Below are 72,089 nucleotides of genomic sequence, written 5' to 3' on the forward strand. Positions count from 1 at the left end.
CCATCACAGCATGTGCAATCTGACTTGATAAAACTTAGGAATATTTTAATATCATTAAAGAGCTGCATTTGACTAAAATAAACCAAATGGCTGACAAATCTTCGTAGCCTAGAGATCCTGATCACGGACAAAACAATCTATGATATCCTGGTATTTGAAACTATTTAAGGTGAATGCTTAAACTTACCTCTGAACATTACCTTTCTGTGAGTATAACCACAGAAAGGAGAAAGAACAGCAACTCAGCTGCTTGCAAATAGTTCATTTCATGATTTTTGAAGTAAAAAAGGATTGCAAAGGATGCGATTCTTCAAAGACACTCGGCACTGGTGTAGGGGTGGTGTTGCTGGGATTAGCAGGCCACCAATCTCAGGGCTTTGGAAATCAGACACACACAAAGTACTTTGCTGCGCACATTTCAACCAAACTCTGTGTGAGCTAACAAATCCCGGGTATGTTAGAGATCTAAAAAATGAACAGTACAGATCAAAGCTCTGTTTTGCCCTCAGAATACAGTTGTTGATCAATTCCCTTTCACTTTCCTCCCCTCCCCCCAAAAAAAAGTCACACTACTGAAAATCAGAGAAATAAGAATTTCTCTTTCTGTCATATACACACAGCCTAAGTCTTCAGTGTTTTTTAAGGCTATTTATTGTTAAAGGTAGTCTTATCCTGCATGGGTAGACACTTGATTAGCCAACATTATTAACTATTTTTATTACATCAATACCGGTAGCCTTCAGAAAGTTTACTGATCTAGTAAGGATGCAGAGTAGAAAATAGCTTCTACCTCAAGAGTCTAGTAATCTCTGGTTTCTTTTGCAGAGGGCATTTTAAAAGTAGAATTTTGCCATTCGAATTATACTCGTTTATGTAGTGCAGATACACTCACTTATGTAGCAGTGGCAAACTAAACTGGAAAAGAAAAAAAAAAGGTATTCACATCCACATAGGAAATCATGTTAGTAAAATGAGACAAACAAGCACTCTACAGACAACTATATGAAAAAGGTTACTGCTCATCAGTCTGCCCCCAAGCACCTCTGCAACGCCATCTGCCAAAGGTCATCACCTCCTCAGCCCTTAGCAGCGCTACTCACGCTTTTGCTTCCAAAGATGTTTCAGTCAGAACAAGCCAGGTTAACTTGAACATTTTAAACAGATTCAGGTTTGCTTAACCTAAAGCTAACCTGGAAGTGCTCTTGTAAACAGCTTTGCTGGTGAATCTGAGCAGTGGTAACATCTGGAAAGTTATAAACACCTGGTAGCATCTCATACCAGCACAACTGAACCTAAAGAGAGACACACACATTTGAATCCTAATTAAAGCCATAGAGATATGGGAGTACGTTTCCCTAAAATACAAGCACATACCTACAAAGCCAGGTGGTTTGAGACTGGATGGATTGAAAATGAAGACATAAATGAGGAAGATAAACATCAGCGGTCCCTATTGTTTCTCTCTCAGATCATTTTCTGCTAGCAATTTTAGAGCCAGCAGTCTAGGACAAGTGGCTATAAGGAAAGTAACCGCAGAGGTGGGGGGTAACCACAAGGTAGGGGGTCAACTGCTTACATGGGAGGATATGGAAAGGACTCTGATGAACGTCATTAGAACAGTGGTTGAAGAAGGCAAAGGTACCACAAGAATTTTGACTTCCTAATAATCAATGCAGAAAATCAAAGCAAGACATGTTACAAGGTGAAAACACTAACAGAAACTACTCACTGAGAGCTTGAAATGAAAAGAAATGCTTAAGAAAATGAAAAAACTAATGACTACTGTGCTCCTGTGAAGGACATGCCAATGTCCAATACAGTGAGCTCAGTTTTGAAATGAGCTCAGTGTGAATTAATGTGCATGTATGCAAAAGTACTTAAAGGTATCAGGAGGCAGCTATAAGTACAGAGAGATTTTGTTCTGAAGTCTGAAGACTTCCATAATAGTCCCACACAGAAAGAAATTTGCTTGATGGGAGAAACCAAATCAAGGCACTTGCCGCTGTAATAGGAACATGAAAAAAAATCCAAAACTAAAATAGCTGCTTCAACTTTTGTTAGAAAATTATCATCACTGTGAGGATTTACTTGGAGCACAAGACAGCATGGCAGCATGCTATCTTTTTGTTTAGCACAGCACTAGAGTTTGGGTTCCTGCAGCATGAGAGCAGATTTCCCTTCATTTCTATGGCTGCAAAGGGAACCCACTGCATCTGTAATCAGAGAAAAACACTCAGTATAGGTGATACCTCCCATAAGCATATTTGGCTATTTGCATTGGTGCACTGTTTTCACCATTTACAGAACAAAATAAGTACTTGTTTGTGTTCATCACTTGACAAACAATTCTGTGAAAGTCTCACTCCTCCTTGCTGCAATCCTCTGAAAAGAGGATGAGGAACCAAATTGTTTGTGATCTTAGGAGGCTTCTTTCAGCAATTTTCCCATTTGCTGATTCACTGAGATAGTAAGTGGGGGCTAGATGCTTCAGTTCCCATTACTAAGGGAGTGCAGGAGCTCATCACTTTACAAAGGCAGGCCTAACAGGCTCATACTAAAACAGTATTGACTTCAATGGGCTTTCGATCAGGCTGCTGTCATCTAGACATTTTATGTGAGGGAGCAATGCCCAGCTGTGTGCAGCAGTCCCAGTGGGCAGCACAGAGGAAGATGTGAAGATATTAAGAATTATAAGACAGTGGTTAAAGGGAAGAGAAAACTGAAAACTCAACTGAAGGGAAACAAACTGTCCCATTTAAGTGCAAGAGTAAGTAAAAGTAAATGTCCCAAATCTTCTTGTAAAGAAAGCGTACACTTATTTTAAGTAGCCAAATCAAAACCACCATGCCCACAACTGGACAGAAATGGGTGTACTACTATACTTTTATTGCTTCATATGACACTACAATATTTAGTTATACCTAAGAACAGCCCCAAAGTTTGCAAGTTTAACCTTTGGCTAAACATGCATGCAGCATCCAATCTGCTTTGCAGCAGTTTAGATATTCATGAAGCATGCTGCATGAAGTACTTTTCATTTTTGCTATGCTTGGTAAATTAGCCAGCAAGCAGGGAGTAGACAATAATAGTAGATTCCTATTTGATGACTGGATTTGATTTGATGCATCTTTTAGTGTTTTGATCATTTGGACTGAAGATAAGACGCACACAATTTGGTAGCTGGCAAAGTGGGATTTAATAAGTCTCCTGTAAAACACAGCATGTATGCAAACAGCCCAGAGGATTAGACTCCACTTGCTTAGTTTAGAACTTGGTGCAGCCAACCTGAATAATCAAACGGAGGAACAAAAGTTGTGAATCCCCTCAATGCACTGCTTCATTAGGATCTCCTTACAAAAAAAGAAAATGGGACTCATCTGATCAGCCAGATTTTATGGCATCTGATTAGACCACCATTTTCTCAGCAGGTCCCCTTTCTTTAAACTGTTGACTATGGATGGCCTGCTGAATAGGATGAACTTTGGACCGCTAAATTGCAGCATTATGGTTATTTAGTGTAATTTATGAAAAAGAGAGAAGTCGTGATCACCTACTTCATATTACTAATGATATCTCCATTTATCAGAACAGGTATGAGTTTGGATCATCATTTTTGCCTCACAGTCACAGAACACTGTCCAATTAGATACCAAAAAAATTGTTTGCCAATGGGGCTGTACGAATACTAAATTAAGATTTAATAGTCCTTACATAATAATTTATTACTGTTGACTGTCTGCTGCCTTGCATTAAGTTCCACATCATCTCAGCATGTTTACTTCAAAGTTTCCTATTCATTCAGTATTTTCTATTTGCATTTTACTGTGATTAGTCTAAAAAAAATAAAAAGAAAAGGAAAAAAAAATCCAAACTTTATTTTTCTGCTCTGCAATGTTTCATCTAAACAGCAATTAAAACCACAACAAATTAAAAAGACGCTATGAGAATTACGTTATGGTGATTTCAGTGTGAAAGTGCCCTCACCCTGAAAGAAAAGAGATAAATTTCTAATTACAGAAATTATCACTTTGTCTTTTTTCCCTAACAAATAAGACTGCCAAACACTTTCCATAGAGGCAAATTTCTAAATTGCTGATTATTACAGGTAATGCTCTATTCACTATGTCAGCTTCCTAGCTATCCTTAGAAGCTGGAGTTATGCAAGTTAACAATGAACTATCAGGGAGGGGAGGAACACCACCAGTAGGTGATGTTACCAGGCAGAAGCCAATTACATAGGCATGGCAGAAGCAGAGTACATAAGGACTGAACACATGTCCTGTCTCAAATCCATGCAAACCACTGGAAGAGGTTCTTGCCTCCAGCCCACTCACAACTAGTTATATATTGCTGGCTATGTAGTAGCTGTATAGCTCTGTACTGGTAGCTGACACCTGCCCCACTGCTGCCAGCAGGAGGTTGTATGGGCACTTCTACTCCAGCCCCAATGAGTCAGGTGGGTATAAGACCTAGAAATACAGGGCCTGCAATCCAGTCAGGTTATTAGACTGAAAGAGGTTTGGGTAGACGAAGCATACTGCCATGGGCAGACAGGAGGGGACCATGGCCTCTGGCAGAGCACCCTGGGCAAGCAGTGTGGGATTCCCTGGCTCAGCTCAGCCTGGAGCAAGAGGTCTGCCTAGAGCCTAATTCTGAATCCAACGTCAGGAGAAACAGTTTTCTTGCCATTTTTTAATAAATGGCCATGGGGATGTTGTTCTGGAATGACTAGGAACTAAATGTGCAATAATTATTCCAGCACCACTTCTGGGATAACAGTGTGAACACTTTCTTTCTGTTCTGGTTTGAATCCACTTTGGAATAGCGAATCTACTCATGCAATTCTTCTAAAAGAAGAATCTGTTTTGTCAGCTTCCTCCTGCAGTCAAGCCACCGCATGGTTTATTTGGTGCCTTCTCTGCAGATTTTTTCTGCTGTTGCAACTCAGATTCAGTATCCTCCACTAAGAAAAGTTTTTACATGGGTACTCTCTAAGCGTCAGCAGCTTTCCCTATAGCCCTCAGCAGCAGCTGTTTGCTCTCTAGAATATTTTATTAGCATATTGACTATTTTTGCAGTGGGATTTTCCTGTGGGTCACAGTCCACATTTGCTGTAACAGTGACCTTGAAATCACTGTAGGCTGACAAATGCTCTGAATCTTTGGATTTTGATTATTCGAATCAGAGTAGCAGATACTGTGAAACACCCCCAGAGCGCACTCAGGTGGGATGGAGAGAAAAAGCAGCAACAAGTGAGGATATGTCTGTCAACCCTACACCACAACACTACCCCTCAGAGGCAGCAGGGTTCATTACACTGGACTAAGACCTTGAACAACTCAGAACTTCTATTTATTTCCCATCCCAAACTACTATTTCTCAGTCAACAAAGGAAAACTTGCTGCAGCAATATTCCCAGGGAAAGACTTTTTCTTAGATTTGCTACAGTTCAGATCCATGAAGCCATTAGTTGTTAACTAACTGTAAAGTTGTCAGAACAGCTCCAGCTATGCAATGTACTCTTGTTCTTTGTACCCAAGAGAGGTCCTAATTTGTCCTCCTTCTTACTCTGTACATGTTGTTCAGGCAGATTCTCAAGAGAAATTGTGAGAAACTCTGTACAGAGTAATATTACATGATGACATGTCTCCAACGTTATTCACTGTAATAGATACAACACTCATCCAAGATCAGCCTTGTAAATAAATGCCTGTCTTGTACAAAATTGCTGTTTGTTAGGAACATCAACAAGGGGTTTTCTCAGGCACCAAATGCAGGTTCCTAACTGGCTTTGCTAAATAAGATGCTGATCCCTCCCATCTGCAGTGTGCCCAGTAATAACAAGTAGAAGGGAGGAAGCTAGAAGAAAGCCATTAGTTCAGCTGTCAAAGTACATAAGTGTCCACAGGTGTCATCAAGTGTGAAGGAGCAGTGGCAGCCATTTGACATTGCTGCCTCTGTGGTAGAAATTTTTACAGTAGAGGCAGAATTTGCTAAATTGTGCCAGTCCCCTGCCAGAATTCATCAGCTCCTGGGATGTGGTATCTCTGAATAAAAGATGCCCTGGCAAGTGAGGAGACAGAAATCAAGGACAACTCTTGGGCAAGATGAGTAGGCAGCACTCAGACCTTCACATCTTCTGCAAGTGGCAGAAGACAGAGCTCAGCTAAAGCTCTTCAAGCTTCTTACCATTGCAGTATTTGCATGGTGGTTGTTAAAGACCAGCATTGCTCTGGGTACAGAGTAAAGAGAATTTTCTAAAAGCCTTCTGTTGAACCTTCTATTGGCATTTATGGAAGAAACCTTCCATCTCAGTAATTACCTGCCTGCATTGCACTGGTAGAGACCTCACCAAGCTCAGCAGCCCCCCTGAGGGACCTCTGCACAAAAAAGATGGTAGTGGTGGTAACGCACAGTACAAAGCTGAGGATGAAAAGCAAGCAAGGTTTAGAGGTAATTCATTCTATGGGAATGAGTTTTTCAGGAAACAGGCTAAATGAGAGCATGACTGTTCCTGGATAACTTTTGTTGCTGGAATCACAGAAGTATCACCAAATGAACCTTGGTGACAGGAACATACAGCAACTTTTTGAGAGTTCTCATCTCTGCACGTACACTATTTCCAGTACTTAGAAATGATCCTTGGTCCAGAAATAGATTTTGAGTTGTGTCATTTATATGGTATTGGTAATGCATGATTGTCATTTAAAAAGCAGGTTTTTCAAAATGGCTCAGATACGTTTCAGTAAGACTTCTTTTCTCCCCTGTGGAAAAATGCAATGTGTAGTCTAACAATTATTACACCTTTATTCTGTGCATCAACTCTGTTTCTAAATGTCTGAACTGACAGCATGTCTGGTTACATGAGTCCAGTTGACAAATTTGGCTAACGGTAACGCTTTAGGACAAAATTATGAAAAAAATGACAAATTAGCAATGGCACCTAATCAATAAATGACACAATATGGAATCCATGAAGCTGATAATACAACCTCACGATTCTCTCATTTCATAAAATAAACTACTAGAGCTAAACATGTGCAAGATGATGTCTCACTTCCAGTTAGTTTTTCCCCAAGCAGTACTAAATTTATCTGGAATTATATAGATTATAGTTCTAAAATGATCAGTAACCACAATTTTCAGAACCTGCCTACTTTTACTAAAACAGCCATTAATAACTAATCTACAAAGTGCCGTTGCCTTAAGACACCCTTTGGTGCAATATGGTGTACTTCAGAAAAAGTTCCCAGCTAGAATATTATCACCACACTGAGTAAAAACCAGGAAACAGAGGGACAGATCAGTTTGTCTTTGCTAAAGGAACTTCATAACTTCCCCACTTCATCTAGAAAATTACTACCACAACACTGTCACTTTGGGAAGAACTCTTAAAATATTTCAAGATTTAACTGGCTTTCAAATAATTTTTCTGTCATTGCAGTCAAATGCTATGTTAAAGTATCTTGGTAATAATACTGTGAAGTCTGAAATTACTTACCTTTATTCTCACAACTAGCTTTGGTGACTTATCTAACCTCCGCAGGCTGACCTTTCTCACGATGTGGTTTGCACAAAAAAAAGTTCATCTTCAAAAAATTCCGAAGAAAATCTGGTTTATGATTTTGAAATTATCAGAGAGCAAGCTGAGTTAATCACAGCAGAGAAATTACATTCAGGCATCCCCCTTCTGCTGTTTTCATTCAGAGCAAATCTAGATATAAAGAGCCCAAATCGGCTGTGTACATCACACATTGAGGGAAATGTGCTTTGTCAATTTATTTATCTCAAGAGGTACGGAAGGTATCCTCCACTCTGGTGGGTTGGCAGCAACTGAAGGACTCTAAAATAAACTCCTTAAACTTTGTTTAAAAAGCAGTTTGCAAAAATGAAATAGTGCAGTGAAAAAGTCCAACACAGTAGCTGCTGGCATGCTCAGGACAGATGAGATGATAGACATTTTAAAGCTACAAAACGGGACTGTTAAGAACTCACTCAACTGATATCATTCATTATTTCCAGGAAATGAGAGGAAGTTGTTACACCAAAAGACTGTGTTCTTGAACACAAGTTAGACAGTAAGACACACAAGAAAGTTTAAAAAAAAAAAAAAAAGGAAGAAAAGAAAAGAAAAAGAACATGGGTCTCCTGCTTTATGTAAGTATTGGGCCACTAAAGCACCTGTCTGAGACCAAGGTACTCAAGTGCTATTCCTGCCCCAGGCTCTGGCCAGTCGGGGTGCTCACAGCTCTCCTTACTTATTGTTTGTAAAGTGGTGTCAGCTATTGAGGGAAAGCACTACCACTATGCAATAGGCAGATTTTTGCTGTTCCCTTCCCCTGGTCTCTGACACATACCCTCTCAGGCCTTTCTCCTCCTTTAGAGATTGCAGCCATTACCTACAATCTCTGGAAGAGGAAAGAAGGAACAGAGTTTTCAGCTCACACAACAATTAAGAGCTGCCTATCACCATATTTTCTTGTGACTGTGTATGGGAATCAGCACTTACTTTTTCATGAAAGTACACACAGTTGAATGAAAACAACTACAAGAGCAGAGTCCTATATTGCCAGCATAAATTAATGTTGTTTTCAGTGAAGAATTTAAAACCTTACTGTTTTGAATACAGCAGCAATGAATACAAGTCTCTGTTTTTCAATGTATTTAACAGGGGGAGAGGAAACATTTTATTTGAGGGAAAAAGAAAGTGTGTTTTACCATGGCAAAAAGAAAGACTTGAAAAATAAAAAAATAGAAGTTTTTTCTTTAAAAGTTATTTAAAACCCAAGAGACTGAAAACAGAGGAGTCTGCTAAAACACAATGCTCTAATGTCCTGATAAAGAAAAATAATGATGTTTTTAACTCACACAGCCAAGACAGACCTCTTTGCAGCAAGAACTATACATAACCTTGATCCTAAAAAACCTTATGCATATACCTGCCTTTACTGTCAAGAGCACTCATATTCCAAAGCAACAGAAAAAGGCACAGACAATAAACAGGTGAATAGAAGATACTCTTTTGCTTATCTTGAAAAACTGGCCAAACACACACATACTTTTAACCAAATCCCTTAAACACACAATTCTGACTATTACATGTACCCTTGAAGCAGAGAGTATCACAGCTTCCACAACCACACCTACAGACATGATTTTATTGCTTTAATCTGTGCTACACTAAAGCAGTTCACACCACATTCCTTGCTCATAACCGCTCTCCTCTTGCACTGGTAACTTGCAAGAGTTAATCCAGCTGAAAAATCATTCTAGAAGAAAAACTTTAGTTTACAGCAGCATCAACTCCTTGACCCAGGTGACCATAAGAACATTAGCCCTGGCACAAAGCAGAAGGCAGCACCTTTGGCTGCAGCTCAGACTTACCACGAAACTGTACCCCAAGGCCTCCGAGCCCTACTGTTGAGCACTGCCATGGCATGAACATTAAGTCAATAAAATAGCATATATAATTAACAAAATGCCAGCTCAGCATTTGAGGGTGTTTGGCAGGAAGATATCATTCCTTCGTGCTTGGACTCATACCGCCCAACATGTGCAATGATCTCCAAGTTAAGTAGCCGTAGTATATTTTGGGTCAATTTACACACACTTCTGCACAGGACCTAAAAAAAAGAAAAAAACTTCTTTCAACAGATTTTACTATCACCTAGAAAAAAAGAAATAATAAAGTGCCCTTCCTTTGCAAAAATACCAATTCAGTATGTGCATCCAAACTCAGAGGAAAATCTTTATCCTTGGCAGAGACAGGTGAAAACTGCCCAAAGTCACCATGAAAAATTAGCTGTTACAAATACTGCGGTGGTAGCTCTGCTAAATCCTCTACAATGTATTTCTGTCTTTCCCATATGCTCCTGTTCAAGCAGTCCCAATTGTTACTCTCTAAACAGACTTATGTTTGTGTATGTATGACTGGGAGAACGGAGATTTTAAGTATGATTACAAATCCTTTGAAAATCTAACCTCTCAAGGAAGTTATTTTTCAAGCCCTTGGAGAAGGCTGTCTCCAGCCAAACATTCAGAACAATGGGATGTGCAGAATATACCCCTAATTTATATTCATTACAATGAAATCTGTCTCTATCACCTCCTGTCACCTTAATGAAGGGTTAATTTAAAAATCTAATTGGGAGCTAAAAGTGCCAATGTTATTAAGCTGTCTGACTGGAAGTAAACCTGCACAGAGACAAAATACCTGCTAAAAGCAATGGGCTAGATCTGCAGCTCTTGATTGTGCTCGATGACTTATACCTCTGCTAAAGTAATGCCTATCAGCTACACAGTGCTTTCAACCCATAAACACCTTATAAATGTTAGCATTGCTACAGAATACCAAAGATCAGGAAACTAAGGCATAAACGGGGAAGGAAAAAAAAAAAGACAAATGTCACTTGCATAGCAGATGTAATGACTGATCCTCTAGAAATGGGTAAAAGAACTTGTAATTACCCTCACAGGAAAAATCCTACACACTGCTGTATATCAGTTTGGACAACTACGCTGACGAAAAAGTTGATCCCACATTTTTCCAGGTTAAAATTTTCAGTTAATCTTAAAAAGAAGATCTTTTCTACCTTTAATACTATATGCAACACACTGAGTCCTTTGCTCACCTATCTAGCAAAGTGTCGCCCTATAACCAGAATTATGGGCCTTTGCTTCTAGGCAATCCTATAATCCTTCTCCACATCACTTTTAGAAATCTTACGCCTTCATATTTTTTACTGTTTGTATGAGTCTTATGCCTTGGCCAATTTTGGCAATCACATCGTTTTTGAGAGGCTTGGTTTTGTTTTTCTTGTGCCTCTGTGAAATTTCGTTTTTAAATTATAATACAACAGGAGGCATCACTATATTAAGACACTGTCCCCTCTGCAAGGACGTGCAGGTGAGGCCAGCGTGGAGAGCTGTTGCTGAGCAGTACTTTGCAAAAGTCTAGGCTATCATAAGAGGTCTCTTCTGATGTAGCTCAGGGCAAAGTTAAACAGCCCTGATCAGCCCTAATCCAACCCTCAGCATCTTTTTTTTCTATACACCCAGTCATATCTTTATTAATCCTGGGCAGAAGATTATGAATGTCTCTTTTCCAGAGGAGAAGGGCCAGGGGAAAGATGTTTCAGGGTTACCTGGATATTGTCTGCTTATCAACAGGACAGATGAAAGCAAACACGCTGCTTCCAACCCTGCTCCACCCCTGGGTGGAAGAGAAGCAGAAGAATGCTGTCCCCTCCCAGCAGCCAGACCTGGATGGGCCTCCACCTCCTCCCTGGCCAGGCCAGCACCTTTCATTCATGGGGACTTCACAGATCAGGGTGCCCCCTCTCCCCCATCTTCTGGTCATCACAGATAACAATAACAACAATAATGCCAAGTACATAAGAAGATTGCTTTAGGGCTCAATAATGGGTTTATCACACTTGGTAGTCACAGGTTTGACACCTCGCCCGGGCTGGCAGTGTCCCATATACATAGTCAGCAGGGGAGAACAGTGGATGGTCTGGTCTCCAGTCCATGGGCTTGGGGGAAGCCTTGACTCCTGCTGGAATTGTTCAACCAGGGCTGCTTAAAAATGTGGAATTCATGTGAAATCATTCTCAATACCTCTGAGTTTTCCAAAACACATTTCAACATTGCCAGAACAGCATTATCTACTTGCTTATTAGTAGTCCCTGGAATGGTAGCACCTGTTTGCTAGTGCAAAACTCGCTATGCTCAGGCCATGGCTGGGAAAAAGGGATGGCACAGTGTGGGGCAGCTAAGGCTACCCCAGAACACGACAGCACAGATGGCACAGCCACAAGCAAGGGAGCTGCTGAGCCCAAATGTTGCACATTTTAACGCAAGCTAAAATCAGTCCATTTCCCTCTGAAATGCCACTCTACTGAGTACAGCAGCTCAGCAACCCGTTCATGAGCTGCTGAGCTGCCTGGGCAATGTGGGTGGGGTGGACAGCTGGGAGGGGTAAACTGGTCCACTGCCTGCAGCTATGGATCCCCTTGTCAATCCCTTCACTTAAACAGCCATCAACATGTGGCTGGCCTCCATTCATTCAGGTCCTGCCTGTAAATCCTTCTGAGCTGGAACATTTACGTCCAGATTGTGACTAAGCCTCATTTGCACTTCTACATATAAGGGTGAGACTTTAGCACCTTCCTCCCTGGCCCTCACTAGCGCACCAAGCACAGCAGCCACAAGCCAGAAAAGCTCCCTGCTGTGGCAGCCCAGGGGGGCTGCACCAGTGACCTGGATAGGGGACAAGGCACCAATCCTGCTGGTCGTCACTGTCCGCAAGAACTTTCAGAAGCACCTTGGGCTCTTCTGGCCCAAATTTCCTAGTCCTTAAAATTGGAATTAAAAAACTAACTGCCTCCACAGTGTTCCTTGAAAAGCACTGTACAAGCCCTAGAGTTTAACAGTATCAAGGTTGCGTCCGGTGGCACACAAGATGACAATTTCATGTTCTCATGTCTTTGCAGCAACCAGCGGGAATTGGCTGCACTGAAAAAATCAGATCTGTACCCAATGCTTCTCAATGATTTCAGCACAAGGCACTAACATTTACATACTCTGTGCTGTTGTGAGCTCTAAAAAGTTACATTCAGTGCTGTTCATTTAGGGACTGGAAAAGGTGCTGTAAATCCCTGAGGACTCTGATGCACAATTCCCACTGGATTCAGCAGTGGAAGCTACAGAGATGCTCCCTTCAAACGCTATGTAAATATTCTGGGCTGTGAACAATAAAGCGGGGCTAATGGCGGTTTATGCTGATAAACCAACCTGTGAATTGCAGCAGTTGAGGAGCACATCCCTGCTGCAGTGCAGCTTTAGGCAACAGGTAATCTCAGGCAGAGGAGCAGGAAAGGCAGCTGAATCATTCAGCATGTCGCCAAGCTGTCGAAGAGGGGGTTCCCAATGCATGTATGTCCCAAACTGCACTGAGGCTGAGCTTGTACCAGTGAGGGTTATAAGTTTGATCTATTGCTTGGCGTCACAGAGTCATCCCATATAGTCAGTACTTGTTAAATTAATTGTAATTATTCATCACTTAAATGTGACAGTTCACAGCATAATAATGCCTTCATATTTTTCATTACAATACTTAAAATTCATTTTCCATCAGAAGTGTCATTGTTTAGAAGATGTAAAAAAGAAATAAAATGAAAACCTGACTTTAATGCTTTTTCTAAGCCAAATGGCTTTTATTTATTTTACAGCATCCTTCCTAACACCTCTCAAACTTAAGACTATAGTGTATATCAGTGGCTGGTGTCTAATAAGTTAGCTACTGGTTGTATTCTCCAACAGAAACGTAGGTCCCAATCTTGCAATTGTGTCTTTTCCGATATGCCAAAAAAACTCGCAGTACTTTAATTTCATTACTTTTACACCTGCCATAGTGGGCTTGGAAAGCAGGTGTCTTTTCCCCAGAAGGAAGAGAGGAATTTACCAGAGAAGGTTTAGAGCCTAAGAGAATATGGGTTTTATCTTTGGGGCAAGATAATAGAAGATGGGTGTGAAAAAGTTTGGCTTCCACCAGATACCCAGAAAGCTAGAGAAGAAAAATATTCAGCTTGGAAATAAAGAGAAAAGATGGTTTGGGTGCTGAGTCTGGAAGCTGATAAATAACTGTTCTAATTCAGCCCTGTCGTTTAAGGTAAAGATTTTTGAAGATGAACTTTTAAATTACATAAATCAGTTCAGGGATGCCTGAATCAGTTGCCCACCTCTCAAGGGTGTAAAAAAAGATACACAAAACCTGTAGAAAGAGGAAAAAAAGTTAAGTAACTATCTTTGGTGGAAAAAAAACAGATTTTCTAATCTATTAAAGAAGATTCATAAAATTTATCAGTTTATCAAAAGCTGTACTACTTCTGCTAAATGCATAATCTTAAACTGAGTTACCTTCTATGCATGAACACACCCTCTCTTTATGCATTCAGGCTCTAACATTTTGGCTTTATCATCTGTAAGCCTATGTGAAAGGTATATATTTCCAGTCTCTAGGGATCTCTTATCATTATCCAGGGATGTTGTAAGACTGCTAGGATTCTGGGCACCAGGGAGTACAGGTACTTGTGGCTGAACTCATTGAGGTCTGCACAGTGATTTGAGGTCATTCCTGCGTGGAATGTGATGTGGGAAACCAAAGCCTCTTAAGATATGAATGCAGATGCAGGATGCCATCCAACAGCTTCCAGTCCCTCGATGGCTCACTCATTTACTGCGACTGATGGGGCACTCTGGCATCCCTGAGGTTAACCCAGTGATAATTAGGGCATTGTGCATTTGCTATCACCTTGTGTGATCTGCCATTTTAACTCAGAAATGTTGAAAATTCATATAAGGGTGAAAAAATAGCAAAATCATGAGTTCTCTTATGAGCCTACTTCATACCGCAACTATGCTTTTCAATACTGTACTGTGAAGCAGGCTAACCAGCAACTATTACAGAATTGAAGTGTTAGAAAAGAGTCACTTAACAGCAATGTGCTCAGAATCCCCTTTAACTTAAGATTTGTGCAGCACTGTTAGCCCTGCACTGTTCCTTTTTCCCTTATAGCTACAGCTAACCATCTTCCATTTTTAGGTTTTTTCCAATTCCCCATTTGGCTGAGGGATCATTGACCTTCTTCTCCTAGCCCATGGGATCAGAAAACAAGGAAGAAGGTGTGGTGCTGTGTAGCAGCACTCAGAAAGCCTTGGACTCAAACGAGCCTTTCTATATGGCACACTTTGTAATATTTTACTTTTCTCAAGTGAGCTAGCATACCAGAAGTGTTCACCATCACATGGCGGATGGACAGCTGTCTCACTTGTCAGAGGGGAAGAAAGCATGAAAGACAGCAGACCTACCAAGCACCTGTGAGCAATCCATCATGGAGGTTCCAGGCTGATCCTGAAGGGTTAAAAGTGCTCTTCTCAACTAAGATTTTGGATCCACTAACACTGGCTGCAAACATGATAAACTTGAAGGAGTAACATGTGGCAAACACCATCATAATACTTTCTCTGACAGTCCTTTTGGCTGCCAGAGTACTTACAGTGCTGTTCAACTCTCCTACTAGAGACCTGGGCAAAGCTCTTTCTCGTCACTCTACATTCACATGCCATGCAGCACTCCTTGCTCACCAATACACTGATAATGCTTCTTTAGCTGAGTAGCTGGCATAATCACTTTTCACCTCCGAATTAAGTCAGCAACAACTGGTATAGGATGAGCTTTACTGCTCTGGAAAAAATCAGACTTAGTTTAAGAAAGGAAACCTCACTTCCATAAGACTTTTTTGTATTTACATTGTTAATAACAGCAGCATTTTAAGGCACTCTTTTCCCCCTTCTTTCCTGAAACGACCTACAACAGCTTAAATTCTCACATGTAAAAGGCACTTTTGGTGGTTTTGCAGAGTTCTCCTAGATGATACTGCAGTTGTAATCCTGTCACACTATAGGCCTTGGAAGTGAAACCTACAGTAAATTTTTATTTCAGCCACACCTTTGTAAAACTAGTTATTCCACACTAAAGCGTATAACACAGATCGAAATCTTGACCATTAGTGCTAGAAGCAACAACTCTCACACAGATGATAACCTCTGGGTAGACTCCCAGTTGTGGCCTATTGCTTACATAAAGCTGTTTTACTGAGGATGTACAACATGCACATGAAAGTATGTAATTTCAATTATACTACATGGTTTTAGAATAAAGAATCTGGACCACAATACAAAAACTGTAATCCCCATATATATTCCACCTCCATTCCCACAAGCACCTATCAGTGCAGTAGCCGACCTCCCCCAGCCAATCTTTTCCAGGCACATCACCACTCAAGTTAGCAACTCAAAACACAGCAGAGACGAGATGAAGAGATAAGCACCCAATCCTGCATTCCTCCCACACCCAGAGCTCCCAGCCAGAGGGCGGATAAAGACAAGGGAGCTGGCTCCCAAGAGTAGTTATGTTTGAAACTGCTCAAATAGTGTTGCTAAATGATTAAGTCACAGTATTTTAAGACCTTTGCAAGATGGGGGCTGACTATGTGCTTGACCGTTTATCCTTCTGCATGTGCTTGTGTCCATTCCTGATGGTCCATTTAGTAACTGGCTTGCAGAAATATCTGATGTCAGTTGGCTCCAGGCAGTACCCAAAGCAGACACAGAGAACAAATCCAATGCCCTTTGCTCACAAAGGCCCAGTTCACTATGTTTTAAAGTCAGGTTGTATACTTTAAGCTTTAACAATGATACAAACAAGCAGGCAGCCATTATTATGATATTTTATCTGGTTCTATATGCAAGGAAAATGAATTCTAAATTGTAAGCTGTTCATTCAGAATGCACAACATAAAGCCACAGAATTTAACTGGGACGTTTTGGTAGGTTGCTGTACGGAAGGGTCACATAGAATGAAAAGGCTGAATAAATCCCATGGCCAATTACATGGTCACTGACTCATGAAAAGGCCAGGCTCCTGGAATTTTGCAGCTGCTAATAGATTCAACGGATGCATCAAACCAGCAGCAAACTCAGCTACAAGTTACCCTTCCACAGAATTGATTTGAAACAAAATAAACTTACATAAAATCCCTACAATTTAGAAATTTTTCAAGGGAACACTGATAGACTTTAATTCCCATTATCTTTTCTTGTCTTTAGGATTCATTTGTATACTTTACTGCAAAACACATAAAATGCCTTTTGTGTTTAATGAAAAGCATGATACACGCTTCAAGAGATTATATTTTTAGTGAAATTAAGCCCAATATTTAAGTGTGGTTGTTTATTGGGAGGAGGAAGGGAATTTAATTTTATCTTTAAATTAAAAATACTTGAGTGAATTTGTATTGACTGGTTTCTGAAGTTCCACCTAGCTTGTAGCATGAAGCACCTTCCACAAATTACAAACACACAGAGGACCTTGTCAGCACCAGGGAGGGCATGCAGATCCTTCATATCTCCAAAGCCATCACACAAAGCCTCCAAGAAGGCTCAGACAGGGCTGAGTGGCTGAGCCATCCTCAGACACTACTAGTTTGGCTGTCCCTAGATAAGCTCTGGAAGTTCACACTGGGGAAAAATAGGAAACAACTACCAGGGTGACAAAGCCCATATGACACACCAAGATTACCAGCCCTCTATCGTAAGTAGTCCAGTATATTTGAAAACATGATTAGTTTAAGCTAGTATGCAGTGGCTGAAGAGCCGGCATATATACACTTCCCTTTCCAAGGCCAGTAACCTTTAGCAGAGGTGTAAGGAGGAAATTGGGATCAATTCCCTCTTAGGGATGCTGGAGCTCTTCTGGAGCCATCATCAACATAAGGACATGCTGCAGACAGGACAATAATAAGCCCAGTTCTGAAATTTCTCTTCCAAACAGTGGGCGGAGCATCAGTCTGAGACAAGGCTAAGACATCTAAGACTACTGGCTCTGCCACTGCCTTACTGGGTGTCCCTGGACCATGTTCCTAATGTAACTGAGTTGCACGGATTTCCTTTCCAAAGTGCTTTGAGATCTAACAGGGAAAACAACCCCAAAATTAGGAATTATTATCACACCACAAGTTCTGTCCCAGTATAGCACTCCCAGGCTTCCATGACATTCAGGAATGCACCTGATCGCATATGTTTCAATCAGAGCAAATCAATTCTTTTACAAATGACCGAGTGCTCGAGCTCAGACAAAGCCTGAGTTCACACAGGAAAACAATACAGAGAAAATTACTGGAAACACAAGTCAAACTGACCAGCCTATGTTAACTGCCAGTGGTGACTCATAGGAATTACGTGCAGAGAACAGCCATGAAACACTGATCTCCCCTTATTCCAACACAAGATTCTTCTCTGCAGTTCACAGATATTTTATCCAGTCCTGTTTTAACATCTGAAATGTTCTCCTGGAGAGAACGTTGTACGTCTGACTTTTATTTTCCTGGCATTCCTTTGATAAAATCCTCCTTAAATCTAACCCATTTTTCTTGGTTGTGTCACAGGATGCCACTCAACAGTACTAGTTTTTCTTTTTGCATCCTTCAGGTGTTATGCAGGCTTCTTACTCCCTTCACTAGTCATCACGTAGTCCCACATATGTCCACCTCTTTATATCTTTCCTGAGAATGTCTTCTAGACCTCTTGCCCCAAAGTCATCTTTTAGCTGTGGTCTCAAACTTCTCTAACTGCTCTGGGTGACTGACAATGTGGCGCAGGCATGCATGCTACATCCCAGGTACTGACACCTGGGAAGACTGCATCAACATCCTGGTCACCTTCCCTTTACCTGATTTAATTTTCTTTAATTGAAAGCACATACTCTTCCTGTACATCTGTACAGTACCTCTATCACAGCCATGACATTTGAGAGACTCCTTAAGAGCAAATGACAAATCATTACTGGATTGTGAAATCTGCCATCTTCTCTAACTGCCAGCATATCCCAAGGATCTCTGATATGCGTGGCAATTTCTACATGATCTAAATTTTTCATTATAAAAATAGCTTCCTAGCCTATTGGCTCTAAAGACACCTCGACAATGCACTCCTAACTAGTTCTTCAGTATTCAGCCATCAGAATAATTAACACTAGCTAGGTGTTATCTTCCCTTTCCCTCTTACCTCAGGAGCCTGTAAATGTTGAAAGTGCTTAAGGCTGCTGAAATAGAAATGTTGTCAAACATTTAACAGCTGATCCTACTGACATATTCCAATCTGAAAATGATGCACTTCACTGGACCAAGGGAATGAGAATGTGCTCAGACAGATGTTTCAGGTGGAAAAGTTGCTATTTTCAGTTTATGATTAGTCAAATTTTACCAGAGAACTATTACCAATGTCTCTTCAGGTTAAGTTTAACAATGAATATGAACGATGCCATCAAATAAAGAAGTAGGAATATGGCAGCACCGTTTTGGGATAACATGGGGACCTGATAGTATGTGTTTATTTTCTGTGTTACTTGATCCAACAGTTATTTAAGTAACTTTTATATCCTATAATTTAGCAAAAGTTACTGCAGGGATGCAAGGGAATGTACATGAACACATGCATTTATGCATAATCTCCTGACATTTCCTGTGCCAAAGGCTATATGTTCATATATGTATGCCATATGACACATCCAAGTAACCACAGGACCTTCTTTTAGTAGTCTACCTATTCCCTCACATCATCTGTTGCGGTCATGCTGCTCCACGCTGTGTCTTTCCTAAGCTTTTAGACTGTAACATGTCAGAGAAGACACTGTAGGGGGAAGCCGTTGACTGTACTGTGGCCAGGATACAATCCTAGTATATACTTAGATATTTTTATATACTTATATATTTTAAGGTCAGAAGGGACCATTATGATCCTTTACCCTAACCCCCTGGGGCACAGCCAAGACTATTAAATTTTACCCAGCAGTTCCTGCAGAGGAGAGAATTATTCTCACCTACTGCATAAGTGAACTCTACTGAGCCCAACAGCTTGTTATTCATACTGTAAGGCAAGCAGCACCTACCACAATTTGAGTGATGAAATAAATAATAATGCAGCCAACCAGAATGGGAGACAAACTAGAGAAATCCTCATCGAAATTCAGCGGATCTGGGCTAGCTCCCTCCCAAAGCTCCCCTGTCCTCCCCTTCACACAGAGATTTTAGGGACAAATGCCAGTAGATCTCTATTGTCCCTGCTCATTCATTAGCTACAACTGATTTTTCTGTTGTGTTCACACTTCAAGGTAAGGATAAGCTAGATTCTAGTCACGTTGTGCATATTGAAAAAATAACTACGAGACCTAGAAAATACAGATGTATTTTAAATACAAAATAACATTGCATTTTTTTCTTCACAGTTTTAAATAATCCTCAGAAGTGAAACATACATGTTTCAAGGTGATAAACTCCTTTCATCCCATTAGCTTTGGGCCTTCCCCTTCCATCTCCATTAGTTGTATCATTCTCCTTTTTTACATCTAACCTCCCTGCCCAGCCTTCACTAAATGGACTCAGAAAAAACCCTCTTGGTACTATTTGTCACAATGCCATTTTCTATATGCGTACTTCTCATGTCTGCAGCAAGAGAACGATATTTGTGATTAAATCATAAAAGCCTACTTTTAAATTGGCACTCTGTCTCTAGTCCTCCCTTCCACATGCACCACTGCAAATCACCAACACTGCCTTATAAGGCTTCAAAGAAAAGGAAAGGGTCTCAGTTTAGCTGGAACAATGCGTTTCACAGAGCCACAGCTTTCACTTACCTCCCATGCTGTGGGTTACTATTTGCTTTCCCACACTTCCCTTTGGGCTGCCAGTCTTTGGAGCTGAAATTAAGACAGGCACAAATGGTGATTAAACCTGCTTAGATACATGAATGAGTGTGATCATCAAAATCACACCTAATGCTTTAGAAGTTGGGGAAAACAAGTCCTATTCCTCTGAAAAGCTCACAGTCTAAAACATGTTAAAATAAAAAGCGGGTTATTTTTGCAACAAAATTTGTGATGCAATTGATGAAAGTCACCTGCTCTCGCTTTGGAAGCATTCTTGTTTCTCATGAAGTAGGCAAGGTAAACCCAAATCCTCTCCCTCCCACCTGAGCTGCTTAGCCCTATGCTTATAACCCTGACTTTCTTATGACTTTCTTATCTCCCTGATGATGCAAGTCTGTTCCACTTGCTTCTTCTCTTCCCTTCCCAGTGCTTCTATGGGCAAGCCAAGGTAGAAATCTTAAAACCTACAACTCACAGTCGTTCTTATTAGGAATTGTTCAGGAAATTCTCTCATGGGTTGGTAACAATCTCAGCCATCACAGTTTTGAAACTCACCAAGGAAGTTACCCTATAGACTACTTCTCATTCAAAGACCACATTCACCTACTACCTTGTCACAAAGACAAGCTTGTGCTATAACCACGAGCACTTTCAGAGGAAATTAGTATGCCCTTACTTCAGCATCAAGTTGTCCTTCTTCTTCTGGATTCCATCCAGATACAGAAACTCTGGCTTCACTTACTTAGCAATGCTTTCAACCCAGACTGGCTTGCCTGTAAGGGGACACAGACAAAAGGACATTTGCTACCTCATCTACCTACTTTGCACTGAAGATGAAACAGATCAAGCACCAAGCGCCTGCCAGTGCTTTCCCAACACTACTCCTGGGCAGTATTTTCTGTTAGTCCCCCTTCCTCCTCTTGAAAGTCCTATACTGAGCCAGGTACAGAGGTGCTCAGCACCCAATTCTTGCAATATCGTGATGTCAGCAATATCTTCATATCTCGTCAGCAACTGGCTAGGGGCTACTAACAAGCTTCTGGTGTGAAGCTCTGTGGAACAATAATTTGATGAAGAGTAGAAATCAGTAGTTCTGTTAGGAAAGGAGGGATTTTCCCATGATGAAACCTCAGTGTAAGGAGAAATGAACTTTCTCAAGATTGTCTGTATCAGAGCAGTATCCTGAACTGACATTCTGACAGCCCAGTTGAAAATGCATTTGTCAAAAAAAGATTACGACCGCATGGTCAGTACTCCCCTAGATGTGGAGGCTATGTTCCTATCCAGTTTCTGAATCTTGGCAGGATCAAGGAGGGAGATGGATCCAAGCAGAACCAGAACACAGGAATCAGACATAGGACTGCAAAATCTCATCTAATGCTTGTTCAGTGCTATCGAAATCTGCTTAGGCTGGCCTAAATTCTAGTCCTCTCTTAAATAATTGAAGAGAAAATGATTGTGGGAGAAGTTTCATGTGACAGGAAATCCAAACGATCTGCCAGATTTTGGTAGTGTGGTGCTTCTCCATATAGCTCACAAGTCTCCTCCTATCGTTAATTGGCCTGTCCGTCATTGAATAACAAAGTAACTCCAGCGCACAGATGGACAGTCCTCTGTTAGAGGCAAAACCAATCATGTTTCCTACTCCAGGATCTCCAGCAGATCTTTCAACGCCACCACAGTCTAAATTCTTAAATAATCTTTTTGTTATACTGATGTCTAAAAAAAAAAAAACAACAGAAGAATCCTTATTTCCTTTAACGATTAATACAAAACTATTAGCACCTGCTTACACAGGACTTTCAAATTAAAACGTCTTGTTCTTGGCTAAAATTATTCCCCTTTGACACAAGTACAGACTGAAATCTATTGAGAGAGGAAGAGCAGAAGAGTTATTGGGAAAGGAAGCAAAATACTTTCAAGAAGTTATTCTCCTTACTTTGAGAATAGTTTAAAAAAAACCTTTTGTTATAACATTGCATGCTTTGCACAAAATCGGCCAAGTCAGAAAAACTTCAACTGTTCTTAGGACGTTCCCTGAGAGAATGCAGACAGGGCTAATCCTTACTGCAGCAACTCATGCAGACCTGCTGAATGCCTGGAAAACTACACAGAATTACCTCGATGCATAAGTTGGACAGTTTGTGTATTCAGTTCCTTTACTTCCTTTTACTTTAGGGGCATGACAATTAATCCAGTTACTATCCCAGCTCTGGTACGCTCATTAAAAATTCACACCTGTTTCACAAATGTTCACCTGTTTAACAGACTAAAGTTTAAAAGAAAGGAACTTTTTGCTCAATAATGAAAGTATAACTTACTTGTTAAAAGGAATTCCTACTATGACATTTGCTGTTTACAGGCTGTAAAATAAAAACTGCCCAGTGAATGCTAAAGGAAAAAAAAAAAAAGGCAAGGAAAAAAAAAAAAGGCAAGAATGATTTGGATTAAAATATCTTTTCTTAACTTTGTGGAAGAGAAGCTTTTCTGACTAGGCAGCACAGTACAATGAAAATGAAATCAATGCCAAGTGCCTTATCCTGAACTCTGAATGGGCAAAGTTCCCATTGACTTTCAAGATTTCTTCCCTTGCAAATGGCATTCAAGAACAGTCGTTACATGCACCTAAAGCACGTCCACCACTATGTTCTGTCTCTCCCCTTTGTGTCAAGTAGATGTATAGAATTTTTGAAATCAGCACAGCAAGCTGTGAATGATGATGCATGAAATGAATAAGCCGAGTCTAGTACAAAGGGGAAATCCTGAAGGCTTGGTGCAATCACTGCTATACTATTTCCTATGGCCTGTATAGAAAAGATGCATAATATTCTTCATGGAGACAAAGAAAAAAGCTCACCAAGGCCAGAAGTCTCAATCAGAAGCCCCAGAAGAGATAAATGACAGAAGCTCACAAGTTTTTAATATTGCTTAATTTCCCTCTTATTCCTAGGCCCTGCCCCACTTATGCCTGACTCTTTTCAAGCTCTGGGCTGCTGTGCGCATGGAATATACACATAGCAATTTGGGGCTCTGAGAACCTGGTTCACTTTGCATTTCTTTGGAAGCAGCACAGCTTAGGCAGTAGTTTATGTTTCACACTTCTACCCATCAGCCGGGGTGAGTTTGCACCAATCCACCAGCATGTGAACTGTGATGGCCAAAGCACAGAAAAAGATGTAGTGATTTCCAGAAGATCAACTGAGCAAACAGCTCTGGAGCAGTAATGTGTTAAAACCCCACAACTGCTTCATCATGTGGACATGAATTGGAGACTTCAGTTACATTAGCACAAGCATTTTTAAACCAGGCCATATCATGCTCAGATTTATTTAGCTTAATTTGATGTATTACCAAATAAAAATAACCTGGCATAAAGATGGTATAATTGAACTTAGGAACAACAATAAAGATAAGCATGCTGAGCTTAACGCTGACTTAAATAACATTTAAGTGGTACATACTTTTTTTTTTTCTAATCACAGGTAAGGTATAAATACATCTCTCTCTGGATTTACTGTGACATCCCCCTCCATTCTCTTGCTCTCACACACACACACTCACTCACATGCATTGTAACCTCCCCTGCTGCATTAAATGGGTATAGATCTCATTTTAGAAACTGGAAAACTGAGGTATAAAATGGATAAAGAGCTTCTGAGGATGCCTTTGGAAGAGACAAATCTGAAATCCTGTTTACTTGACTAGCAACACAAAGAAGTTGGCTGTGAATGGTATTCACAGCAAAGAATAATTAATTCCTCATCCTGAGTACATTCTGTTGTGAAATAAGTCACTGTGTTGCAATTATTGCATCCAGTGGCATCAGTAAAAAGTCACAACAGAAAGGCATATGGGAAACTATTCTGGAAAACTTAATCTGCATTAACCACCAAGTTACCCCATGCAAACAGATCTGCAATAACAGCTCTCCACTCCTTCCTTGAGAAATCTTAAAAGAAATGGATTCAAATTTTATCTCTTTCTCTTTAAGATTTCTGTGTTTTGCCACTCCAGGTTTCCCATAGAAAGAATCTGAATCTGCACCATGTAAATTAACTGGACTTGACCACAATAAATCTAGGATAAAGGTATATATAAGTAGAAAAGAAGCCGTATCAAACTTCACACTTTGGCAGGCATTGGGAATAGCAGCAACATTCCAGTCCTGAACATCACCTAACTTCATCTTTTCTACTGTATTCATTCCTATGAAATAATTCTTTCTATTAATATCGGGAGATAGTTAGACAAGTTCCTATCTTTCTAATGTTCCTGAGAAGTATACTTTCTTAGTCTGATGTTTGATATGGGAAAGCACTGATTTATAAATGCTTTCATAAAGTGTTTATGCTAAACATATGCCTTTTACTGAATTTAATATTCATATCTTCTTATAGCAAAAAAAAAGAAATACAAAAATGTGTGGTTTTAAAAATATTCTTAAAATACCCATAACCAGATTCCTCTGCTAATTATTAGAATTTTCTCCCCAACCAGACTGTCTCAAAACTTTAATTTAGAATATTTTCACTTACCAATTTTTGTTGAAATAAATAAACTCTGCAGGAAGGAACCATCAACATGTAACTCAATACGCTGTTTTTTGACAGACTAACTGAAGCACCAAGTGTGATCTTCCACTCTTCCATTCAAAAAAGTGTTAACGCAAAAGCCTAAATATTGTCATTACACTTAAATGCTAGCATTATTAACCTCTCCACGGCCGATGTTCAGTCTTTCTAAGGATAATGAATGCACTTGCATCTATTCTAGATGTTCTAGAATGAGGCTGTAGTTTTTTTAACTGTGCAAATAATTGCTAATGATTTTGCACATGCAACAACTCAGCACTTCACTTACAGCCCTGCCTTGCAAAGTGCTGTGGATTTCTGGAGCAAAGGATCCTGTGCAGACGCATCTTCCACAGAGCCAACATGTCTCGTACGCAACTGTTTTGTAACTTCACCTGCTCTCCCTGAGAATGTTAATGGCTCGATTCTGATCCCTCCCACACAAGTGGGAGTCTGAAATCCTGCATGGGCATTGCTCAAAAGACATTTAGATTTAATGCATGCAGGATGTATGTCTATGTCCAGAATACACTGAAAATTTAAAAATAAAGTTCAGTACAAATAAAATATACCTTGATTAATTCTAAAGGGAACATGTTTCTGCATTTGTTCGTGAGGAGAATTTCTTGAGTCTGAGCAAAAGATATAACAGTGCTCTTTGAAAAAAAGTTGTCTTTCAGGCAATGTCTCCCTCTATGCTGTTGGCTCTCTGATGGAAAACACTCGTGTTCGGGGAAGAGGCTGCATCTCTACTTGTACTTATGTACAAGGCTGGGTTCATTGCTTTTGGCTTGCAATGGGTCTCTCCCCCATCCAGTGGTCTGTGCCTGTTTACAACCCTTTCCACAAGCTCTACCCACAACTTATGAACTTCAGGAAAAAGTTCAGCCCCAGGAATCTGAAAACTGCATGGAGGATTTTGTCTGGGCATCTCAAAATCAGCAGCTCCGGAAAAGCATCCACAGGCCAAAGCACTGAGATGAGCTTTCAGAGAGAACAAGGTAGTTTATACAGAGGCATCTCTCCATAACCCCTCAGGGACTTGCTCACAAACTCTCCTTAGGCCCTGACTTATGGCAAATGAGGAGGACAACTTGAACTTAAATACTGCAAACCTTAGAAGAACAGTGTTTCTCCTCTTTCATGGGAGAGAATCCACTTCCAAAGAACTCGGATGAAGAGAACAACTACTTATAATGATGCAGCTGCAATTCAACTCTGAAGATATCAAATACAATTTTAGTGCTGACAGCAGCTCACCTGTTCAGGAGCCCTCACTTTAGTCAGACTTGTACCGCTCATCTGTCTGGGAAGGCTGAGGGAGACCTGTTTCAGGGAACAGGTCCCTTCCCAGAGCTGTCCTGGCACTGCCAGTTCTGGAGAGCACTGGGGAGCAGTTTGACCCCCAGCTGAGATGAAATGGGATCTGCTGCTGCCCTCCCTGCATATCTCCATGTACTGTACCAACACCGCTGGTCTTATCACCTTCTTTCAAACCTCCGGGTTATGGGGCTGCTTCTCCTCACAGAGCTTGTAACAGGCACAAACAGGTACTACCTGAAGAGTAGCAGCGCAAACAGGAGAAAGCAACGCCATAGGTTTGCCAAATTTCACCAGAAATGTTATGGAAGGAGCTGAGCTGAGACTATTAAACACATTGGGTTCTCATTTGCAAAGTGATTACCCCCAATTCCAGCACGGCTGTTCCTGAGCAGAGCGGAGCCTGTGCGGTGCCAGAGGCTTACCACACAGACCAGAGGGCAGACGGCCCCAGGGGCTTGTCCGTGCAGGGGGCAGCGTGCGCGGCCCCGGGGTCTCTCCCCGGGTTGAGGACCTGCAGCAGCTGCTTCTCGCACTCCCCCTTCCCCGGGTGGCCAGGAGCAGGCATCAGAGGAGACTCTCGGTGTGGTTTGCAGAACATTGATTTTCCTCTTGAAAGTGCCGGAGGAAGGCCCTGACCCAGCCTGGACGTGCTTCCCGGCGGAGAACGAGGCAGGCGCTGCCGCTGGGGCATCCGCGCTGCGGGACCGGGAGGCGCGGGGGCCGCTGCCCGGCCGCGGGGAGGGCGGAAAGCGGCGGGGAAGGGGGGAAAGCAGCGGGGAAGGGAAGGGGGCTCCCACCGCCCCCGGCAGGTCTCGGCCGCCGCAAGCGGGCAGCGGAGGGGCACGAAGTCCCCCCGGAGCCGCTGTTCGTACGGGGCGAGCAGAGCAGGCCCCTTTAACCAAACCAAACAACAAAAGCACCCTCCCGTTCCCTTTCCTTCTGTACTAAGACAAAAAGCGAAAATGTAAGAAGAAGCAAACGGAAGGCAGCGGCTGGAGGGAGGGTTGCTCTGCGAGGTGCACTGACCGTCCGCCTGCACAGGAGCTCTGGCTGCCGAGCGGCCGCCCGGCCCGGCGAGCCCGGAGCCCGGCCCGCGGCCCCGCCGGGCCGCCGCTCGGAGCCAGGAGGAGCCGGCGGCAGGCTCGGAGGGCCGGCCGGGAGCACGGCCTTTGCCGCCGAGCAGAGGGAGGGATACGCGGTCTCCTGCTCGGCCGGCGGCCCCGGCGCTCCGCGGGGACCGCAGCTCGGGGCTGTTCCGCAGCGCCCACAGAAATACAGCCAGGAATAACGCAGACCCCTAAAAAAAAAGAAAAAAAAAAAAAAAGGAAAGAAAAGTTGTCCAGACTAAAAACACACTCGTCAAACATACTGAAAAGATTGAATTATTTATTTTCTCTGGGGACTCCTGTAACCATTCATTTTTAATAGAGTCTAATTAAGAGTTCCCCAACGGGTTTTACTTTTGTAAATATTTCAGATGAGCTCGGGTTTCTAGGCAAATCCTCCAGAGCAAAAAAATCCGAGGCGCACACGTGTAACCCCCTTCCCTCCCCGGCGGCCGAGAGAAACCAGCCGGGCGGCGAGGCAACAAGTGGCCGGCGGCCCGGAGAGCAGCAGCTTCAGTAGCACAGCGACGCTTTCCCGGCCCGGGTCCTGCTTTTCCTTAGAAGAAAATCAACCCGAAGGAGCGCTCCTCCCGCCCCCCTTTCCCCAGCCAAAATACACCACGGCGCAGCAGGCGCAGAAACCCGGCCGAATGCGATGGCAGCTCCCGGGCTTCTCGGCCGGGCAGCGGGACGGGGACTGCTGCGGGGAGCCCCGGGGGGGGAGCCCCGGGAAGGAGCCCGCTGCCCCCGCTCCGGGCTCCCCGCCGCCGCGGAGGGACCGGCTGCGCTCCCGCCCCCGCACAAACCGCCCGGAGACTGCCGACATGCCTGATATAAAATTTATTGATCTCTCTTCGTTTGGAAGAAGGAAGCAAACGAGGACTAGGGACAGGGAGAGGGAAGGAGTGTTTCGATGACTTTTTTTTTTTTTTTTGGAAGAAATCCGGTAAACAAAACTAAAACGTTTCTCCATCCGATATGTCAAAACATGGTTCACAGTAAAATTCACAAACCAATTTACATAAGTTTACAGCTTAAGAAAAACCAAGACACACAACTTACTATAAATAAAAGAAATGCGTTTGCGACCCGCACAGCTCTCTCCCACCTCCCCCTTTTTTTAAGGAACAAAACCCTAAAGTTAAAAAGTCGTGAAAGCTACAGATTGTGGACAGAAACCAAGCGAGGCTCGATAAGGTGGGAAGAACAAAACACTTAAGAAACCACAACGATAATGTGAACAACTGAGTTTAAAAACAAAAGCCCGCCGGTTTGGTGTTTGTTGGGTTTTTTTGGTTTTTTTTTTTTTTTTTTTTTTATGTCATTGCAACGCTAGAAACCAAACTGGAAGATGCAAGATCTTTTAAAAACTTTTAAGCGAATAAAACAGTGCCCAACCTAGCAGAAACAAGGAAAGAAGTTGCCGTGGTTTAAAAGCTTCACAGCGGCTTTTAGGAGGCAGGAGGTGTGATCTATTAAAATAACAGCTTTCTCGAATATTTTTTTTGTACAAAAAAAAAAGGACACAACTAACGGATTTCCTTTTTAAAATTTCTCCAAAGTTAGTATTAAGTCTGCTAAGCCGAGCAACACTGCCGTACGTCCCGGTGTAGTCAGGGAACGGTGGTGGGGTTAGGGATTAAGACGGGGAGCCGTCCGGGGCAGCCAAGTTTATATGTGAGTTAGTGGTACGGTACCATTCACGCCAGTCCCGGCACTCTGGTAGTGCTGGTGGACGCTGTGTAACCTGCTGCCCTGCAGGGCGGAAGGGTCTGTGGCATCCCCCCCCGGGGGCAGGTACATGCTGATCATATCCCGCAGGTCTCCCAGGCAGGCCCTCTGCGAATGGGAAGTGATGGCAGGAGGCGGCGAGCTGGGCTCGGATTTCACCACCGAGCCCATGGAGCCCAGGCTCATGGCCGTGGAGGGCTGCTGGCCGTAGGCGGCGGGGGACATGCTGTAGGTGGAGGCGGCGTTCATGTAGGTCTGGGCCGTGGACATCATGGGGCTGTACTGCAGGCCTGTCATGTCGTAGCGGTGCATCTGCTGCAGCTGGGGGCTGTTCATGCCCGGGTGCTGGCTGTAGCCCAGCTGGTCTTGCATCAGTGAGTAAGCCCCGTTGGTCCAGCCGTTCATATGGGCATAAGTGTCAATCCTCTGCCCCACCCCGACGGGGCTGCTCACCGCGTTGCCCCCCCCCGGGGCCAGCAAATTGCCGGGCAGCGAGTATTTGTCCTTCTTCAGCAAGGTCTTGGTCTTCCTTCGGGGCCGGTATTTGTAATCCGGATACTCCTTCATGTGCACGGCCCGCAGCCGCTTGGCCTCGTCGATAAAGGGCCGCTTCTCTGCGTCGCTCAGCAGCTTCCAGTCGGCCCCGAGGCGCTTGCTGATCTCCGAGTTGTGCATCTTGGGGTTCTCCTGGGCCATCTTCCGCCGCTGGCCCCGCGACCACACCATGAAGGCGTTCATGGGGCGCTTCACCCGGTCCTGGTCCGAGCCGGCTCCCGCTCCGCTGCTGGCCCCGCCGGCTCCGCCGCCTTTGCCGTTGCTCCCCGGAGCGGGGTTGCCCCCGGCGCTGCCCGGCGTGGGCTGCGGCGTCTTGATCTCAGTCTCCAGCATGCTGTACATGGCCGGAGCTGGCAAGAGGTGCGCCAGGGCGGCGGGCAGGCGGGCACCAGATCGGGGAGAGGAAGTTAAAAAAAAATAAAAAAAATAAAAAAAAGAAGGGGAAAGAACCTGCCTGGGCAGCTGCTGTGGGAGTAGGAGGAAGTTTTTCTGCCTGGCAGGCGGAGGCGCCGCTCCCCGAGGTGCTGGTGCTGCTGCGGCGGCCGCGCCTGCGGAGCGGTGCGGAGCGCGTCCCGCGGGCAGCGCCAAGCGATGCGCACACCAATCCCAGGGGTATTTGATTGACGGGCTATAAATGAGCGGGCGGCAGCCAATCAGCGAGCGGTTCCCGACAGCCCCGACGCCCGTAGCTGACCAGCTGGGGGGTGGGGGAGCCAAAAAGTTGGCGTTTCGGGGCTGCCGATGCCGGATCCCCCCGCCGCATCCCCGGGCGCCGCTACCCTGCAGCCCCCAAGCCCTGCACCTGGCCCCGGCTCTGGGCTGGCGGCCCAAGCGGCGGGACGGGGCAGAGCCGGGGCTGCGCGGTGCAGAGAGGCCGGTGGGGCTCCCGCAGCTGCCGGCCGTGCCGCGGGGGAAGGAGCGGGCCCGGGCCGGGGCTGCCCTCCGGGGGCGCGGGGAGGAGGAGCGGGGCGGGGCGCTGTGCCGCAAGCGGGAGCCGTGTGTTTGCCGGGCACAAGGAGATCTGGGGCTCCAGGGTGGATGCACAGCCCTGTGCCAAGCCCGGAGAAGCTGCCTGGAGACGGAGCGAGCCAGCGCTGCACGGACACCCCTCCAGAGCGGATGAAGGCGCGGGGACGGACTAAACTCTTCCACTTCTGAGCCCTCTCCCGGGGGAGAACCCGCACTGCCCTGCCGGGACCGGGCACGGCTGCCGGGCGCTCCGTCCCGGTGGGAGGCGGGCTGCCCCGCGGCAGCAGGCCGGCGCAGCCCGGGGGAGGCGGCGGTGCGGATCCGAGCGGGGCCGGGCCGGCCCGGCTCGGCTGCCGGCAGGGCGCTCCGGCCACCCCCACCTACGCCCACCCCATTGCCACTTGAGTTTTTCCACTCGGCTGCCCCAAAGAGAGTTGGGGGGGAGGAGACGGTGCTTGCAAAACCCCCAAGTTTCATGGCAACAGCAAAGTTCCCTCCGTGTGAAAGAAAACTTTGGCGGAGGGTGTGTGAGTGGAGCGAGGCTCACTGGAGCTGTCAATCACTGGCTTCCCTTTCCGTCCCTTCCCTCCCCTTCCCCTTCCATCTTTCCTTCCTCCCTTCCTTCCTTCCTTCCCCAGAGGCACGGACAGCCGCACCTGCACGGACAGGGCTGGCAGCTCCCTGAAGGCACCGCGGGCACAGCTGCCCAGCCTGCCTTGCCCTGCCGCTGCGCGGCCGGGGGGAGACGGGGCGCGCTGCCCTGTCCCTGCTCTTCCTCTTCCTCCCCCTGCGCCCCGCTCCAGCTCCGTCCGGGGAAGCCGGCCGGTTCTCCTGGCCGGGGCGCGCTGAGGGAGGAGAGGCAAACCGAGCCTGGAGTCCGCTCGGAGCCGCGCTGGGAGAACCCCGGTGCCGGAGGAGGTGGGCAGCACGGCCGGTGTAGCTCAGAGCAAACTGCCCCGGGGGCGTGCGGGGCGTAGGGGAGGGTCGGGGGGCTTGAGGTAGGGACGTGTCTGGTCATCACATCCCATACTGGGGGGCCCGGCGAGGAGGGATGCTGCCGCCGCAGCTCCCCCGGCTTGGCAGCCTTTGGCGTTGCCCCGAAGAGCGGACCGCGGGGGTAAAGCCGGTAACCGGTAGAGCGGGAGCGGACACCTCCAGCGCAGGGCTCCAGGCTGGACTCGGAGGCGCAGCCCCAGCCGGTGCCGCCAGCCCCGAGCCGCTGCGCTGCGGAGGGAGGGGGCTCCGTGCCGGGCCGGGGGGCGTCAGCGGGGCGGGGGGGGGAGCGCTCCGCCCGGCCCCGCGCAGCCCCGCGCAGCGCGTCCCGCGGTAGCGGGATCCAAACGAGCCGGCTGAAAACGGCACTGGTGGTACTCTGGAAACAGCACGGTGTCGTGGTGGGGTTTTTGTCTGAGTGGATCTGAGCACTGCTGTGATTTAGCCGTTTAAGGTGTCATTCGTTTTGTACGGATTTCTTTTTTTGACAAAATCATCTGTTGAACAAAGTCGAAGGGGAATAAATCCCACTTGCGACGAGCTATGGTGTAGTCAGCATTTTGTCTTTGTTGTTGTTTGGTTTGCTGCTGGTGTGTTCTTCGGTGAAGTACAAATTTTGCAGCCCGAGAGGACAGGGTGACAGCGGAAGGTGTTGTTTCGGGCGGTATCACACTAGAAAGCACACTTCGGGCGTAGTTCGCTTCTAACTTTTGCAACATATTGGAAAAGCTTCAAACAGCTGTAATTAACCTCAAACCCCTCAAAATATTTCGACCGCTCCCGTCGAGGTTTAAAACGTGCCAGGCTGGGCTGGAAAGCGGACTGATACGTATTCTGACAATTCTTTGAAATGACTTTATATAAACGTTTGTTGGAGGGACTGAACACACTTGCATGCAACGAAAAATGAGGTGGGTATAGGGAAGTAGAGGACATGCTGAAAGCCCTGTGAACGGTGTTTCCTTCGATGTTTAAATAAATATTTCAAAGTTAAGTTTCAGACTCGTTAAGTTTCAGACTCCTATTTTGTCTTTCAATTTGTCTTTGCGCTGCCTGAGACTCCAATTATATAATTTTTTCCCAAAGGCCCCGCTATTTAATGCTTTAAGATCCATACTGTTTCAAAGCAAGACAACATTTCTCTTGAAACATCGCTGATCTCCTTGTAGATGAACTGAACCTGACTGTATAAAAAAGTAAGTGTAGATTCGTGTATCTCCACACTTCACAAGTCCCTGTAATACTCCCACTGCACTAGGGTTTCCGTGCCACACGTGGCCTGAGGAATACTTAAAAATTTGGCTGATTTTTATTTCCAGAGGAAGGGGTGAACATGGACACAGGCTGGTCCAACCCCTCTGCCTCGGCATTAGCGATGGGTGCGCATAGGAAATTCTCAGTAGGATTTCTTGAGCGATTTCGGCACCCGAGAGGAGAGCCAACAGCCAGCTCCTCTCCCCGGCTCTGGCAGAGTCCCGGGCTCGCCGCGGTGCTTTACCTCGGAGCCGTGTTTCCCCGCCCGGCGGCCGAGCCCCCTGCCCGGCGGCCGAGCCCCGCGGGGCCCCGCAGGCGCTGCGCAGCGGGGCGCGGAGCTCGCCGGGGCAGCCCGGCGCTGTTGCCGCTCACCGGTCTCCGCCCGCAGCGCAGCCGGGGCGGCTCCTCCCCACCGCACACCCCGCGGCGGCACCTGCGGCCGCTGCCCCCGGGGGGACCGGAGCTGCGGCTCGGGAAGGGCCCGCTGGTGCGGGGCGAGAGGGTGTGAAGCACAGCACGGGGCAGGGAAGGGAGGCTCGGAGCTCCCTCCAGCGCTGGCATCCCGCCGCTCCCGCAAACGCAAGCGGGGCCGGAGGGAGGAGAAGTAGCTCCTTCTCCCTCCCCTGGTCTGAAAACTACAGATTGCCGGTGAGGAGGGGTGGGGGAGAGGAGGAAGCGAGGCAAACCCCGCTGTACTAACTGCTGCTGCCTGAAGTTACCTACAGAGCGCTTTAAAAGGTCCGATCCCACCACCCCCTCGGCAGCCACAAGCGAATTCAAGCCTCCGCCTGCTCCTCGGTCCTGCCCGTCGCGGGAAAGGGACGGAGCCTGCGGAGCTGCTGTAAAGTAGGGAAGGGGCAGAAGGCAGGAGACGACCCAGCCAGCGCAATAAACGGGGCGGGCAGGGGCGGGGGAGCATCGTGCCTGGAGCCATTTTCTTAAATTCGCTCCCCGGCGGCGGCTGGGAGCAGGGGAGAAGCCGTCCGGGGCCGGAGAGCCCCGTGTGTCTGGTGGGGGTCAGGGAACACTCGGGGTCGTGTAAATACAGTTGTCAAAGGCAGAGAAGCCCATCGTTTTTCTTCATTTTGGTGACAAAGGAGCGCGAGGCAAAATCAGGAGTTCACAGCACAATCCAACTTGAACGCAAGAGAAACCCCATGGTTGAAAAGGCACATCTGAAAGGGACCGTCTGCTTCTTACGCAATCAGCGCTTAATAAGCAACAGCCATTAATATATGTTAATTGCAGCTCCAGCAGAGCTTGGGGGAATCTTGGAACCGTGTCAGGGAGGATCACTGGCTTTTAAAGAATAACGCTATGCACCAAACCGGCCCCGTTTAATCCTATTATTAAAACATTCCCCCTGGTCCCCAGCCTAACTCCCAACCGAGATCAGCGAGGGCCTGTCCTCGAAACTTGCCCAGACAAGGGAGCTGAGCACCCCTTTTGTTTGGCCCCTGCTGACCCTCGCTAGCATGATCCTCCGAAAATGCCCAGGCTTTTAGCGATGCTTAAGATAAAAGTTCACATGCTTTTCTGCTTGATCCCTGTTTTAGGCTCGAATCCACGTCCTCCCCCAGAAGTTTCCAGCGTGGTAGCGTGGCTGCTAAATGGATCATTTCAGGCTGGTTCTGCAGGGTCGTTGGGAGATTTTTTTATTCCCCATCTAACAGTGTCACGTCAAAAAAAAAAACATCTCGAGATTGCCTGCGAGGCTGCTCGCCTCGCTGCGGGGCTGACATGGCTGGACCGACCTTCCAGCCCAGCGAAGAGGGGGAAGAAATTATTAGTTCCGACAAACGAGCTCCAACTCCTTTCTGTGACCTCCCCAGTACCTCACTGCATGGATATCGATGCTGCGCTGGAGACTATACAGTTCTGCCCGCTGCTCACGTATACGGGAAAGCCAGGGATATTTTTGATGACATCATTAAAAACAGCAACATTTAAAACCAAAAATCTTAAGGGGGTGGGTAAAACCCGGGCAGCGTCGTTCGGGTACAGATCGATTCCTTTGAACTGAGCCTCCCAGTGCATTCAGGAGGCAGCGGCGAATGTTGTTTTTAATCACCTTTCCCCCCCAGCTGAACTTTTATTTGGCTTCTGACAACAATAGCGGGCTGCAAACAGACCTCTCGGAGCGCCCGCTGAATAGACCCTTTTCGAGCCCGGATTGTTTCCACCGCCACAAAAAACAACCAGTAGCTCCGTTTCTTAATTGGGTTGTTCCTGGCCCTCGTTCATTCAGGTGTTCGCGAGGAATTTGTTTATTAGCCTTTGACAAACAGCTCCTCCTGGCAATCGCCTCTCGGGGTTGGCTTCAGCGGGAGCGGAGAGATGCGGGGGGGAGGGAAGGGGCATTGCTAATAAGGACTCTCTCCATCTCCGAGTTACCAATTAACAGTTGTAGAGGGGACCACCAGCACAGGACAATTCGCCAGGACTCGCTGCGGAGCCCCGAGGAAACGATAGACTTAGCTCACGCGAAAACACCGAGGAAAAAACGAGCACGGAAAAGTGATGCTCAAGAGAGACGACCGCTGCCCCCTGCATCGGCGGCGGCTGCTGCAGGGCAGTCTGTGCCGAGCCTGGCAGGAATCTCTTTCCCAAGAAACGAGACAGTAATCGCAACTTTTTGCAACTTCCCTCCGCTGTTACATTACCAACTGTACAATACCCCCGAAATGGTTGTCAAGCACTGGAACAGGCTGCCCAGGGAAGTGGCTGAGTCCCCATCCCTGGAGGTATTTAAAAGATGTGTAGATGTGGTGCTTAGGGACACGGCTTAGCGGTGGACTTGGGAGTGTTAGGTTTATGGTTGGACTCGATGAACTTAAGGGTCTTTCCCAAGCGAAACGATTCTATCATTCTATCATTCTAACATCTCAGCTCCCGCACGGTTTATCCTTCCCGCCCCTGCGGACACCGCACCGGGCATCTCCTAGCGCCCTCATTTCGCAGTCTCCCGTGAGCCCCGGTGCCTGCGGCAGCAGGGCTGCCCCGGCCCCCCGGGAAGCGACCGCTTCCAGGACGAGCAGCCCTGCGTGCCCGGCGGCCCCGCTGTCCCCTTCTGCCGCCGTGGCCGGGCACGCGGCCCTGTGCGGGACTGCTTCGGGGTGGAAGGAGCGGGAGCAGCCCTGCCGACGCACGGCGTGCTCCTACCGGAGAGACCCGGCTGCCGCCGGCACCGCCTGCGCGCCCGAAATGCGCGTTCGCGCGGGGGAGTGGGGTCCCGGAAAGAAAATCCCTTTCCCCCGCGTCCCGGGCCGCTCGGCTCAAGCCGCCCGCAGCCGCCGCCGCAGGACAAGGGGGCCTCCCCGGCCGGGAACCCGCCTGTCCCCCCGCTTACTTGTTGCGGTGCTTTAATTACCCTTTCCCTGGCACTGGTGACAACTGAGACGTCGCTGCACTCCTTCTTCAGAAAAAATCAAACCAAATCATCTCTGTCTTGCCCATTTAAAACTTCGTGAATCTTTCCTACAATGTTTTCTATACAGATCCAGTAACCCACCTTATTTGCTGGTAATGACGTCTAGGCTCCTTTTTATGAGTTAGATTAGAAATCAGACATTAATTGTAAAACTCTAACTTGCTAATTAGCTGCAAATAAACTATTCATTAGTGGCAAATTAAAATCAAAACACACCTTATTCCTACTCTCCTACATACAATTTTGAAGGCACATATTGTTTCAAACTACAGCCTATATCACTGGCACGGCAAATTGAGATCCTGAAAGGTTTCTCTCCAGGATAAATAATTAAAATATATTCCACTTTAATTGACATTATAGAGGACACAAATGAGGTTTTCCTTTTAGAAAGAAATAGCAGTTTCTAAATAAAGCTTTGCAGGCTGCAGAATGGAGGTTTCAACCAAATGAATAGTCATTACTACCTTTTCAATGATGTGGGCCTTTTGATCAGAAAAGAAATTAGCTCTAAAGGACAGACAATAGGAAGCCTGCCCTGCAATAGGAAGAAAATTAGATGGCTAAGGCTCTTAACGACACCTATTTCTATAAACCATGGAGCTTCTTGCTTTTCAATTACAGCTGTTCATTTCATATAAGGAAAGTGGAAAAACACAGGGGGAATATAAACTCTGTTGCACCAAAAAAGCCCAAGATAGGGCAGGCAGGCAGCCTTCCCATTTCCCTTTGTTTTTATTATAATCAGTTAACTAATATTATATATTTTATAATACCAAGATTATCCAGTATAGCGTTCTCTAGGTCAATTAAGCAATCAAGATGGACTATATTCAGTAAAGGAACTAGTAAAACACGAGAAACTTTAACTTAGGTAATTGGATGTTTCCACTGCACATGAAATAATATATTTTGCATGTGCATCTCATTCTTGTGAGTGTTTTTCAGAGAAAACAAAACAAGACTGAAGAACTTGAGGAAAACACTGCTGAATAACACTTTGCTGTCTTTTGGTTATAGTCAAAAGCCAGCTCCAGTTCTTCTGAATTGAAAATAATGTTCTTTCATTATACTTAGGACTGAGAGACTATTTCAGACATCACTTTTAACTTATACATCTTGGTTATTTTAGAAATCATGCTCTTACTTTTAAAACTTAGAATTAACTTCTTGTGTAATAACTTTAAAATATGGGTTCTCTTTCAAATTGTTTCATTTGGACATTATTTTTGAACATTGTTATTTCTCCTGAATATAAAACTAATATAAGTTTTCTTATGAATCTGAGACACAACCATGAAAGCACACCCTTCTTCTTCCACCAGTTCTCCCTAGCCATACTTTCAAGATCGGGTGTAACAAGTAGATGATAATTTGTTATTAGCCATGCAATATACCATAATTGAAATAATCTTTCAGTGATGATTTGAACATATAATAGTCTCAAAGCTTTATTGTAAACAAGTCCTGTTCTCATATTGACTCAGCAGGACTATAGAGATCTCTTTAACAAATAACATAAAATCACAGAGATTCCCCCACCCCTCTTTTTTTTTTTTTTTTAATTCTTCCTATTTATCTATTTATTTATCTTTCATTCATTCTTTCTCTTTTCTCTCTCCCTTTCCTCTTCTCTCTCCTTTCCCTTTTCCTCTTCTCTCTCCTTTTCCTTTTCCTTTTCCTTTTCCTTTTCCTTTTCCTTTTCCTTTTTTCTTTTTCCCTTTCTCTCTCTCTCCCTATACTGCTATTTTTTTAGAAATAAGGCTGCATGGCTAATTCAAAGGGGTGATCAAATATATATGAATTGTTTTTGTTGTGATAAGGTGTCTTATAATTACCCTTTTCACCCTCAAACAAGTAAATGTTCCTTGTTCAGAAAACTAAATCACATTTGTCTTCTACCTAAAAGTGATTTTAATATGAAATATGAATGACACCTTTTTATTCAGTGTCTGTATTCCCCTTCACTCCTGGTTTGGTCTTGTGATATGTAGGAATAAATAATAAGAAATAGTTTAATCTGTTAAGAATGATCTCCTAACTCAAAAATTGGAATCATTAATGTCAGTATTTGAAGTAATGTACCTGCTTGAGAGTAGTTAGAAGATAATGATTAATGCAAGTCTCTGCTTCACTTTTTACTGAGACAAAACTTCCACTTGTTTTGTAAGATCTTAATTAAAATTTCATTTTATTTGAAATTAATTTGTCTGTGAAATGTTACCCATACTAGCTAGTGGGAAAAACTTTCCTCCATGCAAAGCGGCAACTCAAGTATCATTGGGATTTCTGCGATTCACAATACAAAACCTACATAAAGATCTGCATCAGCGAGGAGATGAAGAACCTGGGAGAACGCAGTACTTGCGCTGCAATTCTCAGTCCAGACCTCACAGCAATGTTTTACTTCTGATAGTATCTTCAGTCCCTGTAAACAAGCAGAGGGTAAAGAACTGTCTGCAGGAGAATAAGTGAATCTAAACTGACCTTGACTCTCAAAATCTGGAAATCTCACCTAAAATTGTTGAAGGATCAGAGCAACAAGATTTTTGAGCAAAATTCTACTAAGAATAAAGAAGTAGGGAATCTAAAGACCTTTGAAAACTAGAGTGGACAGTTTGTGAGTGGGGCTATGTTGGAGGGGTTGGACATGATTGGATCTAAAAGACATCAATACAAGCTCAGTGTTAGCAGGGAGAGGCTTCAATTCCTTTAGCCCTCCCAGCCCACCATGGAGAAGACATGGGCGGCCACGAGAGCAACTCACTAGACCTGAAGATACTTTCTGCTCTTTTTTTTCCTAACATATATTGATAAATGTGGGCAACGTGCTCCACAGCCTTTTGTAAAGCAAATGTATGCATATACATATACATTAGGTATAAAGTAGCAGAAATGGAACTCACTGAAGAATCAGTTATTATATGGACTATTTACATGGCACAAACATATTTCTGACCTGAACATGAGTCACAAATAACTACGCTATTTAAATTAATATTCAACACATCCTCTATTTCTATAATAGCTCAAATCAATTACCTGCTATTGAAGGTATCTCCCAAGAACTGCTCAATTCCCAGTTCTTTGCTGAACAGTGCAAAGACTCATGACTAACCACCATCAGAATTCTCTATTACTGCTTACTTACAGATGCAATGACTGCTTAGGGCTATGAACAATGGAGCATATGCTGAAGGTTCCTATTATCTATGTTAGTGGTCAAACTCTCCATTGACTCTGTAGATAACACCTCTTCTCCTAGTAGGGCAAGTACAGTTGGCACTTCCAGAGGAAGAACTTATGCAATTATACAGAAGTTAAGGACTTGTAAAATAGGTATTTCAAGGCCATTTTTGAAACAGGTGGACCAGTCACACAATGTGCATCTAGAGGGACATGATGGATCTTACTGGTGGTGCACCCATCACCTTTCTCATCCAAAGAATCTCATCAAAACCCAATTCTCTTTGGTTAAGAGGCCCTTTTGATTCCACTAGATTCCCTTCTCTGGATCTATCAGGAACATGTGCAGGGTAATTATGGGGGGATGGTGCTCCTTGCTCCATGAGACAGTGATGAGGTACAGGAGTGTAAGGTGTTTCCAGGTGGATTAGACATTGAGTATGAATGTAGGTGAGGGTCACAGGACTCTCACCACATTAGAAAAGAGAAAAAAACTCACCAAACACAACCTTATTCTGGCAAAAGAAAACAAAAGGCTACTGGGTGAGTGTAGCATGGAGGGGAAAAGGGGATTTGGTATACAGTCCTGAGGCTACTACCTGAAGAACACTGTTCGGAAGTGAGGAAGAGGATGCTGTATGATGCATGAGAAGCTACAGGGGGGAAAGGCTTCAAAAGGAACCATTTAGTGGCAGAGAAGGGAAGCCAGGTGGGAGACCATCCAGTCTGTAGGGCGGTTGGCATGGTTGGTTTCCCTTTTGCTATCTTTTCCTGTTGTCAGCTGCCACTGTCTTCCTGGCCCACTCCATTTACACTTTTGCAAAATAGCCCATCAATATAACGTTGAGTTTCTTTATGAAAAGGATTCTATGACCCCTTGGAAAACAGTGTAATCTCACAAAAGTGTCATACTTGACTTTGACTTTGTTTTAACTTGATTTGAAGACTTCACAAATAAGGCGTATCTAAAGGATGTCCAATGAAGTGTTAGGATTCATTCAGAAGTATATTGTACAGAGATTATTTAATCCATAGAATTGTCTGGTCCTATTTATTTATTAGAGGATATTTGGATTAGAGCTGAAAAATAATTGTAGGTTGATAAGAAAACACTTGGTATTTATGATTTTAATCAGTGCTACTGCAGACTTGATTTCTGTATCTGGTTTCCAATTTCTATATATGAACTCCATAAAGACTCAAGCTTGCATTATTTGTACACCAATGGCTCCCGGTGAAGCTAATGGAAAATTAGTAGGAGGTAGTTGTGCCCTAGTGTTGCATGGAAAAAACAGGCTGTTCTTATCAACAGTGATGCTACTTCTCATTCAGTCAAGCTAAACTGCATGAAGAATGGCAGCTAATTCACACAAAACATTGCAACATTTATGTACAGTCTTTAAATAAAAATGAGGACCTTATTCTTCCATTCTCCAGATTCCATAAAATAAAATGAACTGCAGCTTCTATTTTGATGCTTTTATGGCTCTTGCTATCCTGGTATTTGAATATATTACAATAATCAGTGCAGTTTTTACTTGATAGCATTCCATGTGAGTAAGGAAGTACTAGCTCTATTTACAGGTGAGAGATTCAGACAGTGGGCATAATAGTAGTGAATGAAAACTTTCTGAAAGACACAGGAAATATGTGGAATCAGATCTCTTGGGCTAGATCACATTAGCCCAGGGCTTTATCATCTTGCATATCTGTAACAGATCATGCCCATTGTGCTGGGTTTGGCTACTATAAAGAAAATTAACTCTATCCCAGTCAAAACCAGCACACCCATAAATATTACAAGCTGAAAAGGACTCAAAGCAAACCTGAGCTAATAGAAAGGGAACAGTCAGATCTGCATTTTGTAACTCATTGGGAACAGTCCAAACAAAACACCAGGACAAAAGAATCCAGAGAATGGAGAAAATGTTATCAATCCCATCTAACGCTCTAGATATTTGTAACTCAGTTAAAAAATATGTAAAGAATATGTTTTGAGTGAGCTGTGGACAGACTAGAGGGGCATGGAAAATATTCTATTACAGTAATTATAGCAAAAAAAGATGAAACTTTCTAAGGAATAAGAGCTAGTCTGCAAAAACGATTTTTTTCAAGCACATGCAAGACGCAATTAAGACATATAGTCTTGGCTTACAGCTAGGATGTCTACTGAAACACAGAAAACCTACACCTTCATGTACCAGCATAAATGGGAGTAGTAATCACATGTCCCTCCTTAGCAAAGTTCCTGTGGCTCACGTGCTGCTTGGTTAACAGGATGATTTCCTAATCCAGGTGAGGGCATTCTGCGCTTCAGGTGCTTCTCAAGTGCTGCCACAGGATGCACAACTACCAGGTAGAACGTTGTCATGTAAGGGAAAAGTGTTACTATTTTTCCTATTCAAAACTAATCACGTGCCATAGAACATATTTAAATTTACAGTGTTATTATTCCTTTGGATTTCCTTATTTTAAGTATCTGAGGAAATGAGAGCTACACAGAAAAGATGTCTGTGCTGTTGTATAGCGTGAAAATGCACAATCAGAATTAAGCAACAATCAAACTTCCCAGACTAATCATTTTCCATTGATAACTGTTACACCATGACTGTAGATTAATCAAGTAAAGACGTGAGCTTGAACCAACTACACATTTTTAAGGTTTACTACCTTATGCTAGGAAAACTTGCACACTTCCAGATCGAAGGCTGATGTGAGACCTGCTGGATTTACACAGGATTGATACTTATGTTGTTACAGCTTACTTAAAAAATTTTGTTTGAAGAGCAAAGCCAAGTTCCACTGTTTGCTGACATGTGCTAACTTCGTGCTCAAAAAAGGACAAGATGGCACAGAGGACACGAACTGGTCAAAAGAAAACCCTTTATTTCTAGGTCTTTGGGTCTGATCCCAGAGGGTTACAGAAGAAAATAACTACTATATCTGATAGGTGTTGCTGGCTTATCTACAGTGAGCTGGAAATCCTTGATTCTCTTACTCTGTACTCATTTTTGCATCACTAACTCTTCAATAACTTGCAATTATAATTCAGTCATCATGAACTGAATGTGGTAAGGGGACTGTACATAGTGCTCCTGCACATAAAGAGCCATCCAACTTAAATTGCCAGGAAAGTGCGAATAAACAAGTATTGTTTCTGCTCATAACATTATATTTGCAATGAAATAGAGGACTTTTGAGTTGAAAAAAATGCTAATCAGGTATTTCTTGCGATTTCCATATTAACATCACACACATAAAAAAGCAACATTTCCATGTTCAGAATTATATCAGAAAAATTGTTGCTACAATATAAAGTAGCATTCAAATTTTCCTTGTCACTTATCAGCTTCTGGCCCTGCTACCACTACACATTTGATCTATTTTGCATTGAGCTAATTAGACAACTAGCAACATGAACTATCTATTTATAGGCTTGAAGAAATACCTGACCCTGGGCTTATTGCCTAGAATAGAGCTGAAATGGTTGTACTAATCACACACCTGCCATTTTTGTCAGCTACATGCTTGCAAAATGAGGGGGATTTTTTAAATTATGATTTTTATTTATGATGCTCATGGCGTCAGGTCAGGTCATGCATGTTTGCTCAATACGATGTTTCAGAACCATGATGATTACAGCTTATATATCTCAAGGTCATGTAATATCTGAAGGATGATCATAACAGATACTTGTAACACATTGATCAAATATAGACTCTGATTACACTGACTATTAGTGTGATCAATTGTGTTTAGCTTTTCATGTTATGCCTGTCATGCTCCCAAAATTCTAGTGTTTACAGATTGATAAAAATGTTGCAAGTAGGACAAATATTTGTAGACACACACACACACACACACACACACACACACACACACACACACACACATTGGTAGACACAATCACTGAGCAACTTAGAGCAAGAACAAGATGAAACTGAAAAACCTCTTTCTATTTTGTTTATGTGGTAGTTGTCTGAGACTGAATCAGTATTCCCACTTAAATAACAGTGAAGTTGCAGGCTAGGCACTATACAGCATAGACCTTAACTTATTAATGGCAGAACATATTTTGTTCTGTCATTCTTTTCACCTAGAGTTAAGGTAATATTATATACAATTATCAGTCTTTCCCAGTAAATTGTTCTGCAAACAAGTCAGTTTGCACTATCATTTCTAAAGTTTGAGGCATAGGAGTAGGACAAGTTTGAGAAGACTCTCTGTTTTGAATTATTCTCTGCCGTGTTTCTGGGGAAAGGGTAGTTAAAGACAAACATGATCAAAATTATAGACGATAAGGTATATAGCCTTCAGGATAAATTATCTATTGATGTAAATTTTACGTTATTATACCATTGACTTTACTACACCTGCAATTTACAGCATAAGAAAATACTGTTTTTTTTAGAAAAGATAAGTAGTCCTTTACTCCATCTTTATAAAATGGATAGAAGAATGATAATTTAATTCACTGAGGTTAACATTGATGGTATGATTTTATAATGGCTTCAACTGACTGATTAAAACTGCTTAAATTAATAGATCTCTCCACCTGCATATTCCCTATCAAGAATAGGACTCCATAACATGAAAAGGAAAAAAACCCAACAACAACAACAACAAAAAACAAAACAAAAAACCAAACCAAACCAAAAAAAAAACAAAAAGAAAAAGGTTGCACATACATAGCATATTTTCACTTGCTTGGTATGAATACTGTGTAACAGGAATGTGTTTAGTGATGTTCGTCCAGCTAATAGACTAGTGCAATAGGTGCAATATTTTGTGCAATAACTTCTTTCTAAAAAACTAGATGTGTCCATGAAAGTGGAGACCAGATAAATTACTATAAAAATGTGAATGGCTGAACAAGAACAGGATTACACATAATAAGGTAAAACCATTTTAGTACAAATACTAAAGTGATATTACCACTAAGTGGGATTTTTTGGTCTTCAAGACATACAACAGTGCATATAGTCTGCATGTGACATTACCACAATTGTGTGTGCATATGGGGTATTAGCAGGTGTGAATGGCCAACAAGGTAGTTGTCTATTTGCATGTGTGATAATGGCAAACAGACACACAACTTAAGCTCACATCTGCTTATTCATTATGTAGCCATGGCAGTTTTAAGTTCTGAGCATCAGACCTACAAGGTCCAACTGTAACATGCCTAAAGTCATACTAAATTCTAAACTTGAAGAGTTAGTGTAAACACAACTATCACTAGATTGCCAAAATGCATACTAGATTTTTTTTTATTATTGAAGTCAGGCTGCAGCTTACTACTACCATACATAGTACTGATGAACAAATGGGGTATGATGTATATCTGCAAAGTTTAATAGCAATATCAAGAAAGTTCAAATATGCATTCTGCCTAGATGAAGAATTTAGTCTTGTTTGTTAGGTAAATTATCTTTTTTTGTTGTTGTTTCTCTTTGAGAGAACATGTTCTATTTTGGAACATTTCTCACGTAGTCAAAAGCAATTGCATCAGAACAATTATGTTTGGAGTAGCATTATCCAGTTTTGTGGAAAAACATGAACTGAACAGGAGCATAGCCTCTTGACAAACAACATTTTTGAGTGCTAATTAAGATCAAGTAGCAAAGAGTAACTAATCTGAAATCTAGTAATGCTTGCATCTGTTATGTAGTTAAAGACTAATAGATACAAATGAAGTTAAAATGCCAGAAGTGTTTTGGGGGAATTAGACACACAGCTTCCATGAACTTCAGGCAATGTGGGGAATTAGTAAGCACAGGATATTTGCTTGTAGCAGCAGACTGCATAAAGGAACTCAAGATAACTGGAATTATACTCATTCAGTTCTGAAAAAGTGAATAAAAATGCCATCTTGAATTCTTACTGCTTTTCAATTGCTTACTGCTTGCTAATTAATTTTGCTCTTGAACTGAACATCTTTTATTGCGTTTTCTGGTTTTTAGCTAACACAGCTCAGGGTCCTGCTCTACTCTTCTTCTGAGAGTTAAATTTAACTAAGTTACTGGCACCTGTTTTTTAAAAAATATTTATAGATCTTTAGTTCTGATACCAGAATACCAAGTGTTAGATTAAGAGCATTCTGATATGAGTGTAAATCCAATGATACAGTATAACTACTGCTGAGTTACCTTACATTTGTCTCAGTACCACTGAAATCCAACCAGAAACTGTACTCTATCCTCTCTTTGGATTGGATCCAGATTTTCACTGAGAATATTACTCAAAACTACAGTAGGATTTAAGTCAGGCCTTTTAGACAGGATTCTAGATATCCTGAATCAACAGCAAAATTTCAAGTGGGGAATCTGCAGACTCTTGTTATTTGAGAAGATCTAGCCCAGGCAGTTCAGGTCTACAAGCCTCTTTCCCAAATTAACCCTGCAGAGACATACAGAGCAGCACTTGTCTCCCAGTCCTGGTCCTGGTCCTCTCTCTAGCAGAGACTCAAGCTCTGGTAAGGTAAACACAAGATATGTTACTGAAGAATCAGACCCTTATGTCTGTTATTATGTATTGATTTTAAAAAATCCATTAATAAATTGCCTTCAAGGAAAAAAAAAATCATAATCCTCCTTAACAGTCATCAAGCTGTAAATGAAGCTTAATAGTAAAATTTGATTAAAAAAAGGACAAATGTTACACTTCGTTTTCTTCAGGAATTACTTACAGTCATTTTAAAGTCAGTACGCTTTAGCTAGCTACCTAAGGCCTCTAGTTATCTATATGAAAAGAGTAACTAAATTATAGGCGTTTCTTTATTCCACCATAAATTGACATGTTCTAACAGGACAGTTTGTTTGCTTTTATTGTTCAAAAGCCCCAAAGTCTTTACTGTCTGCTTCTCCACTTGTCTTAAATGTTTGATTAAGCACTGTGAGAATTGTCAGTATTGATAAACTTCTTTCCAGTACATTAAGCGCTCTAATCCTTTACATTCCTACTCTATCTCCATTGCCAAGTCAGTCAGCTTCCTTAGCACTTGATTTTAGGCCAATATTTGCATTAGAAATGGTCTATAAATAAAAATTACTGCAATAGCAGGAAAAATTGTTTTTCTGCATTTGAAGAATTCTGACAGAAACAGTACGCGAAAGGCTCTGCTTGTTCTTCTATAATCACAGGAATTAAATAGCTATCTAATGAGCTAATTAAAAGGGGTCATTAAACTTTTTTTCCAGTTTTCTAAAAATCTTAATTTTGATGACTGGAAATGCTATTTATCTTTCCTTCACGAGCTTGAAGTAAGCAGGAGTTTTTCGTTGTCTGTACTGTATTTTGCATTAGGTTGTGTGTCTACTGCAATAATTTAATAGAAGAAGGTTCAAATCAGGAAGTTCAGAACTCAGTATGAACTCTGTCGATTTTTGGCACTGTTAGGGTCAGCATTTTGGTTTTATTTTTTATTGCATTCCTTTCTTCATACTCCTCCAACATTGAAATTTATGCCTCAAATATAGAATGTGTCAAAATCTATTTTTCAATGCATAAGATATTTAATTTAGAATGCAATATTGCACAATTTGACTATGTTTCACTTTATTTCCTTTTTGTCTCTTTGAATTTCACTTGGGTGAATTCTGGGGATAGAAACACGTTTCAGGGCAGCATGGACATGCTGTAAATGATATACATTTGTATCAGGATTACACAAACATAACCAAGTTTGGAATTTGTTTCCATTCAGATAATCAGCTGAACAGCTGTGTTAGCTACACAACGCTTGTGTAGCACATTTGTGAATGCTTCTTCAAATTCGGACTCACCTAATTTCACCAGAATCAGGAATTCTTATTATCATTTGTCTCTGGCCATACCTATGAGCTATGTGAAACAGCACGGCTCTATTGTCCTTGCTGGTGCTTCACAAATTTCCCCCAGCTAAGGGTTTGCCTGCATATTTGTAGGACACTGGCAGAAACTTGAGTATCTCCTCTTCTGTACTTTGTGAATGTAAAAGTTCTGTAAACTCAAATAGGTAATTTGGATGCAAAAAGTATTTGGCATTTCAACACTAGTACTATCTTAGGAAATATATTCACAGAAGCTTAACATGTCTTTACCTTGTCACAACTGCTACAGAACCATGCCATTTCTAAATGAAATCACTGCCTGCTTATATTTGTTCTTATCAAAGGCTGACCAAGTTCAGTACATCATTTGCATGTTTCCCTCTTTAGAAGATGATTTGGGAATGCCGCATGCAACACAGAATGAATAACAGTGGTTAGCCAGGGCAAAAGTGTAAATACCAGGTCCTAACCCTGTAATCTTTACATAGACATTGTTTCCAGGGATAGCAGTAGGTATTTTGCTTGAGTAAAGGCAGGAGGATCAGGCTCCACAGTGCAATTTTATATGAAAATGAAGTGGATGAGATACTTCTATCAGGCTCATTTAAAATGAAATAGGAGGGCTGCCTTTTGTCTGCACTGCTAATAAGAAAAATATGCTAGAATAGAAGGTAATTGCAATAAGGTATGTCCCCATTTTTCTCAATTTTGCCCAGTTTTCTTTGATATGATTATGGATGTCATATATAAATGGTATTTCTTCAGGATGGATTTATTAATTTTGGAGATGTACATTCTTCTACTACATATATAAGAATTGACCATTTACACATAGGGGACGAGAAAGGGTAGGGAGACATAAAGAAAACAGACGGTGTAGCAAAGAACATTGTGTCTGCAGCATTCTTCATAAATAACATGAATCACACAGAATTGCCAGAGATTATTTTAATGGCTCGACCCTTATGCTGTTATGGTAATTACAGGGAGAGTTTTTAAGCCCCTCCACCAGGGAAATTATGCATTGAAATAGTAAAATTTTGTAATGAATTTCAATTGTTATTGAAAATTCTTTATCTGAACTTTGGGGATTAATAGTTCCAGTACTTTTTTCCTTCTGGAGAACCATAAACAGTGCCTAAAAAAGCAGCAGAAAACATGCAGTATATCTAAAATTGATGCAACTCTTATTGATTTCAGTGAAATGGTGCTGATTTACCCTGAATGAATTCCTGGCTCATCATTTCTATATGTGGGATACTTTAGGACGAAAGGATCCTGGATAGTCAGGGACTTACTTTATGACAGTTAAGTCCATTTAAGTCCACTGTTTACCTGCTGGCTTAGGGAATCAGTTAAGGTTACATATGTCCAGAGTTTCTCAGTCTGTCTTTTCTTTCCTTGTGAAAATTCTGTTCAGGAAGAATTTGTGGAGTTAGCCTCTTTGTCTCTGATTTCTGCACATCCAGCAGTTAGGTCAGAGGAGCAGCAGATACCTGAGTAAGCGCGTCTTATGCACACTGCATTTTGTGCCTGTGTGCCAATTTGTTGGAGGAATCATCGACGTATCTTTGGCAATCCTGGTGATCCATAATGACATTGTAAATTTTCTGGTTCAGTGAGGTACTGAGCAACAGGTCTTCAGAATTATTTTGACCTTCTTGTCTTCTGCAACAGGGCTGAAGAAGAAGAAATAGTGACCACTGCCTCTGTTTTTGCTGCAAAGTAGCCGCTCCATCAGAATGGAGTTTGCCCTCACTACATTGAACACCAAAGGCTAAACTCACTTAGACTTTTTTTTCATCAATTAGTAACCAACTGCAATGCATCCTATTCATTTCAATGTAAAAACTCAGTGCTATCAAAGGGGGATAGAATCTATTTCTGGATAACTGAATACACAGAAAGAAAAGGTCTGTTTGCAGAGCAAGTGGGCTAGCACGCAAGGTGCTCTCTCTGGATGATCTGACTGTAGGTGAAGATTTTCCATAGGTGAGAGACAATAAGGCATTGCCTACACGTAGAGTTGGTACCTTTTAGTTCTCTGTAAATTCATATTGTAGCTTAATGCTTGCTGCCTCTTATAGACAAGCTCCAAGATAATTGTCCATATTAAAAAAGCTGTTTTTTCTTTAACAGGAATCTTCTATATCTCTAAACCAGTATATTAGAGACAGATTAGAGGGAAACCCTCAAAAGCTGCTAAACAGATGTAAACAAAAACACCAGGGTATTTTATATACATGAAAATAATGATACAAGAGTTTTCCAAGTACGATAACATCACTCCTTGTATCACACTAAATTAATAACATCTCTCAAGCACCTGCCTAAACCAGAAGTCTTTCCAAGAGACTAAACATAACCTCTCTCATTAAATCAGCATTCAGAGGGCTAACTAGCAGATGCTGCTGACATGAACCCAAATGTAATCTCTTTAACCTTGTCCTGTGGGGAGCAGACAAGTCATGACCGAGTAATTCCAACTAAATTAAATTTTATGTGAAAGTGTATAATCTAAATTAAATTTGATTAAAATGATTCACTGATTTGTGTTTGCTTTTAAAGGTCCTAATGTAGCCAAGGTGATCAGTTTTTAGTAATCTGTGTAATCAGAACAATTTATTTTTACATGCTTGGATCAAGGTTTTTTTATCCAGTAGATTTTTCTGTATTAATCATATTTCTCTTGAATATCCATGGATAGATTAGGTGTTTTCTATTCAGATAGAGGCACACTGTAATTCCGTTTTCATTGTGTTAATGAAGAAAATGGTGAAATCTAACTGTGGTGACTATAAAGATGTGTGACGTAAAATATCAAAAACTAACTGCAAGGTGAGAATCATGAGGTCATCAGCTGATCAGAGGACAATATGAAATGCAAAAGATTCTAAGACAGGTGAATCAGAAAGGTCTAGGGGAAAGATTTTTTTTTCTGTTCTCCTGTCCCCCAAACCCTGTTCAGTGGAAGGCTTTGCTCAGCATAGACTCACCGCAGCAATAGGAGTGGAATTCTGCAGCTGCCTGTTTGTGTAGTGATAAATTTCCTGGGCTTAACCCCTTCACATCCTCTTCCCCTAATGCGAATTTATGCAAGTGGGATGAATCTTGGTCACTGACTTTATTACATTTTTAAATCTTAATTGAATACTGCTAGCACTGGTTAGTAACTGTATTCTTAACACTAATCACAGTCTGCAATCAGCAAACAACATATAGGTACTAATTAAGACTTATTAAATTAACATGACAATTTTATTTAATGTATAAAGTCAGGGGTTGCTGTGTGCTGAATGTAACTGTTTTAATTTCAATGGGAAGAAGATAATGGACTCTATACAATAATTTCTGTAATTTTTATAAGAAGCTGATGTTATCAGTTTTTCAGATACTTTTTCTCTCTGGTATCTGGTGGCTTTTTTTTTTTTTTTCTTGGACATCATATATTTCCATAGTTTGAAGACCCTGCTACAAATCCACTGTTCTACAGTGAACAGGACTTACTAGAAGGTTACAGGCCATCTTTAGAGATGTTAATAGATCTGAAACAATGCCTGGTTATGTTAGTATGAAAAGGCTCGAAGCTGCAGAAGGAAATTAAGATGTATTATTGGTGATGTTACCCAGGTGATACTGCTGTATAACCCTCATGTTAAATTTTGGGTTGCGCACATACTGAACTGCTAATTGCTCCAGGTAGCTATGGTAGAATGTTGGAATAAACCAAAGGGAACGAGGTGCCCACTGTTTACTGTTTTATTCCTTTAGGCTGCTCAGACTGTTTTCCCACCCTTAATTACCACAACTACAGCTCTTTGCTCATTCTTCCTTATCACCTCAACAGACCCTGTGTAGACCAGATATAGCTCACTAAGCCTGTTCCTTGCCTATGGAGCAAAACCCTTCAGCTTATGTTTAATTTCAAGTGCGGGAGTATCTTCCCAGATTTAAATGGGATTCTTCACAGGCTTAAAATTCAGCATGAGTATCTGCCCTTTTCTGGAGTGGAGCAGAGAAAAACTCCCCTCTTCCTCAAAGACTATGTCTGAAACCTACTCTGTAGTGCTCATCAACTTGTTTAACATGTTCTCTCTCTGGACAACATCTCTGGTGTTAAAACTCTTATGAAGAGAATAAAAGCATGAGTGAGTAAACTGCTCCCTTCTCTACATTCTCCACTGGAAACAAAGCAAAGCTATTCCACCTCAGCATCTGCACTAGTTCTGAGCCAAGAGTTTTCTTTGTCCTTCTAGTTTTTATTGAGTGGGAGAACAGAAAACAACATAAATTGTTTCCTTTCTGTAGAGGATCACTTGTCAGTTTCTTCTTAGAGTAATGAAAAAAAGCACACTATACTTCACTGATTTTTTTAAGCTTTGTGTTGTTTTTCTAACTACAAATTTACCTAAATGTTTTGTTGAACATCTGAAAAAAATCAGTTCTAATTTTTGGATTTATTTTTACTAGACACAGAGTTGGTGGAAACTATCCATATTCCAAAGATCCAACATTCAAAATAACCAAAATGTGAATAGAAGTAAATTGAAACTATTCCATTTATAGACTTCTGTACCTCCTACCTATATTTTTGTTGTGCATGGAGCATTCATATTGGCTTATTAAATAGCCAGGTTGCATTCTGCTTGTTTAACTTCTAATGCCTTCTTTTTTCATACCTTGAGACAGCTGTCCTCCTCTTCAGTTAAAGTAACAGGATTATGAATGTCAGTGCTATGACTTAGCAAAACTCCTACCTATGTGCTAAATTTACATACATTAGTAAGCCCTAACTCAGCGAGTGGAACTTAATCAAACATGACTGAAATCACTGGAACAGTCCTACTTTTGAAGGTGAGATAGAAAAGCTCTTTGCGGAGTGAGGAAACAAGATCAGATGGGTGTTGTTCCAAGAAAGCTTATAATATCCCTTGAATCACATTCTCTTTCTCTACATTTTGCATATGACAAACGCTCTTTCACTGGATCTTGAGTAACTACCCCAAAACAACAGCAAAGAAGAGAGAACCTGTAGCTCCTAAAAAAGCAAGCATGCGTCAGCCTAGTAATCTCATTTATATTCATTCACATTAAACCTACAGTTTTATGTTTGGGAAGTTTGTGACCAGAAAAGTTAAGTCCTTTGTAGAATTGTGTTAAATTTTTTTAAAAAATTACTAGTCATTGTTACTATAAAGAATAGCTCCTTATATTTCATATCTAAAAGATTGAACCCTTCACCATGATTAATAAAGTCTGGTTGTTATCTACTTTTGTCATAAAAAATGATATACAAAAGAAACAGTCTGAAAAAACACAAAGGTAAAACGCTAGCATGAACATTTGTACCGACACTGCTAATTAAAAGACTTAACTTATTAGTCTTTAAGTAGCAAAAAAAAGAAACAAACAAGTATAATTTGCTAGATTAATTTTATGTTCTGTTCTATTTAATCAAACTATACCTATAGTGAAAATGACAAATCTGAGTTGTCAGACTATGGATGATAAGAAAGATAAAGGTCATATATTTTAATGTCATAGAAGGTCTTATTAAAGGAACCCTAATTACATTAGGTATCCATGAAACATTAATTAAATACTGTCTGAAATAATTAGGTCCAAGTTACTGATGATTTAATTAAACTCAGTTTTTTATTTTATAAGAAAACTACAGGTCCGGTATCAGTCTGTTGGCAGGATAATTGATAATGTGTCAGAAGAGCAAAATAGTAACCTTGACCAGCTATGTCGGAAGGACACTATGGTAAGCAGGTTGTCCTGCTTGCCACACCTCGTGGGGATGAAAACACACAGTGTGCTTGATTTATTTCAAAGGGTGCAAAATTCAGAAGAAAGAAGGAGAAAGGTTTTGGCTCATATTCTCAACTTGTGTAAACTGTTACAGCATATCAGATGGTAGTTCCTGACCTTAGTCCTGTTGAGATTCCTTGGTGAGGATTCTTTGCCTTATCAAGTAGTAGGACTTCTACAACATGACAGATACACACCTAAAAGCCTGGTTTTACACGTCTACCACGTGCCCCCTAAAGTTGCAAACCCGTCTCCTATTCCCCTCTACAAGGAAAAAACGATTGTGTAAACAAGCTAATGACTCCTTTGCATACGCAAGGCCCTGCCAACTCCATGGTTATATATGGATAAAGAACGCATGACTGGAGGCAGATCAGATGGCAAAATGCTCACCTGATCTTTTAGAGTGAGGGAAATATTGCATCATCCCCTAGTTAAACAAAACTGCCACAGAATGTATGTGAGATTATCTGGAAAAAAAAAAAAGAGTACTGGAAAAGCAAGAAATATGTATGGTAAGTTTGTATGTAGAGTGAGGCAGTGAAGGCATTTGGAGGAAAAAGAGCCTTTTCCTGTCTATACCATGACTGGGAACACAGACTACATGGCATTACAGAGGTGGACTCTATAACTTGATTCTGAACACCCACATCCACTGGCAAGAGAGATCTAAACTCTTTGTTTTACCAAGCTGACTGGCTGATCTCACACAAGTCAACCTCACTCTTCAGTTTCTCCTTTTGTAAAATGAAAAGGAACATCTTTATTTGCCTCGTAATTACAAGGATTACTTTCTAATGCCTGTAAGTGGTACTGCTATAGAAAATTACCACAGAAATGCAACATATTGACTTGAGAGTTCTAAGAATCAGAGGCAGTCTCATGCCTGCAGTGAAGAGCCAAACTTAAGATCAGCAATCACCAAGGGTTGCACAGACAGCTTAAACAATGTCCTTTCTATATATTGACAGTGCCTAATGAAGAAAAATATTCCAGTATATTGTCTGAACAACTAACACTGGTCACATGTAAGGTTCTGGATAAAGAGAACAGGAGAATCTCTTTGCAATTAAAACTTGCATGCCTCCTAAACATCACTTTCCACAGAGAGCTTTTTATTTTTGAAAGGCAATTAACTTGTCATTACACAACTAAAAAGATTTTTAAAAATGAAAAAAACAGACTAGAAACCTCTTGTAGTTTATATTGTACAGAGTCAAGGAGATTCAACAAAGGAACACCTATCTTATCCTCTTGATAAAATTCTATGAGTTCTAGAGTTCACTGAAATCAAAAGATCATTGAAGAGCCTATTATTTCACCGTGGAAAACTCATAAATTCTTGAAAACCCAAAATTTCATCAGAACTATCATTGGCAGGATGGGGTTTTTTTTGACCACAGTCATCATTATGATACCTAGTGAATACCCATATTTTACAAGAGATATGTGAATGATTCCAAAATCCTAAGGAAATGCTAAGACTGACTCGGTAACTAGTCAATCTCTTAAGTAAATCCAGAAAGACAGTTTTGCAATAAATTTAACAATTGACTTGGCAGTTGGACACTTTTGGAAAGTTGAAGTGTTTGTATATCATGTATGAAAAAGACAACAGCTGTACTGGGCACTGTACCTTTTTGTTTGCTGCTGCTTTCATATCTTCCTCAAGATGTTCATGAAACTTTTCCCTTAGGCTTTCTCCATCTTGAATCTCCTTTCATTAAAGATGAAGACTGAAATATAAAGAAAGTCTATTTTTAAAATCAAATGGAATTACTGTTCTGTTTGTTTTTAAAGAAAGCTTTGTTCAAATAATTAAAAAAAACCCAAAAACAGAAGTTAAAGTTTCATACTTTTCCTCTGCAAACTCTGCATGACATTGATTCCTAATTCATGATGTAAAATAGTCTTACATTTTACCCTGCCTGATTGCTTGTGCTATCTATGTAATGCTGTCTGTACAAAAATCCTTAACCCTTTCAGGTAAAAGTAAAATTTTATTACGAAGTTTTTCATTAAATCCTCTTACTTTGACAGGCACTGTTATCATCATCAGTATAACAGTGGTATGAATTAGCAACTGTACAATGTTTCAAAACAATTAAAACTATAAACATACTAAGTACCAATGAGTAATTTGGAAAGCAGACCTTCATTATCAATATACTGTTTCAAAAAATTCTGTTGTCACTGTTCAGTATCATAGTACAGGTATAAAAATGACAGGTTTTATTCCTAAAGTTTTAATTTCCACTGAAATAAATTGCCTTTTAAGATGTTTTTAGTATACTTTCTAAAACACAGAAATCTTTCATGTATTTGACAAGAATATAATTGTGTAAATACCTCTAAATAAGGAGTACATTACATATCTGCCAAAGAGGTTGCAATCTGTTAAACAATGCATTGTATGCTGCTTTTTTGCTTATGCACATATATGCACACCTATACTGTAAGGTATTTGATGGTCATTATTTCTCTGCAGACAGTATACAGACAAAGCAGAAACAGGCACTGAAAAGAGTCCAGGATCTGGGACAAAGAGACAAGCAGATGAATTAATGGGAAACTGATAACACAGTGTCAAACAGGACAGTGTTCAATACCTAGATATTCTACCCAGAAGGCTATTCCACATCTAAGTTTTATGTCATTTGGTATATAATGCCAGTCTTACTACAGCACACATTCTCTGAAGTCTGATATGTAAGATCTTTTCTCACACTCAGTTGTATCAATTTGCTCCATGACCACTGCTTCTCAAATCACCAGTCTGAATCAGTACTGTTTGAGTCCTTATTGATATTTGTCGCCTTTGTGAATTTGTCTTTACTTTTTCTTACTGTGAAAAACTTAAAAGATTTAAGTAAAGAATATTAAATGTGATACATGGCGAGGGCATTAATTAATTTTTTATACAAGATGATGGGCCAGATCCTGCTCTCCTAATCTAGGCAAAACACAGGCTGCAATGGATATTCTGCTTCAGTTTCTCCAACAGGATCAAGTACTCTACAGTACTATTCCTTTATGTCATTGTAGCAATCAGATCATTTAGAAAAAATGATCTCTCAAAATAATCCTTTTCAAAGTGACATTAACTGTCCACAAATGAAATGGAGAATGAAAGGAAAACAGCTGCTTGTGTTTTACCTGTTTTGCCACCTGTTAATTGAAATGAATGAACTGAATACTGTTGGGGAATCCTTGGATTTCCTGAAAACACCATCTAGAAAATTAGCTTCCATTCAAAGATACATTGATGACTGAGTTTATATAAGTTAAATTACAATTATCCCATATGCAAAATAAAATTATATCAGACTGTGAAGGCTAACAACCAGTTAAAAGAAAATGCTTTAAATGGTTTTAGTACTACAAATTCTAGACAGAAACAAGCTTGCATATTGACAATAACATTGGCAACATCTGTTACTTGAAAATCCATAGGCTGTGAACACATTTGCAACATTTTCCCCCAGATATTTCTAAATATTGCTTTTAGACTTTAAAAGAAATGCAGATCCAGTACGAACTTCTTTATGTGAGCAAAGATGTTCTGCTAGAGATGTCTCAGGGCACACAGCTACCCACAAGATTGTAAAAGTCTGCAAAACAACCTAGCAGAAGCAGATCTACAATTAACAAACAAATTTGACAAGGCAGTTGCTGGATCTTTACTTATTTTTACATTACAAGCACTTACCTGATGTCTTGTGGAATATGCTATAAAGATATTTCCTAAAAGATTTTGGCAAATGAATTATGTAGCTGAAATGTAATAACGAAGGTAGAAATATGTCCTGTTATCAGTCACACACATTCAAGCAGAAACCCAGTGCAGCACAGTAGATAGAACTATAAGCTCTGGGATCTTCTCATTCAACCAAGATTGCTTCATACAAAAGTTGACAATACACTACTGAAAGCCATTGTTGATATTCAACATTTTTTAAATAGCTGAACAGAATAGACAATAAGGCATGATGGAAAACTTGGATAGGAGGCTGGCCTGGAGTCTGGGTTCAGAAAGGAAAAAACGTTAAAAATGGACAATAAATATGTGATTCTCATTTTTAATTGCCCTGTATGTGTCAATTAACTGATCTTTACCATGCTGAAATTCCACCAGTTTTAAAGGAAGAATAAAATGCAAACCGTAATTTTTTTCATCTATTAAAGTCTAGATGCAGTTTTAAATGCTGGCACTGAAAGAGACATATGCTTCCATGGTTCACATACACCATCCGCTAATGTAAATTAAGGAATTTGCAAAATCACTGAAAGATCCTCCCATTAATTGTTAGACCCATCTGCCTAGGCTGAGGAGATCATACATTTCAGTCATTATGTCAGAAAAAGGATTCATGGGAAACACTTTTTAAAATTATGAAAAATCAAGCATTTATATTTCCTGTTATTATCTCCTACCCGTCTATTTCCTCAATTAAAAGAGATCAGGCCACTACGTCCACTACAGTCCTCAAAGAATTTAACAAAATTTTAGAGATCTTACACATCTTGGACAATGGCTTATTTTAACAACTGTTTGTATTGTGTTTGCATCGTCTAAGGGTTCAGTGCCAATAGGGTAAAATTCTACCTTGTATAACTCTGAAAAACTGAATTAGTACAAGCAGATCTTTGTCTTTTCTATTGACACACCTGAAGCACCTTGGGTAGATCATATTAAAAACACTACGGTTAGCAGCCAGTAAAGGACAAGTTTAAACAATTTTATTTCTTGATAATCTAGATGTTCCAGCAAAACATTCTACTTTACTCTGTGGCTCAGAACAATGGTTGTCTCCAGCTCTGCTTTAGATTTCATTGTATTCTGCTTCACTCATGCTATATTCAGTACTCCTTTCTCCATTTTTTTTTTTTAACAGAGAACATTGTCACATTATTTCAAGCCAGACCAAGCAGTTTATGTCTAATGTTGGTAAAGTAATTTAGCAGGATTTTTTTGTTAACCGCGTTGTATTATTCACTAGTTCTGATCCTGAATTTAGAACATGAAAGTTAACTGCATTCAATAGTGCATCCTTCCCTCTTGTTTTCAGCTAGTCCTATTAGGTGTGCTACTAGAATTTAGACATTGCCTACATTATTTAGACTTCCTTGAAGAAAGGATATTACCTGGTTTGCCTATGCTATATCTGAGCTGCTTGTTGCAGGAAAAATCTGAAAGCCCAGGTGTGTCCAACACTTGACACCAGTATATATTGTCCTCTTCGTCAGTCTGAAATCAACCTGAAATCAGGCTGCCTACAAATACTGTCTGCCCCCATAGCAAAACCATATTTGCTAGTGAGTATGACTAATGCAAGAACTGATCAACAGATGACTCTGAGCAGAGTGCCAGCAAAGGGATTCTAAGCAGGGAAGAGCAGGCTTGAGTACATCCTTCTAAAGGACTGTTACCTGGGTCCCCCTTAAAATGTTTTCCCTAAAGGCAAGGATTGAAACCAGCTGATGAATACTTTGCACTCCTGCAAAGCACTAATGAGTACAGCCCTTTCAATTTATGAGTCATGTTCACAGGTTCTTCTAGGAAAGTTCTAGAAGACATTCCCCATTTTAGTTGTATTTGACAAATCATCCATCCTGACTTTCTCTAGAAGTCACCATCAGACAGCAGAGTGGAAATATATCAAATTTAAGCTGCTTTGGTTCAAAGTGTTCAAAGTATGGCATCACTATAAACCAGTTTTTCTCTGACCTTGCAAACAGAAGCTGTGAACAGATGTGATCAAATCACTTAATCACAGAAAGCCAAGAGAGGGCGAATGAAAACTACTGGGCCTTATATCATTGCAGCTAGAAGTGTCTCTGCAGCTCATCTGCTGGAGCCTTCGATGTTAGAATTTACAAACTAAGAACAGAGAACAGATATAATTGCATTGGTCTTTGTAAAGCTAACTCATTCCAGACAATCAAATCCTGCAAGTTGTCCAGCCAACCATGAAAAATGTTTTCTAAGTCAAAAAGAAACAAGTTTGATACCGTCTTTTACATCAGAAAGAAATAAAACAAGCACAGAGCATTTTGCTTTACAACCAGCCTTCAAGCCTAAGTCATACAAAGATACATATAGCTATTTCATTGAAATTAGTTCCACTGATTTCGGTAAGCTCACTGATGTCAGTGGAAATGTTCATGGGCTTGCAGTAAGTCTATGGGATTGGGTCCAAAACAACTAGAGATATGACATCTGTATTGAACACTATTGCCTTTTCCCTTGTTCCTATGAGATTACTAAAACAACTTTCAGCAAGAAACCTAAACATCAAATATCAATATAATTTGTGATATCTTTTTACATACCTTTATTCCTTCTTGACACTTAAAATGATTCCTTTTCACTGTGATTTGCAATCTGAACAATTACATAAACTTCTAAGTTTCGCCAAGGCAGAAAATCTTCTAAACAGCCGCGGCAAGATCTTTTTATGCAGTAGTGCTCATATGAAAAGCTAGTTCTAAATGCACTATAGGCTGCAGTCCAAAGGTATGTGAGAAGAAATCAGAATACGAACCTGGGCTCTTTTTACATCTTATCCAAAACTATGAATCACAGAGCACCTTAGCTTTCAAATAGGCAGAGGATTTGAATAAGGAAAGGAATCCACCACTAGTTTTCCAGGTCAGGTTCCTCCTGTGTTATTACACAGATGCTATAGATACACTGTCTGTTTAAAATTTGTCTGTTCTTAAAAGGATAAGAAATTCTGTTCTCAAACACCCAGTGTTTCACCCAGAGGAATTCTAAAATTGTCAGTAATAATTCTGTAAATTACGTCTACAAGAAAATTGCAGTTTTATCCTTCTGAAGGAAAGGATTATTTTACTACATAGTTCAGTGTTCATCTCTGAAAATCACTTACTAGGTTGCTCTTGGCAAATTCACAAACTGCAGTTGTCAGGACTATCATAAAGTTGTATGCAACATCAATTTAACGATAACATTACACTGGTTTTCTCTCTAGTCTTGCATGGAGCCTGTGAATTTGTGGGAAAGAGATATTCAATACCAATGTATTCATGAACAATGAAGAAAATGACAGATCTGCGTTCTGAGGACATAACATACACCTTGTCCACGTTTCATTTGGATCCTTTCAAATGACTGCCAATCCTGCTTCCAGATAAGTATAGAACATTACATGTATTCAGTAACTGTTTAAATTATTTTAAAGTTTTAGGTTACTACTTTAATTGCAAAGTCTTAATTTTCCTCTCTTACTAAAGCCATGATATGAATTCTTCTCTCATTGTTATAATTTTCTGTGATATAAGCCTGCTATAATTTAGCAATCAACTGCATTGAATCCCATTATGAAGTCTCATCTTATATCACACAGAGTATATCCGAGTATAAAACATAAAATGCTTAGCTTGTAAGGATAGGGAGCTTGTCATTTCCTTAATTTGATCACTGAAGTGAAATTTTGGATAAAAAAAGTTGGACTATAATAGCAAGATAATGCTAAATATCCAGATTTTTAAAATGAGTGACACACTATGCATTTCAGAGATAGAGATACGTGTGACCTTCACAGAAGTTAATTAAAATATAGAGAAAAAAAAAAAATCAAACTGCTTTTTTTCTAGGAAGCTTGTATTTCAAATGTCCCTGACCCTAACTAATAGATGGGATAGTCCAATATGTCTGCTATTTCCCATACAAGGTCCCCTTGAATAATTTCCCTCTAGAGATTGTTATAGTGAGGATGCCCTCTGTCGCTCAGATTTTTACATGTTTAAAGATAATACTCTTTTGCCAGTGCAGATGTGACATTGGTTTAGACTTTGAACATTTTGTCTGTTTGCAAGAAATCCTGGCAGGATCTTAAATGGGACATTTGTGTTGACCTTGCAATATTATCTAATGATTTGTTTCCTTAATGCCACTATCATAAATTTGCAGTAGTAACTATATAGACTCTTTGATTTACTGAATTCTTTTACAGCAGTAAGAACAAAGTGTTAGATATAATGTAACGCACAGATCAAAATGTTTTGTTTCCTTGATGGAATAACAATAACCATAAGAAATCACAGACTGAAAATTCAGTGAGTGTCTTAAAGTAATATTAAAGAAATGGTCATGAATAAGCTAATAAATCAATGTTTGCTTGCAATGTCTTTTCAAACTTGAAGGAAATTTCTTCATGTACATTCATTGCTTACTAACTGTTCAGCAGCTAAAATAAGTTACTTGAAAGGCACAGACCTACATCAAACAAGGAAACTGTCAGAGCTGGATAGGGAAATAACTTTCTCAGTCTACAAAGTGTTTCAGTATTTCTTCAGATTTCACATTCTAGATCGGGGTGGAACAAACACTAAATTCCTCCTCCCCCCTCTCCCCCCCCCGCCCTCTCCCTCCCCCATCCCAGAACTTTGGAGCCTACTGCAAAAGCAACACTCTGGTGTTAAGGCACGCACTTACCCATGATATAGCAGACCTAGTTCAAGTTTTTATTTTCCTAGTCTGTACCACCAGAGCTAATTACCATAAGCCCCATGCTACTAAGCAGTCTAAGAGACGGCATACTTTCATCTTTCTTATTGGAGCTCTTTGACTTCGCAAACTAATAATTAAATATCTTTTCCACAGGAACTAGAACGTAGATCTGCTACAAATCAAGAGAATGATCTAAGCATGGCATAGAAGACTCTGCGAAAAGACTATGTAACTCTTTATACTCTCACAAATCTAGTCCTCAGCTTGTTACTTTCCATGTTGTCCATCCACAGTTGGCTGCTTTATCTGCATTATAAAGTGTGTAACACTTTCAACAGGGTAGACTAGGGAAAATCTGTGATACAATAAGCAACACCTTCATGGTCAGGCTGTAATTGTCTGGGTGGTGAAATGTTGGTTGTTAAAGAGGTTCAGGTCCTAAGCCTGAAAACTCGAATGGTCTGCGGGCTATCTGCTGTTCCATGGAATGTCATCTTAAACTTGAGAAGCCTTTTCCAGTGAAAGTCTTACAGAAGTCTTACGTTCCTGTGAAATGCTTTAGTTTCAATGAACTGACATTTCTGATGAAAAACCATTTTATCTAAACACTCCTTGATAGAGCTAATGGTATATATATATAGGTTAAATAAAAGATTTTCCATTGTTAGAAATCATATTTATAAAAATGACTACAAATACATTTCAATTGAGGAAAGGTAGAAAATGTTAACAATGAGTGGCTAAATACTTGCTGCTCACATAAAAACACACTTTTTTCTAGCACAATAGTGGAGCATAAGACATGGAGGTGGGCTTGGTGCAAAAGATGCAATAAACAGTGGACTCTTTATTTTTGCAATAAATTTTCATAAAAAATATCTACAAAAAGGCCAAGTTACCAGTGTTGGATATTACAATGTATTTGATTAATTTTTTCTTTTTTAATATAAAATTGTCAGATAATCTTGTCCTGTAAAAATACTACATTTTAAAATTCACCGTGGAGCTGTCAGGCACCCACAGCCTCTTAGAGCTAGAGCTGGTACTGAGCTTGTGCTCCTTGTCAAAATTTAATGAGACGACCAGTTCTAAAATAATTGAATTTTCATATCAGAGCGAACCAGGATTATTCAGACAATAAAAATGCTGAGTCCTGTACTGTTACTGGCAAATACCTTTTGCTTTGCTCATGAAATCAGTATGTAAATGTTCAGGGTTTGTATTTAAGGCATCTTATGCATTTAGAGTTGTAGTACTAGCAATAATTTCAAATGGTGCCGTTGATAAGTAGCTGGGTGTTTTTTTTTTTTTTATAATGTTCAAACTGTAATTTGTTTGGTGAATCAGGATAAGCATTTGGTTTATATTTTATATAAATGTTAATGCAGTTGCAGTTTAATTATGTTTCGTAACTTTTAGCATTTCAAAAGTAGAATTTGAAGACCACTCCATCAGATTGTCCTGCTTTCATGGAATACTTATATGAGTACAGCCCCACTGACTTGTGACTTTAAGAAGTAGAACTGTCCAGAAAGTTAGTGCCTGCTACAGGCGATAAATATGTGTGGAGTGGTGAGGCATGAAGAGTAGTACAATGTTGTGTGTATTCCTCAGCTTGCAGGTTGAAAAGTCAGAGACAAAAGGACCCCATGAGAAGTACAAAAGGATTAAAAAGACAAAACAAGCCCCAAATTTGGGACTATTTACATAAATGCTTCAAGAAAAATAAAATGTACCCCAATAATACAGTGATTGGTACTACAGAAATGGCTAATGGAAATAGTTGAATGAATTCTCAATAAATTGTTAGGCTGAACATTACTGACAAATATTTATTTTATTTTCTTGTTTTCCAGAGGCTATTATAAGGTATAAAACTGCAGGAATAAGGATAGCTAAATTTTTCAAACAGGCCAAATGTCTGTGACTGTCTTAGCAACAGGAGTTTTGCATGACTGTGCAAAGTTGTGCTGAATTTTAAATGTGTGGCAAACACATATTTGACTAACTATAATTCACACGGAAGAGCTACTGAACAACTCATACCACTTAAAAGGTCTCTGATCCATTACCACATTATGCTTTCTAGCACACATCTTCCTATGAAACACACCAACCTGTCATCATTATTAACACTTAAGGTAGAGTTAATTAGCCACACAGATAATTTTGTTTCCCTGACCAGCTCTCCTAATTTAATAGGTGTTCTTGTGTAGCTACCTAGATATGCTACAGAAAGTCTATAAAAGAGAGAGCAATTTGGAAAATACATTTCCAAAGCCAAAAGAGTTTGTGAGATGAATTCCAATCTCTAATAAAAGATGAACTGAAAAAAATCTTTGCTGTGACTGCTGTCCTGAACCCTTCTCTTAGTCAGGGAGGAGACTGCATTGCTTGATGGAAGATGTAGTTTAATCCTGAACATTGAATTAAAACAAGGAAGAAGTGCAGTAAAGATGCAATCTGAAAGGAAAAGAATCTGGCTCCTGTACTTCACTTATATGACGGTAGAGTGCTGTGGTAGAGATCTTGTAAGACCTGTAGGGCCAGGGGAACACCTGAAATTTTTGTTATTACAGTAATATTGGTTAGGAAAGTGATTATTTATAATTATACTAAAATCTAGAATTGTGTGTTCAAGTGTATTTGTTTTCTAGTCTGCAATCTTAACCAGTTCACGGCCACATAATTGGTATTTCCCTTTTTTAAAAAAAGACCTTCACTAATACTTCTGCAGATGAAAGTTACTTGACAACATTGCTAAAGAAGTCTTATTTTCTATAAGCTGTGCATGGCGCCTCAAAGCTGCAGACAGTTCTGAAAATTGATTATGACATATTTTAATGACATTATTTGCATAGGTGTGCTCAATCTGCCTCCCATCTGACGTAATAAAAGTTTGCGTTTTGCATGATGCCCTTGAATCAGAGAGAAGACTGCATAGATTTAGGGGAGGTATAGTTCTACCAAAATCATAGAAAACTGGTGGGAACTGTGTGTCCAGTAATTAGGTATAACCTACGTGCCCTAGAGAATGCTCTTAAAGATAGTAACAGTGGGCAGCGGACAACTGCATTAGGTGACTCATGAAATCAGCAGTACATTATTTTCTGAAATAAACTGAAAAAATATGTTAGATATAAGAGACATTCAGGAAAAAAAATCCTGCAGTAATTTCTTAAAGCCTGTGAAATAGGGAAATACTGCAAAGCAAGTTCAAACTTACTTTATATTTCAAAACATTAATTTCTACCCAAACAGTCATTCAAAAGAAAAAAAATTCAAAACCAGGCACAAGATTGAAACTTTGCCTGGAGATAAAAAGCAGGATAACTTGGAAAGACCCTAGAGCTAACAATTAAAAACTCCAGGTTCCAAAACAAGAGATCATAGAATCATAGAATCGTTTAGGTTGGAAAAGACCTTTAAGATCATCAAGTCCAACAATTAACCCAGCACTGCCAAGTCCACCAGTAAACCACGTCCCTAAGCACCACATATACCCGCCTTTTAAATACCTCCAGTGATGGGGACTCAAACACTTCCCTGGGCAGCCTGTTCCAATGCTTGACAACCCTTTCAGTGAAGGAATTTTTCCTAATATCCAATCTAAATGTCCTCTGGCGCAACTTGAGGCCATTTCCTCTTGTCCTATCACTTGTTACTTGGGAGAAGAGACTGACCCCTGCCTCACTACACCCTCCTTTCAGGTAGTTGTAGAGAGCAATAAGTTCCCTCAGCCGCTCCTCATAAGACTTGTTCTCTAGACCCTTCATCAGCTTCATTGCACTTCTCTGGACATGCTCCAGCACCTCGATGTCCTTCTTGGAGTGAGGAGCCCAAAACTGAACACAGTACTTGAGGTGTGACCTCACCAGTGCCGAGTACAGGGGGACAATCACGTCCCTAGTCCTGCTGGCCACGGTCTTTCTGATACAAGCCAGGATGCTATTGGCTTTCTTGGCCACCTGAGCACACTGCTGGCTCATGTTCAGATGGCTGTCGACCAACAGCCCCAGGTCCTTTTCCACCAGGCAACTCTCCAGCCACTCCTCCCCAAGCCTGTGGCGTTGCCTGGGGTTGTTGTGACCCAAGTGCAGGACCCAGCACTGAGCCTTGTTGAACCTCATACAGTTGGCCTTGGCCCATCAATCCAGCCTGTCCAGATCCCTCCGTAGAACCTTCCTACCCTCCAGCAGATCAACAGTTCCACCCACTTTGGTGTCTTCTGCAAACTGACTGAGGGGGCACTCAATCCCCTCGTCCGGATCAGTGATAAAGATATTAAACAGAACTGGCCCCAGTACTGAGCCCTGGGGAACACCACTTGTGACCGGCCGCCAACTGGATTTAACTCCATTCACCACAACTCTTTGGGCCCGGCCATCCAGCCAGATTTTTACCCAGCAAAGAGTACCTTCGTCCAAGGGATGAGCAGCCAGTTTCTCCAGGAGAATGCTGTAGGAAATGGTGTGAAAGGCTTTAGTAAAGTCCAGGTAGACAACATCCACAGCCTTTCCCTCGTCCACTAAGCAGGTCACCTTGTCACGGAAGGAGACCAGGTTAGTGAAACAGGATCTTCCTTTCATAAACCCATGGTGACTGGGCCTGATCCCCTGGTTGTCCCTTACATGCCACACGATGGCACTCAGGATGATCTGCTCCATAACCTTCCCCAGCACTGAGGTCAGGCTGACAGGCCTATAGTTCTTTGGATCCTTCTTCTTGCCCTTCTTGCAGATGGGTGTCACATTTGCTAACCTCCAGTCAACTGAGAACTCTCCAGTTAGCCAGGACTGTTGATAAATGATGAAAAGTGGTTCAGTGAGCACCTTCACCAGCTCCCCCAGTACCCTTAGGTGGATCCCATCTGGCCCCATAGACTTGCGTGTGTCTAAGTGGTGTAGCAGGTCGCTAGCCATTTCCCCTTGGATTATGGGGGCTTAATTCTGCTTCCTGTCCCTGTCTTGTCAGCTCAAGGGACTGGGTGCCTGGAGAACAACTGGTCTGACTATGAAAGACTGAGGAAAAGAAGGCATTAAGTACCTCAGCCTTTTCTTTGTCCTTTGTTACTATGTTTCCCCCTGCATCCAATAAAGGATGGAGGTTCTCCTTAGCCATTTTGTCCTTTTGTTACTAATGTATTTATAGAAACATTTTTAATTGTCTTTTATGGCAGTAGCCAGACAAAGTTCCAGTTGGGCTTTGGCTCTTCTAATCTTCTCCCTGCATAACCTCACGACATCCTTATAGTCCTCCTGAGTTGCCTGCTCCTTCTTCCAAAGGTCATAAACTAGCCTTTTTTTCCTGAGTTCTAGCAAAAGCTTTCTGTTCAGCCAGGCTGGTCTTCTTCCCCACCAGCTCGTCTTTTGGTACATGGGGATGGCCTGCTCCTGTGCCTTTAAGCTTTCCTTCTTGAAGACTGTCCATCCTTCCTGGTCTCCTTTGCCCTTCAGGACTGTCTCCCAAGGGGCTCTGTCAACCAGGCTCCTAAACAGGCCAAAGTCTACTCTCTGAAAGTCCAAGGTAGCAGTTCTGCTGACCCCCCTTCTTACTTCTCCAAGAATCGAAAACGCTGTCATTTTGTGATCGTTATGCCCAAGATGGTCTCCAACCATCACATCACCCACCAGCCCTTCTCTGTTCGCAAACAACAGGTCCAGCAGGGCGCCTTCCCTAGTTGGCTCACTCACCAATTGTGTCAGGAGGTTACCTTCCACACACTCCAGGAACCTCCTAGACTGTTTCCTCTCTGCTGTATTGTACTTCTAGTTGGCATCTGGTAAGTTCAAGTCCCCCATGAGAACAACGGCTAGTGATGGTGAGACTTCTCTTAGCTCCTTATAGAATATTTCATCTGCCTCTTCATCCTGGTTGGGTGGTCTATAACAGACTCCCACCATGATATCTGCCTTGTTGGCTTTTCCCCTGATTGTTATCCATAAACACTCAACCCTGTTGTCACCCTCATTAATCATCATTATCATTAATAACAGTCAAAACACTCCCTAACATACAGGGCCACCCCACTACCTCTCCTTCCTTGCCTATCCCTTCTAAAGAGTTTATAGCCGTCCATTGCAGCACTCAGGTGTGCAAGTTATCCCACCATGTTTCCATGATGGCAACTATATCATAGTTTTCCTTCTGCACAATGGCTTCCAGATCCTCCTGTTTGTTGCCCATGCTGTGTGCATTGGTGTAGATGCACTTTAGTTGGGTTATTGATCCTGCCATCTTTCTGGGGGGAGAAAACCTAATTCTTATGCGACCATTCTCAGGCGCTTCCGTGATTTCTAACACATCCATAGCCCTTGCGTCTTTGCTGCCACATGGATCTCCATCCCTTACCTGCACTGGCAGACCAAAGGACCTTGCTAGCACACTTTCCCTCAAACATTGGCATGCCATCCCCAGTCTTATCTCTAGCGAGCCTGGTTTTATCCCTTTCCCCTTTTAAATCCAGTTTAAAGCTCTTTCAATGAGCCCTGCTAACTCCTGTGCAAGGATCCTTTCCCCCCTAGGAGACACGTGTACTGTGTCTATCGCGAGCAGGCCTGGTATCATGTCAACTGACCTATGATCAAAAAACCCAAAATCCTGTCAGTGACACCAGACCCAGAGCCAGGTATTGATCAGCTGGGTCTGCCTGTTTCTTCCCTCATCATTCCCTGCAACTGAAAGGATAGAAGAGAATGCTACTTGTGCTTCTGATCCCTTAACGTGCTGTCCCAAGGCCCTGAAGTCTCTCTTGATTGCCCTTGGACTTCTAGTTGCAACTTCATCGCTGCCTACCTGAAAAACCAATAATGGATAATAATCTGAGGGCCGTACAAGGGTAGGAAGTTTTCTCTTCACATCTTTAACCTGACCTTCAGGGATGCAGCAGACTTCCTTGAGAAGTGGGTCCAGTCTGCATATTGGGCCTTCTGTTCCCCTCAGAAGAGAGTCTCCTACAACAATAATCTATCTTTTTTTCTTTATGAAAGCGGTTTTGACACAGGGTGTAGGTTGGCTTAACCTCAGCGACACCTCTGAGCTAGATGAACCATCGTCCTCATCATGGTTCGGTTCCACTTGGAGAGCCTCAGACATATTATACAAGGGCACCTGGGAAGGTGGGGCAGTCACAGAGGAGAGGCACGTGCTGCGCCGAGCAGAAACTCGTCACCATTGCACCCTATCCCTTAAGTCACTGTGTTCAGCCAGAGAGAGGATAGGGAATCCTCTGTATCATGCGTCCTGTCTGCCTTTTGGGACTGTCCCAGGGAAGGTAGGTTGTGATTCCAGTAACCTATCTCTCTCTCACAGTCCCTGATACTCCTCAACCTACTCACCTCCTCCCAGAGTTCTGTCACTGAGCAGAGGAGCTCCTGTACTTGGGCACACCTCCCACAGGTGTGCTCACTACTGCATCTGATACTGGTGTAAGAGTAGGGCACACCCTGCAGCCTGGCACCTGGGTGGCAGCGTGTTCCCACCGGAACTCTGTCTGGGCAGCTTAGAGAGGCCACGGCTTTCTGCCATATTTACCACTTCGGCTAAAGGAGATGACCTTGTACCAGAACTAGCATGTTTCTCTTCTTTTTTGATGGCCCTTATTCAGGTTTACAGCAGGAAAAGCTATAGCGATAATGATATTTCTGCAACTAGATACTATTGCTCTTTTTTGGGCACAAGCAATGGAATTTAAAGAAAACTTGATTTTGTGTTAAAATCCTAAATGGATACACTCAGCTAGTTTCATTAGCTCTGCTGCGGTGTTGGTAACATCCAGAACAGCCAGAAGAATAGTAAATGAGCCAGTTTTGTATTACATTTATATTATTTGCACAGGGCGAGCTGCTTTTGTAAATACAGAGTTCTGGTAATGTACATGGATACATTTAGTGCATTGGCTTTTGAAAGTATGAATAAATTGTTATGGAACAGGTAAGAAAAGGCAGGTAAAAATCACTAATGTATTATTAAAAAGTTCAAATTCTCTAGAGGTTAAGAAAGCCACTTTTCAGCCTTAACCTAAAATTCAGTGTTGCTGTTTTTACTAATGATGCATCATTATATCTTCCCCTCCCCTTCTGCATTTACTTTGGATTAACTTCTCTTAAAAGCAATTCTGTAATAATATATCATTTATATGTACACTTATGACCTTACTGTGGCTTTATTGAAAGAATGCTCATTTATATGTATCAGTTGAAATATGCATTTTATCTCATGACTAAAAAAGGTAAAGAGTCACTAATATGGTCTTTTAGCCCTAAAAGACTTCAATACCCCTTTTCCTTATCTTAGATCAACTTTATTATAATACAGTAATTACACAGAAAAAAAGTAATGATCATAATGTCAGCCACATTTAACCTCCTTTGATCTCCCATGATTCTTTGCACTAAGGGCTCAAGAAAAGGCCTGCACTGACTTCTTGATAACTGAATGAGTGATTATCCTCCTTGTTAATGGGCAATGATATAGAAAACTCTTCCATATGTACAGAATATTCATGAGGGGGCTGCACAAGCTGAGATAAGACTATAAGATGCCACAAGCAATCACTTATAAGAACACTACAAAAAATATTCATACTCAGGGACACTGCTAGACTTGAGGTTTCCGGGTGAGGGTGAGGGAGGGAGGAGAGCAGATCCACTGCCATCTAACTGACAGTGTAATTCGGAGAGATGGCCTCCTTCCCTTGGCCTTCCCATGACTGACTTTTACTAGTTAAGTGCATTTGGCAACATGACTATTTTAGCTACCACATATCAGAATGAGATTTACTTTCACCTGATATCTTAGCCTCAAATATGTGCAACCAAGACAAAGCACAGACATTTGTTAATGACCAGCTGTACAGCAGGGGCTGGAGTGGCTTTCTTTAGGAGAAGTCAGCAGTCTGAACACCTGAAGGGCTGCCCTTGACCTATGGGAGCTGAAGGTGAGGGAGTTGCATTTTCTTTTTCTAGGATTTCCTTTTCTTTTTGGGACTCAGTTTCAATGCTTGGACTTGAAATGCGATTGCAGTTACAAGGTGCATTGCACACGTGCACACCCCTGAGCTGGTTGCATTTGTAACGCATCAGCTGATGGCATGGCAGTATTTTCTTGGCCCATCTACTAACACCTAAATGGTGGTAACAGACACTAAGCATAGTTCAATGGTTTCCAAGAGGGGGATGGCAAAACTCATTATTAGGAAATGTTAAGTGGAGATACACTTGTCCGTAGGCAGCAGGTACCATAAAGGTGAATCTGAAGAAATTATTTTTGTGCAGGTTCATTTGTTGTACTGAACTAACAGGCAACACATGGCCCAGCAGTTGCTAACTGATCAGTTAACTTACCAGCTAACTGATCAATCTGCAGGACAAATAATTTTATTTCCTATTGCAGTTTGATATTTCAACATTTTTTCCCAAATGAGATGGCAATTTTAACACTTGTAGATCTTTCCATATCAATAATCTGAAAAACATGCGGTTTGGTTCAATCAAATCTTTAGGTGATTTTGAGATGTGTTATTTCATTTTTTATGTTAACATTTCTCAATCTTTTTAAAAATTGTATTTCTTAAGAAGGAAAAGTAAGTTATTTATGAAAAGAAATGGCATGTTGATAACTGAAATTTCTTACCGAAGTATGTTGAAACAGAAAACTCATACATGTAAACCTCTCTCAGTTTCTGTTTTAAAAAACTGATGTCTTCCTAGACAAATCACATTTTGGAAAATAAACTGATGATGATTCTTACCAAAACAGCTCTTATAACACACAGATCAAGACTCCAGTCCAGTAAACTTTTTTGAAAATTAATGAATTATGGTGATGGCAGATCTAGTACTCTGTGCTGTGTTTCATGGATGCTCCATTGTCTAGTGTGGTTTTTTCCATTCAAGGTCTTTTTGAAAAGCAATACTGTATGTACTGAACTAACTGAAATAACATATATAGCATGATTAGCTCAACTAGGACCAGTCATGATCCACACTGGTTTGACAATAAGCTCACTTCCTTGAAACTGTTTTTCAGTGGAAAACAGGTTTCTTATTACACAGACTTCTGTTGGTAAAAAATATCTTGTTTCTATGAGTGATTTTTGTCTTCCATTAAAAAACTGATTTACCATAAACTCTTTTCACCAAATCCGTATTTTTTTTGGAAAAAAAAAAACCGAAAAACCAAACACCCCAGACTGGTTTAGTTTCCAATAGCCTTCTCTTCCACTGAAATAAAGCACCAAAGCTGAGTGCTTGGGTTGCTTGACAGTTTATTCTGCCATGATGATTCTGTTAGCATTCTGAAAATCAACACAAATGTGAACCAGTGAAACTAAACAAAACCCAATTTGAATCTTCAGGGTTTCTTTTCCAACCTAAAGCTAAATCTGAACTGATGACCTGAAGTTCTGTTGAACTCATACCAGACCTGAACCAAAACAACTTCAGTCACAGTCAAATCTGAAATGAACTGAAAAATGCAGTGGTTTGACTTTCCAGCAGTTACAGATTGCTGGAAATTAATGAGGAAATTAAAGTGGACAGGCAAAACATTCTACTCACACAGTGTAAGCCTGAAGCCCAGATTAAAAAATATGTAGTCATCAAATT

At 41.6% G+C, this 72,089-nt stretch overlaps 1 protein-coding gene across 1 annotated transcript; it reads right to left on the bottom strand.

The window, feature by feature from the left end:
• Positions 1-28,937: 28,937 nt before the first annotated feature.
• LOC309595646 (transcription factor SOX-3-like) lies at positions 28,938-29,894 on the bottom strand (the record flags this gene model as incomplete). The annotated part of the gene is made up of 1 exon (XM_082322879.1): positions 28,938-29,894. The coding sequence occupies one exon, from the start codon at positions 29,892-29,894 to the stop codon at positions 28,938-28,940; it is 957 nt and encodes a 318-aa protein (XP_082179005.1).
• Positions 29,895-72,089: the final 42,195 nt, after the last annotated feature.

This window comes from Platalea leucorodia (genome assembly GCF_965183815.1).
Source record: "Platalea leucorodia genome assembly, chromosome: 10".
NCBI classification, from domain to species: domain Eukaryota; kingdom Metazoa; phylum Chordata; class Aves; order Pelecaniformes; family Threskiornithidae; genus Platalea; species Platalea leucorodia.